Source organism: Salvelinus fontinalis, chromosome 10 (assembly GCF_029448725.1).
Source record: "Salvelinus fontinalis isolate EN_2023a chromosome 10, ASM2944872v1, whole genome shotgun sequence".
NCBI classification, from domain to species: Eukaryota; Metazoa; Chordata; class Actinopteri; order Salmoniformes; family Salmonidae; genus Salvelinus; species Salvelinus fontinalis.
Window position 1 is genome coordinate 24,955,272 of NC_074674.1, and position 59,453 is coordinate 25,014,724.

General features: G+C 45.2%; 1 protein-coding gene across 1 annotated transcript; it reads left to right on the plus strand.

The window, feature by feature from the left end:
- The first annotated feature begins 4,894 nt into the window (after window positions 1–4,894).
- Window positions 4,895–45,841, plus strand: LOC129863869 (NMDA receptor synaptonuclear signaling and neuronal migration factor-like). Its single transcript, XM_055936216.1, has 16 exons — window positions 4,895–5,333; window positions 21,920–21,981; window positions 22,218–23,012; window positions 23,291–23,357; window positions 23,762–23,767; window positions 27,191–27,259; window positions 30,341–30,393; window positions 31,043–31,132; window positions 32,591–32,718; window positions 33,494–33,577; window positions 33,812–33,845; window positions 34,985–35,055; window positions 35,315–35,394; window positions 36,952–37,054; window positions 39,047–39,122; window positions 42,336–45,841. Exons 1-16 carry the CDS (start codon window positions 5,263–5,265, stop codon window positions 42,431–42,433), a joined length of 1,887 nt encoding a protein of 628 aa, XP_055792191.1. The 5' UTR covers window positions 4,895–5,262; the 3' UTR covers window positions 42,434–45,841.
- The last annotated feature ends 13,612 nt before the right edge of the window (window positions 45,842–59,453 follow it).

Consider the following 59,453-nt stretch of genomic DNA (forward strand, 5'->3'; position numbering starts at 1 on the left):
CTCCTGTACTCCCTGTTCACCCACGACTACATGGCCAGGTACAACTCCAACACCATCATTAAGTTTGCAGACGATAGAACAGTTGTAGACCTGATCACCGACAAAGACGAGACAGCCTATAGGGAGGAGGTCAGAGACCTTGCCGGGTGGTGCCAGAATAACAACCTATCCCTCAACGTAACCAAGACTAAAGAGATGACTGTGGACTACAGGAAATTGAGGACCGAGCACGCCCCCATTCTCATCGACAGGGCTGTAGTGGAGCAGCTTGAGAGCTTAAAGTTCCTTGGTGTCCACATCACCAACGAACTGTCATGGTCCAAACACACCAAGACAATTGTGAAGAGGGCACGACAACGCCTATTCCCCCTCAGGAGACTGAAAATATTTGGCATGGGTCCTCAGATCCTCAAACGGTTCTACAGCTGCACCATCGAGACTCTGTACCGGTACCCCTAGCCTAATTACTGTTACTTTATTGTTGCTATTTAATTATTTGTAACTCTTCTATTTTCTTCTTTTTATTTTTTTAAATTCATTTATTGTTTACTTCAGTTTATATAGTAAATACTTTCTTAACAATTACTTCTTCTTAAAACTGCAATGTTGGTTTAGGGCTTGTAAGTAAGCAATTCACTGTAAGGTCTACACCTGTTGAATTCGGCGCATGTGACAAATAACATTTGATTTGATTTGATTTTGATAATAAGGAGTTGGTGACAAAACCAATTGTTTTATGTTTGTACAACAAAATATTACGCTTCACCGAATCAAAGCTTTTTGTAGGTCAAGCATGACCGTACCGCAGAGGTTGCTCCCTGTCAATTTCCTGCTTGATAAAATCTGTCAAGTATAGTAAACAAGTGTTAGTAGAATATACTGTATAGCCTTTATTTAACCTTTATTCTAAAAAGGAACAACTCTTGCATGTTTCAACTCTTGTGATACCTTTCCATGTTGAATGGAATGGTTGATGATGTGTGTTACACGAGGTCCGACAGCTAGTATGTTATGCGGTCCTGTGGTTTCTGGTTGTCGAGATTTTCAAGCATCTTTGTAACGTCTGAAGTTGAAACTTGGGAAAATGGAAACTGTCCTCCGTAGATGCCCCTGGCTTAATAATAGGTTTGAATATGATGGTTTCCAGAGGTGACAGTGCATTCTGGGAATTGGTCAACAAGGTTGCTGGCAATGGTGGTGAAAAACTCATTAAAATGATCAGCCACCTGTGCTCTGTCAAAGTTCCACATGGTCAGGTCATCTGAGGCTATGACTGTGTCCCAAAATGGCATTTGGGATGCAGCCTATGTCTATTGCTGTCCTATCTATATTTGATGAGTAGGTCATCCCAGCATTAGTATTCACCAGAAAGTACATCACAGTGAAATGTTTTCCACCCTTGAGAACACATCGCCATCCCATTCCAAACCCAGTGATGAAATCGAAATAGAAAACCACTGACTGACACGTTCAATAAAATCAAAAGCTTGTTGGGACAACATTGACATCATTCCTGATGATTTACTTATGCAAATCAAACTGCTCGTTGGTGTTATTGGCAGCTGGTCTGCCTCAGTTTGTAGAGTAAATGTCACAAAGTTGACATCTGGTCCAGACAGGACAAGGACAAAACACTGAGGGACATGTCTTATGCTGCATACAGCCTCATCAGTGCTTCTGGATGTGCTCATAGCCGTTGATTATCTACATGCCTGGGCACTATAATTACATTCATAGCAGCCTTAATACAGTGAGATTGATGCTGTGGCTAGACCATGTGTTCAGGGGAAATGGATGAATAGTGGTTGGCTGAACTTGTTTAGCTGTTTGTTTTCTCTAGCAGCTTTGGCAAGATGGAGAGGAGAGCAGAGGCATAGCCAGGGAGATGAGAGCAGGCAGCCAGCCCTTCCTCCTCTACATTCACCAACACCTTCTCATATTACAGAACACAGATGGAGACGGAAAATGTGTGTGTTTCTGCATGCCATTCCCTTTCGTCTGTTGATCAGGGTAGTAGATCAAACACACTTATCCAGGTAAGAGGCAGAGTGGAAGCACAGCATTCTGGATCCATACACACACACACACACACACACTTTTTCACTTCTTGCCCGCTGATTGCACTCTCCATCATCTGTCTGAGAAAATCTCCCTCCTTGGGCACACTTAATTTCTATCTTATCCCTCCATTTCTGTCATTTTACTGCTGCCATCTATCTCCTACAGCCCTCCCCCTCTTGCTTTCTCCTGTCAGCTGATCTGTGCCTTCTAAGAGAAATACTGCCATAGTTCACTTTGCCTAGGTAGAGAACCATTTAACTGCAGAACTCTGCCTACATTGTACCTCGTTTATGATGAGGTAAATATCTTCATTTGCATTCTTTCTTTCTTTCTTTGTGATCAAGTGTCTTATCAGAAACAAATAGCAGGACAAAGGAATTGAATAATAAACAAAACCAGAGAAGCCATCAAGAAGCTAGACATCCTGTTTCCCTCCAACACTCCCACAGGAGCTCAGAGATTTGAACTATAACTTATGCTGGTAAGCGTGGCAGTTGAGAATTGATGACACACTCTCTGGCATATTCTTTCTTAACACAGTCTGTTCTTCTCAGTTCTTAGTCTTTTCTAATTGTATCACCCTCTTTATTACCTTCAATTAAAAAATACCCCTCTTCTACAACTCCTGCTGAGAACGTCCTCATATGGACACCATACTCTTCAAAGGCTCGTTTTTTGGGGGGCAACCAAGGGACAGTTACCTTGATGTGTATGAGCAGCTCCTCTGGGTGAAATAGAATGGTGGGGCTCCGGTGCGCCTAACCGATTAAAACTGTCAGGAGTTAAAGGTCCTGTGGGACTCTCAGGCCACTGTCTGTCTGAGCACCGTGTTGCAAACATGCACTGACAGTAGAGTAGCTATCAGACCTGTGTGTATTGTTTCAGGACCATGGAAAACAAAATACTGTACATTGTCTCCTAGTAGTACAGCTGACCTGATGTTTCAGGACCATGGAGAGCAACACACATTTTTCGCCATGTAGGTTACATCTGGATTTTGTTGGAGCATTGTCTTACTTTCTCCCTCCAGTCTCACAGAATTTGATCAAGTAAAGCAGTGCTTTTACTCGAGTGCCTTTCTTTTCAGGACCACGGAGAGTGACATAGTTTTTCTTACTGGTAGTGAGATCATCTCCGCTATCCCAAATCTAACTATGATGGATGGTTGAGAGCAATATTTTCCCCATAATTGCTGATCATGTTAGATCTGACATCAACTTGTGGAATGAGGAAGGATGATGTCCTTTCATAGTACTCAATGGGGCAGAGCCAAACAAGAGCGACACTTCAGCCATGCACTGTAGGCCGGTATAACTACCCGACTCAGACTCAAATATTGATCAGCTATATCATCAGTCAAACATGAGTGGTTTAGGGGTTAGTGGAGACATATATCTCTGGCAGACACATGAATTGATGCTTTTAGTGAAAGGTGTGGTTGGAGGTCAAAACAGTAACTCTCTGACTCCTCTTTTACATTTCTCTTATCTCTTTCTTCACACACACACACACACACACACACACACACACACACACACACACACACACACACACACACACACACACACACACACACACACACACACACACACACACACACTACCGTTCAAAAGTTTGGGGTCCCTTAGAAATATCCTTGTTTTTTAAAAGAAAATCATTTTTTAAAAGCCAATCATTTTTTAAAAGCCTTTTAAAATGATAAACTTGGATTAGCTAACATAACGTGCCATTGGAACACAGGAGTGATGGTTGCTGATAATGGGCCTCTGTAGATATTCCATTAAAAATCAGCCATTTCCAGCTACAATAGTCATTTACAACATTAACAATGCCTATACTGTATTTCTGATCAATTTGATGTTATTTTAATGGACAAAAAATGTGATTTTCTTTCAAAAACAAGGACATTTCTAAGTGACCCCAAACTTTTGAACGGTAGTATACACACACACACACATTACCTATTTTCTGCCCGCACTAGTCATAGCCGCACCCCTATCTTTAGTCTGTACAAGGAACCACCCTGTTTCCCCTCTTCATTCATCTCTCCTATTTCCTCCATCGTCTGCCCCACCTCTCCACTTTAGTCAGTGGAGCCACACTGTCCGTTCTTCATTCATCCCTTGTATTCCTTCTTTTATCTGCTGCCTCACATTATTTACTGCCTGACTGCCTTCAGCGCACACTGATCTGGGATGCTTTGCTTTACTTATTTGTATCCTTTTGTCTCTGTGTGTGTGTGTGTGTGTGTGTGTGTGTGTGTGTGTGCGTGTGCGTGTGCGTGTGTGGAACAATGACTGAAAAAGATTCTATAACAAACTCCCAAGGACGTGCCTTCATTTGTTTCACTAGCAGGTTGTTTTGTGGATTGATTGATTAGTATTCGAAGGCTGATGGACCGTTACTTGTTTGCTGTGTCTGCCGGTGGAGTGTGTGTATACAACCACAATTCCCCAGTGTATCCTTCCCTGGGGATTAAGTATTTGTGTGTGTCTCAATCCCTCGCTTTGTGCTAGCTAGAAAGTGACTCAACTAAGCACCAAAAAGACACAGGCACACCTTATATCTTGACTTTAGGCACCTTAGAATTTCACTGAAATGTAGAAATGTACTAAGTAAAACGTGGTCCTCTAGGGACAATGCACTTGTACATACCTGTATTTGTGTGTACAAACTTATACTGCAGGAATTCACTTTGTGGTGTAGGGGATGACAGCTCCTTATATGGCTCTACTCAGTTTCCTGTCCACTGCCTCCACCCGCCCCCCCCCCCCCCCCCCCCCCCCCCCGTACACACACACACTCACTCACACACACACACACCTGATGATGACAAGCAGGAGTCCAACCCCCTCACATCCCATTTTCTCTGGTTCTGATCAATGAAGAGAGAGAGAGAGAAAGAAAGAGAGAGAGAGAGAGAGAGCGTGTCACAGTGTTTTCGTTCAGTACACGTTACCTCACACGCACTCTGAAGACACAGCAGCGAGAAAGGGCACCCGTATCTATCCGTTGCATTACTAGCTGTTTTCTTTCCGAGAGAGCTCTGCAGACGTGAAAACACCGCGATTCCTGCCGAAGTGGAACGCTCGCCAGTTATCGCAGTCTTTCCTGGATTCCCTACAACCTTCTCACCGCATTTCTCCATCCTAGGTTTTCTGGAATGAGCTGTTTTCCTGCTTGCGTCGTTTCCATGTCAGCATGGGAACTGCCGTGTCCAAAAGGAAGAATATAAGAAACGATGCGACATCTTCCGTGGCAGCAAAAGTTAGGTGAGTGCACTCTGTCCCGACCGACCAAACACCCACCGACAGACAAGCATTTCGGCATTACCGTCACACTGTAGCAGATATCTGCTGTGCTACAAAATTACTGAACATAGTGTGACATAGGACCTAACAGTGACATTAAGGCTACGTCTTTATGCAACAAGAACAGGTGTATTTAGGCTAACCAACGAAATTGCGTAATTGCGCGTTTATTAACGCCTAGATCTTTTCATGGTGGGTCCCCCACAATTATTATACGTTATGTCGTCCCGTGCAGGACAGTTAGGATAGATATCATCATAATAATCGGGGAGCAACATCAACCCGTCACTGCGTCTGCAGCTTCCTCGACATGACTTGGTTGCACAAATAGCAATTGATGGGTTACACAATTTACCGTTTAGGTTCCCAAAGTGGCCTTTGTTCTCACCATTGGCGCATGCATGTCTCAGGGCGCATGTAGAAAGTGTGTATCATGACAGGGAATATGTTCACGTATACTGGACATCTGTATGATGCAGTGCAATTTAGATTCGTTTGAGCTTAGTCCATTTCAACTTCAGTTCACTCTGTCTGGATCTTGTTCACAGACAACAGTTAACACATTAGCACATATAGCTCTTGAAGGTGGCCTAAAATCAAACATGATATGCAAAGGAAAGGTAAAATCATGGCAACATCGTCTAACCCATTTAGGAGACTGTAGCCTTTTGGTCCCACTGCATGGATGGTGACTTGTTTCCTACCAATGGATCAGATATGAAGGACACTTACCATTAACCGTTATCTTTAGAAACAATTGGATTTGTAATGGTCTGCATTTGACCTTAATGGCAGCGACTACTGGTATTGCATGCACTGGCGTTGCACCCTGCGGGAAAATGATCGAGCTATCAATTCATCAATCAGCCGCAATTGACTCGCGCGCCGTCGGTGATCGGGCGTCACGGTGAGTTATTGCACCAGTCGGAAAATGGAAACAGAATGCCTATAAACGCCACCGTTAATTTATTAAGCAAAGAATGCATAAACAATCCTATATTTGCAGGTCTCTGAGGCTATAGGATAAGGCTAACCAGTCTAAACGACTCACGTGAGCTAAACGTTACTTCGCATGTCCTGTGAAAGTTTAAACACAGGTCATTCATCTGGGAGATTTCTGAAACCGTGTCACCAAGACTCTGGGAGATTTCTGAAACCGTCTCACCAAGGCAATCATTTCTAACAGCACCGCATTTACGTTTATTCTAAAGTTGGCAATGCGCAGGTATCCTGTGTTTACTGTTTGGGTATATTGAGCGGAATAACCCGCAGTTTTCTCAAAGCACGTCGTCTGCTTATAAATTCCCCCCAAAATGGATAGGTCTCGACTCAATTTAGCCAATAATGAAATCAGTGTGATGGCTCCCTCATGCCATCGTGGCTGCAGCTGCACCTTGGTGGGATTAAATGGACCGTACAGCAGGTGGAATAGGAGAGAAATTCACAGAGATAAACATATCTGATTGGTCACACATGAGTTGTCACACAACCTTCGTTTAATGGAGGTCACTGCATGACCTTGAATCCAGATGCTGGGTTAACGTCATAGATAGATGTTGGTTTATACTGGCATGCTTATGTCATTCTGTGTGTGTGTGTGTGTGTGTGTGTTTGTGGGTGGGTGTAAACCCTCTCTGTATGCAGTGCTGTGTGTGTGTGTGCTCCACTCTGTACTGCGCTACTTTCTCTGAACACACACAGAGGGCTATGACGAGAGAAAAAGGACATCTTTCTCTTTTACATTTCTCTCATCTCTTTCTTCACACACACACACACACACACACACACACACACACACACACACACACACACACACACACACACACACACACACACACACACACACTGTACATACCCACACATACCCACACAAACAGACACACACAAACATACACACACGAACATACACACACAAACATACACACACACAAACATACACACACACAAACACACAAACATACACACACACAAACATACACACACACAAACATACACACACACAAACACACAAACATACACACACACAAACATACACACACACAAACATACACACACACAAACACACAAACATACACACACACAAACATACACACACACAAACATACACACACACAAATACACACACACACACACCAACCAATCTCCTGCCTGACACATGGACAATATCTCTCATGCCTTTCAATTGACTGGAGTTTGAATGATATGATTGAACATACAGTAGTATACACTAGAGTAGGATCCAGGCTAGTACACTCCTCAGTACACTCCTTAGTACACTCCTCAGTACACTCATCTCAGCTCAGTCAGCTCCAACCTTTACTGTCATTACTGAGATCACACATCTAACACATTCAATATTCATCACTCACTCACCTGCATATGAACTCATCAATGCATAGTCACGCACAGTACTAACCTAATCTCTGTAACACGCACACTCACTCATCGCAGGGGGAAATAATCCTGCAGCAAGACGATTTGAATATCTGAAGAAAGATTTAGAATCGCCACCAGGGGGCAGCTGGAAGCGGGTTTTGTATACAATGCAGTACCGTACCTACATTAGATACATTGTTTTATTATATGTTGAAGGCAAGCAGTAGGCAGAATAAATTGTTTTGGTTACCTGTGTGGACTTGCGGTTAAAGGCACAGACCCCAACACACATATGCCAGAGTTGGCAAGGATTTGTTTCCTGCTCTTTGACTCGTGGATGAATGTCTATTTTGGCACATTCATTCCACGTCGTTACAGGGTTAAAGCAGAAACAACTCAAAGGTTAACCGTTTAGGCATTAATTCCGAGTGCTTAAGGTTAGGGCTATGGTTTGGGGAGGCTTAAAACTAAATCCCTAAAAAGACGGGCATATGTATCATCAGTATTAGTGTTTGCTAGAACATTGTGAACCGTCGTAGCACAGTGATCTATCTACAGCGCACTCCGGCTCCGAACCGCATGAGTGCTGGTCGATTTCGTGACCAGCCCGAACCTACATTAATTAGGCCCACAAATTAATTGCGTTTGTTTAAAGAAGTGCAATAAATAGTCTGATAATTTACGCATAAAGGAAATGTGCCTCAGCTCAACATAAGCTTGAAGATATACTACTCTGGAGGAACGTTTGTCGTTCTACAGTAGGCCTACATCGATCAATCAATTGATGGCCCAAATCAGCGCATCAACAGCCGTTGGAAAACGGGGAGCATGAAGAATGTACTGGAATATATTCAAATAACAAGGGGCCTTTTGCAACCATCGATGGCATGAGATTATCGCCAGCTGATGTCTCATTAGACAATCAATAGCACTAAATTCACCCACACAGCTGATCTCAATTGCAACCATTATTGGTCACCTCATTACTGCGCCCTAAAATACGATGTCAGTGTTACATTAATGTTAGTCCTGCTTGCAACCAAAGTCTTTCAAGATACACTATATATATACAAAAGTATGTGGACACCCCTTCAAATTAGTGGATTCGGCTATTTCAGCCACACCCGTTGCTGACCGTGTATAAAAAGGAGCACACAGCCATGCAATCTCCATAGACAAACATTGGCAGTAGAATGGCCATACTGAAGAGCTCAGTGACTTTCAACGTGGCACCGTCATAGGATGCCACCTTTCCAACAAGTCAGTTCGTCAAATTTCTGCCCTGCCAAAGCTGCCCTGGTCAACTGTAAGTGCTGTTACTGTGAAGTGGAAATGTCTAGGAGCAACAACGGCTCAGCCGCGAAGTGGTAGGCCACACAAGCTCACATAACTGGACTGCCGAGTGCTGAAACACGAACATCGTCTGTCCTCGGTTGCAACACTCACTACCGAATTCCAAACTGCCTCTGGAAGCAACGTCAGCACAAGAACTGTTCGTCGGGAACCTCATGAAATGGGTTTCCATGGCCGGGCAGCCGCACACAAGCCTAAAATCACCATGCACAATGCCAAGTGTCTTCTGGAGTGGTGTAAAGCTAGCTGCCATTGGACTTTGGAGCAATGGAAACACATTCTCTGGAGTGATGAATCCCGCTTCACTATCTGGCAGTCCGACAGACAAATCTGGGTTTGACGGATGCCAAGAGAACACTACCTGCCCGAATGCATAGTGCCAACTGTAAAGTTTGGTGGAGGAGGAATAATGGTCTGGGACTGTTTTTCATGGTTCGGGCCAGGGACCTTAGTTCCAGTGAAGGGAAATCTTAACGCTACAGCATACAATGACATCCTAGATGATTCTATACTTCCAACTTTGTGGCAACAGTTTGGGGAAGGCCCTTACCTGTTTCAGCATGACAATGTCCCCGTGCACAAGGCGAGGTACATACAGAAATGGTTTGTCGAGATCGGTGTGGAGGAACTTGACTGGCCTGCACAGAGCCCTGTCCTCAACCCCATCGAACACCTTTCAGATGAATTGGAACACCGACTGCGAGCCAGGCTTAATCGCCCAACATCTGTGCCCGACCTCACTAATGCTCTTGTGGCTGAATGGTAGAAAGTCCCTGCAGCAATATTCCAACATCTAGTGGAAAGCCTTCCCAGAAGAGTGGAGGCTGTTATAGCAGCAAAAGGGGGACCAACTCCATATTAATGCCCATGATTTTGGAATGATATGTTCGAGCAGGTGTCCACGTACTTTTGGTCATGTAGTGTATGTTCGCCCTCTGGTTTGTATTGCAATCGGAAGAACTTTTTGGACAGACTAAAGGCGATTTATCTGTTTGACCAGCTTTCCTTACAATAATATAAATCAAGCATTTCCTCGTTTGCCACGGCAAATCTACTGTGGCAATTTACCCAACACTTTGTATGAATGGAAACTAATGTTGGTGTAGTCTATTTTATTTGTTTCTTATTTATGTTATCTAATAGTGTCTGGTATGGTCATTTCTTATCAAGATCAGGGGTAAAATATCCCTGAACTGTCCATATTGAAAATGGTCAATACATCAGGGCGATTGAGTTATTTGTGCCAGAAGGGCCAGATTCAAACCAAAACTAACACTGTAGGCCTCTATGTGCCCTGAAGGCTGTGTCCCTAACCTCTAGACCACCCCAGGCCACAATTGAACTGAATCTTGACCTTAGCATACACTTGGCACTTGTATGTCGTAGCCTAGTGGAGACCAATATCTAACTTGTGTTATTCAGCTATATAAAACAATGGTGGCTGATGTGTATGGCTGCATTTCAGACACATTTTTGTACATTTGAATGTTGCAGTAATAGGACCTTGGCCTGTAGTGTTTGAGGAAGCAAGAGACTATTATTTTGATAGCAAGCCCTGATCCCAATGACTCTACTGCCCACGCATGGAGAGAAAGAGAACTGCTCATTTTCAGGGACTCTCAACGCTCATTTGAATTTCCCGATGCAGGGGGAAAGTTCTCTGCGACAAAAGAGTGATCAAGTTAAGATCCGACATCTCTAAACACGCACGCGCGCGCACACACACACACACACACACAGTATGTCTCTCTCTCAAAGACACATACACACAGCTGGCCTATATGATTGGTATTCACAGCCAGGCCTGTGCTGCGTGACGTTGTGACTACAGAAAGCCATTAAAAGGGTGTTAGGCTGAACGTGCTCAACACGCAGAAGCTCCTCCAGTGGTCCTGCTTTCCACACACATCCATTCACGTATACACACACACACACACACACACACACACACACACACACACACACACACACACACACACACACACACACACACACACACACACACACACACACACACACACACACACACACACACACAGTAAAAGATAGAAAGCTCTCTGCATGGGTGGCAGTGCATTGCATGAGGCTGTAGGAAACGTCTGACAGCTCCTATTGGATCACAGACAACACCTGTCTCCACTGTCTCCAGCGCCAATGTGTCTCAATCCCCATTTACAGTACAGCGGGTACACAGAGTCCTTCTATTTGATGCACCTCGTCCTGCTCTCCTCCCCGTTGTCTAAAGGGCAGGCAGGGCTCTGCAGCTCTGCAAACTGCTCCTCTAATCAGAGTGGTCTTTCTTTTTGCAGTGCCTGTTCTCCTGCTCTATCCCACTGTGCTTTACTCTATGCCTTCTCATATTCTCTCCCTCTGTGCGCCATCAAAGAGCCTCATTCACAGTACCTTTTGTCCCTGCTGGATCCCAACACGTAGCATGTTCCCTCTTTATCTTAACTATAGTACCTACGATTTTTGACAATTGGCATTCCCTTTCCCTCTCTGTTGCCCACCTATGGATTCATTGCGATGCTTCCTCTTTCCTGTCCTCTTCTTTTAGGCCACTCAAACCACACTCATCTCCGAGGCTGAACCTGAACCAGAAGCAGTGGAACAGACAGTCTCAGGTGAAAGTGTGCGTCCTGTTTTAGTGGGACATATGGCTGAGCTCCGTGGCTCCTCCGTGCTCCCGTAGGCCAGTGTCTGTGTGATGGATGAGGCCAGCTGGTCTCATCCACAGTGGCGAGGCCTCTCTGTCTCGCTCATCCGTTCCTGGCGTTAGCGTCAGGAAACACAGGGTCAAACTGTGGAGGGAGCGCCTCACTGAAGAGCTCCGCCAGGGGACACAGCAAATGACTGGAGGTCACGCACATCTCAGCCACTGCGTCCTGACAGCCGGTGTGTGTCCGGTGTCTGAGTCATCACTCATTACCGTTTACCGGTATTTTTACACACTCTTGTTAGTATATACAGTCTGGTGAAGAGTAATGCTTCGCATCTTTACAGCACACAGTGCTTATCGTATAGGGGTGGATGGGGTCGGACAGTTAATCGCATCCAACAGCCAATCCAAATTCTCCGCACTATGAGGTGTCTGGCCACTCTAGGTGTTGATTGGACAGTGCAGACACAGTGTCAGACTGACACAGTGAAGATGCGGAGACAGCCGCCTTCTGCCCCGGTGTGAACACCACAGAGATAGACAGTCTGTGAGAGCACGGGCAGCGCCATTGAGGCCATCTCCATTTTGAAGTATTCCATTTTCTTCTTCTACTACTACTATGAGTTGGTATACAAACTGAAAGAGTGCACACTGCCTAGTGTTTACTCACAACTATAATTCATTGGCTGGTCCCTCCTGATGACCCTGATGGAATCATGTAATAATCCCTTAACCCATAGAATGACCCACCAAGTTGACTACTTTAAAATGGTGGAAGCCCTCAACGTCCATGCCAAAACAGGTTTTGTCCATCTAGAGTCCTCTATCTGACTATATGATGTATACCTTATTGCATTACAGATCACACAAACTACCGAACCTTTCAAACAGCTCGGGCTAGAGCAACAGTTAGCTCACCCTGCAGCCTTTTGGATTGTCTTTGGAAATATGGCATCAGGAAAATCCCCAAATCCTTGATCTGTGTGTCCTTAAGGAGAGCGATACGATTGATCAGTTGAAGCTAACGACGAGAGCACTCTGACAGATGGAGCGATGAGACAGAGGGCTCACACTCTCACGTTCAGACACACTCATGGGTTTTTTCAAAGAAAAGGCAGGCGGGTTGAAAGGAGTGCCAATAGAAATAGAATATACACACACACAAACACACAGAAATACAATGAGTCGTTCTATCTCTATGGCCAGTGCATTGTCTCTAGTGATGCAGCGTAACAGATAGCCTTACCCAGTTTCATTTGTCTGCTCCCGATCCTCTCACATAATGCTGCTTTCCCTCTGTTATTTATTCCTTTACCCCCCTTGTCTATTTGTTCTTCTGAGCTGAACTATTTTAAGATTAGCTTACTCAACTGTAAAAGGAGCTATCGAGCTCCTGTGTTCTCTCTCTTTCTCCCGCCCTCTCGTTCCCTCCCTCCCTCCCTCTTTATTAGAGGTCATTAAAGTGATTGCTGTTATTACGCTGATTGGGTGAGATGATACCGACACACAGCAATTAGGCGTCTGTCGTGTTTGGTGCTGGTTATGTGTGTGTGTGTGTGTGTGTGTGTGTGTGTGTGTGTGTGTGTGTGTGTGTGTGTGTGTGTGTGTGTGTGTGTGTGTGTGTGTGTGTGTGTGTGTGTGTGTGTGTGTGTGTGTGTGTGTGTGTGTACGGGTTTGAGTGTAAATGCTTCTGTGCATGTGTTTGATGAGCTGCGTCGGGGCCGGGAGGGAATTCAGTGCCAAACTCAGGGTTGAGGAGGCTGAAGTGGCACCTACTCTCTGACGAGGTGACATTTTAATCGGTCCTCTGATCAAGTGCTGGGCCCCAATGCCCTATAAAGCACCCCTACAAGAGCCTGCAATTAGAGAGCCTAACTACTCACACCTATCAGGTGGATTTAAGCTCAGGGAGTTGAGCTAAACAGCTGGAAGAGAAAAAGCTATTAAATTAATTAAACAGCGAGAGGATTCGATTAACCAACATTTAGAGATATTGCTGGCCAGCCCATTGTTTATAGATGAGGGGAGCCAAAGGCTGGGGAATTGGTCTGCAGGTATTCAAGGAGAACTGCTAGTTGTCTTACGGCATTATAGTTGTTTGTCCTCTAAATGATATCGGAGTATGTCGTTTCACTGCATTAAGGGGAAAAGTGATTGTGAGTTGATAGAGAAATGAGAGCAAGGGATTGTGAGTTGATAAAGAAATGACAGGAAGTAATTGTGAGTTGATAGAGAAATGACAGGAAGAGATTGTGAGTTGATAGAGAAATGACAGGAATGGATTGTGAGTTGATAAAGAAATGACAGGAAGGGATTGTGAGTTGATAAAGAAATGACAGGAAGGGATTGTGAGTTGATAGAGAAATGACAGGAAGGGATTGTGAGTTGATAGAGAAATGACAGGAAGGGATTGTGAGTTGATAGAGAAATGACAGGAAGGGATTGTGAGTTGATAAAGAAATGACAGGAAGTTTTTGTGAGTTGATAGAGAAATGACAGGAAGGGATTGTGAGTTGATAAAGAAATGACAGGAAGGGATTGTGAGTTGATAGAGAAATGACAGGAAGGGATTGTGAGTTGATAGAGAAATGACAGGAAGGGATTGTGAGTTGATAGAGAAATGACAGGAAGGGATTGTGAGATGATAAAGAAATGACAGGAAGGGATTGTGAGTTGATAGAGAAATGACAGGAAGGGATTGTGAGTTGATAGAGAAATGACAGGAAGGGATTGTGAGTTGATAGAGAAATGACAGGAAGGGATTGTGAGTTGATAAAGAAATGACAGGAAGGGATTGTGAGTTGATAGAGAAATGACAGGAAGGGATTGTGAGTTGATAGAGAAATGACAGGAAGGGATCGTGAGTTGATAGAGAAATGACAGCAAGGGATTGTGAGTTGATAAAGAAATGACAGGAAGGGATTGTGAGTTGTTGGAGAAATGACAGGAAGGGATTGTGAGTTGATAAAGAAATGACAGGAAGGGATTGTGAGTTGATAAAGAAATGACAGGAAGTGATTGTGAATTGATAAAGAAATGACAGGAAGGTATTGTGAGTTGATAAAGAAATGACAGGAAGGGATTGTGAGTTGATAGAGAAATGACAGGAAGGGATTGTGAGTTGATAGAGAAATGACAGGAAGGGATTGTGAGATGATAAAGAAATGACAGGAAGGGATTGTGAGTTGATAAAGAAATGACAGGAAGTGATTGTGAATTGATAAAGAAATGACAGGAAGGTATTGTGAGTTGATAAAGAAATGACAGGAAGGGATTGTGAGTTGATAGAGAAATGACAGGAAGGGATTGTGAGTTGATAGAGAAATGACAGGAAGGGATTGTGAGATGATAAAGAAATGACAGGAAGGGATTGTGAGTTGATAGAGAAATGACAGGAAGGGATTGTGAGTTGATAGAGAAATGACAGGAAGTAATTGTGAGTTGATAGAGAAATGACAGGAAGGGATTGTGAGTTGATAAAGAAATGACAGGAAGTGATTGTGAGTTGATAGAGAAATGACAGGAAGGGATTGTGAGTTGATAGAGAAATGACAGGAAGGAATTGTGAGTTGATAAAGAAATGACAGGGAGTGATTGTGAGTTGATATAGAAATGACAGGAAGGGATTGTGAGTTGATAGAGAAATGACAGGAAAGGATTGTGAGTTGATAAAGAAATGACAGGAAAGGATTGTGAGTTGATAGAGAAATGACAGGAAGGGATTGTGAGTTGATAAAGAAATGACAGGAAGGGATTGTGAGTTGATAAAGAAATGACAGGAAGGGATTGTGAGTTGATAGAGAAATGACAAGAAGGGATTGTGAGTTGATAAAGAAATGACAGGAAGGGATTGTGAGTTGATAAAGAAATGACAGGAAGGGATTGTGAATTGATAAAGAAATGACAGGAAGGGATTGTGAGTTGATAGAGAAATAACAGGAAGGGATTGTGAGTTGATAGAGAAATGACAGGAAGGGATTGTGAGTTGATAAAGAAATGACAGGAAGTAATTGTGAGTTGATAGAGAAATGACAGGAAGGGATTGTGAGTTGATAAAGAAATGACAGGAAGGGATTGTGAGTTGATAGAGAAATGACAGGAAGGGATTGTGAGTTGATAGAGAAATGACAGGAAGGGATTGTGAGTTGATAGAGAAATGACAGGAAGGGATTGTGAGATGATAAAGAAATGACAGGAAGGGATTGTGAGTTGATAGAGAAATGACAGGAAGGGATTGTGAGTTGATAGAGAAATGACAGGAAGGGATTGTGAGTTGATAAAGAAATGACAGGAAGGGATTGTGAGTTGATAGAGAAATGACAGGAAGGGATTGTGAGTTGATAGAGAAATGACAGGAAGGGATCGTGAGTTGATAGAGAAATGACAGCAAGGGATTGTGAGTTGATAAAGAAATGACAGGAAGGGATTGTGAGTTGATAAAGAAATGACAGGAAGGGATTATGAGTTGATAAAGTAATGACAGCAAGGGATTGTGAGTTGATAAAGAAATGACAGCAAGGGATTGTGAGTTGATAAAGAAATGACAGGAAGGGATTGTGAGTTGATAGAGAAATGACAGGAAGGGATTGTGAGTTGATAGAGAAATGACAGGAAGTAATTGTGAGTTCATAGAGAAATGACAGGAAGGGATTGTGAGTTGATAAAGAAATGACAGCAAGGGATTGTGAGTTGATAAAGAAATGACAGGAAGGCATTGTGAGTTGATAGAGAAATTACAGGAAGGAATTGTGAGTTGATAAAGAAATGACAGGGAGTGATTGTGAGTTGATATAGAAATGACAGGAGGGGATTGTGAGTTGATAGAGAAATGACAGGAAGGGATTGTGAGTTGATAAAGAAATGACAGGAAGGGATTGTGAGTTGATAGAGAAATGACAGGAAGGGATTGTGAGATGATTAAGAAATGACAAGAAGGGATTGTGAGTTGATAGAGAAATGACAGGAAGGGATTGTGAGTTGATAGAGAAATGACAGGAAGGGATTGTGAGTTGATAAAGAAATGACAGGAAGGGATTGTGAGTTGATAGAGAAATGACAGGAAGGGATTGTGAGTTTATAGAGAAATGACAGGAAGGGATTGTGAGTTGATAAAGAAATGACAGGAAGGTATTGTGAGTTGATAAAGAAATGACAGGAAAGGATTGTGAGTTGATAGAGAAATGACAGGAAGGGATTGTGAGTTGATAGAGAAATGACAGGAAGGGATTGTGAGTTGATAAAGAAATGACAGGAAGGGATTGTGAGTTGATAGAGAAATGACAGGAAGGGATTGTGAGTTGATAAAGAAATGACAGGAAGTGATTGTGAATTGATAAAGAAATGACAGGAAGGTATTGTGAGTTGATAAAGAAATGACAGGAAGGGATTGTGAGTTGATAGAGAAATGACAGGAAGGGATTGTGAGTTGATAGAGAAATGACAGGAAGGGATTGTGAGTTGATAAAGAAATGACAGCAAGGGATTGTGAGTTGATAAAGAAAAGACAGGAAGGGATTGTGAGTTGATAAAGAAATGACAGCAAGGGATTGTGAGTTGATAGAGAAATGACAGGAAGGGATTGTGAGTTGATAAAGAAATGACAGCAAGGGAATGTGAGTTGATAAAGAAATGACAGCAAGGGAATGTGAGTTGATAAAGAAATGACAGCAAGGGATTGTGAGTTGATAAAGAAATGACAGCAAGGGATTGTGAGTTAATAAAGAAATGACAGGAAGTGATTGTGAGTTGATAGAGAAATGACAGGAAGGGATTGTGAGTTGTTGGAGAAACGGGAACTTCTCATGCATTTTAAGCCTGCGTTTACACAGGCAGACCAATTCTGATATTTTGCCCAATCATTGGAAAAACAGCTGATCTGATTTTTCAAAAGACCCATTACTGGGAAAAATCATCAGAATTGAGCTGTCTGTGTAAACGCAGTCATTGATACACACACACACACACACACACACACACACACACACACACACACACACACACACACACACACACACACACACACACACACACACACACACACACACACACACACACACACACACACACACACACACACACACACACACACATTGTAGAACACAGAATAGGAGTATGTGGACTGTTTGTTTTGTGTACAGTGTGTATGAAGTAGTGTATAGAACTCTATATTGGCCCTGCTAGTACTAGTAAGAGGGTCGGAAGTGTTGAGTTGCAAAGTGACAGAGTGAAAATGATGCTGAAGCAAAATGGTGCCCCCTATTGGCAATCTGCAACAGCGCAAGAACTAATGAAGCGGAGCCTTTTATTGACTTTTACAGACTCATAGAATGACTCTATCGCGTGGATTTGTTTGTATCTCTGATGTTCTCTTGCACAGTGAAGACTCCTCAGTGTAGTTTTGGCAGTGAATTGGTTGCATGTCCCCCTGTTCAGCTCGATGGCATTCATCCCTCCTTTAAACTCTTTTTTTTTGTCAGTTGGAATATCCTATGACAATACCTCTATACTCACACAGACTTCAAACTCTCTACTATAGTAGCATCCTCACAACGTTCCACCACCCAGCCCTGTGATGAGCATTGTGTAGCTACAGCTGTAGGTTCCTGGGCTGCCGGCATAGCCACTTGTCACCTCCATTTTCTCTCTCTCTCCTCTCCCTCTGGTTTTCTTTCCACATCCTCCTCCTCCTCTTCTTTCTCTACCTTTCATCTTTAATATGCTCCTTTCTTCTCTTCCGCTCAGTTGTAATCTTCCTCCCCTCCACCTTCCCCAAATCCTTTACCTCAACCCTCTCCTCCACTCACATGTCTGGGAGCATGCTTCCCCCTTCCTCCCCCCTCTGTCTCTCGCTCTCTGTCACTAATATGCCGTCTCACTAACCCTAGTGTTCCCTCCCTCCCTCTCACCTCTATAGAGTTAAGCATCCTGCAGATGTGTCAGCCTTTGGGGTGTGATGGTGGAAAGGAGGGAGAGAGATTGAGAGAGGGAGCGAGACAGAGAGGAAGAGAGTGAGGGAGAGAGAGAGGGGGGAGAGAGAGAGGGGGGGAAGCAGAGAGGGAGCGAGTGAAGGAGAAAACGAGAAAATAAGATGGAGTTGGAGAGGCGGTTGGCTCTCTCTTTTCTCCTCTGTTTCTGCTCATGTTTTATGGATGCTTTGTATCTCCCAGGCAACCGTATGTATCCTGTTGTTGATTTTAATCAAAGCTCTGAGCTGCTGAATAATCAAAAAAAGGGGGAAATTAAAAAGTCTTCAGAAGCTTCAGAAGGGATGGAGTAATTACCCATCACACCAGACCAGCTTAATCACACTCTACACCGAGAGAGAGCTCCCAGCAGGCCTGACTAATCGCACCATGACGAATTCCACTAGCTCACACACACGCATGCATCCACAAACACAAACACAAACACAGACACACACCAGAGGAGGCTGGTGGGAGGAGCTTTGGGAGGATGGATTATTGTAATGGCTGGAATGGAATAAATGGAATGGTATCAAACATATGGAAATTACAATGAGCCTGTCCTCCTATATCTCCTCCCACCCGCCTCCTCTGACACACACACACACACACACACACACACACACACACACACACACACACACACACACACACACACACACACACACACACACACACACACACACACACACACACACACAAACACAGCATCCCGGAGAGGAGGCTACTGTTTAGCCAGAGAGGAAGGAGGAAGGTGCAGTGACAGACACCTGCATGCAGGGCTATTTTTAAATGTGCACAGGAGCCGTTTGGTGCACGTGTCGAGCCACTCCTTTGCTGGTGACATCCCGAAACCCAGAGAACCAGACTGTTCCTGTAACTGTTGTGTGGAGGAGCTTAAAGGCCATGTGCATTTACAGTACCACATAGGGGCTCTGAAGTGGACCCTTTTTAACTGATGTGAACACTGAGTCGGAGAGAGGGAGGTAAATAGAAAAGAGGGAGCGCTCCCCCCGTCTCTCTCCGACTTAAGGCTCCCAGTCAGTCCCAGGGAATTGTCTGTAAAAGACCTCACATGGTGGGGATGCCTGTGTTGGCTGGCCTTCAATAATAATTATAGAGTGCTGTCAGGGATAAGACGTCCACCCACTGTGTGCCTCTTCTGTTTCCTGACAAAGCTACTGAGGGACAGATACCAGGGTAGGGCAGGGGTGGTACATAGGAACACCTGCTGTATGGATTTCCATTCCTATGTGTGGATTCGCAAGTCAGTCTTTTTAATGGTTGTCAATGTGAATAACGTGTGTTGGTTCATGTGTGTGGGGCTTTGCATATGAGTGTGTTTCACATTCTCAGAGGAGAGAGCTGGCGTGGGCCCTATCCCTGTGATGAGGGGGCCGACAGGAAGTGATGTCGCTGTATAGGATCATCCCTGGCTCTAATCCGTCTCACTGTCAGAAGCAGGGCCAAAGATGCAAAGCTGTTATACACACACACACACACACACACACACACACACACACACACACACACACACACACACACACACACACACACACACACACACACACACACACACACACACACACACACACAGTAAAAGATAGAAAGCTCTCTGCATGGGTGGCAGTGCATTGCATGAGGCTGTAGGAAACGTCTGACAGCTCCTATTGGATCACAGACAACACCTGTCTCCACTGTCTCCAGCGCCAATGTGTCTCAATCCCCATTTATACCTACAGCTAGCATGCGTCCTTCTTCCTGATCTTGCCCGTTTACACTTAAGATCCGACCAAAAATCAGTTCACAGTTTGTCTTTTAATCATGTACACCTGTCTTAAAATGTGAGCACAATCAGAATGAGGACACGATCAGGACAAAGGAGGCATGTTAGAACCAGGTATAAACGTGGCTTCATACTCTGTCGATGGGGAGCTCAGTCACACTGTCTGTTTGTTATGCTGCACATCTAACCACAGGGCTCCTGTTTCTCTGTAGGCCTGTCAATCAAAGGCTGATAATTATGCATGTGCAAAATGGAGGATATGCTATCTAGATTCCATGATGCTATCTGTTGAAAAGACGACGGTGACTTGACGGTGACTTTCTGAAGGGAACACCTGGGGTCTAAACTATATAATTAACGCCTTTCTCTCTCGCTGTTTGATTCAGAGCAACTCTTGTAATCCGAAGTTGCTGCATTTTCCCTCCAGTTCGAGCTATGACATTGATATCACTTACTTACACTCTGATATCTAGCTCTCTCTTTTTTGTGTCTCTCTTTCTTTTTTCACTCCCTCTTTCATACCCGCTGATGAATCGAGTCATGTCAAAAGTCAACGTCAGTCTCCCAGAGGCATTCTATCAATGAGGAGTTATTTTCATAATCTCCCAGTTTCTATGTATGAATGAGTGTGTTTGTGAGTGCGTGGATGTATGTTTGTACGGAATGTGTGTGGGTTTGTCCCACTCGCGAGGGTCTAAGACCACTTTCAGCTATTCTGTCACAGCCATTTCTCAGTTGCTAGGACTGCATTGTGTAAGACACCCGTACACATAGCACACCCGTGAACACACACGCACGCACGCACGCACGCACGCACGCACGCACGCACGCACGCACGCACGCACACACACACACACACACACACACACACACACACACACACACACACACACACACACACACACACACACACAGACAGACAGACAGACAGACAGACAGACAGACAGACAGACAGACAGACACACAGACACACACACACACACACACAGCCCTCCACTCCCTGTCATCATGTGGTTTAGATGTATTACTGCAAAGAAGGGACAGTGTCGGCTGCATTGACGTCTAATGGCGCAAACTAAGACACATGAGGTCATATGATTACAAATTAAGTTATTTTACCAACCATCATTTTCCCTGTCTCCTCCTCCTCTCATTTTCTCTCTCTCTCGCTCTCTCTCTCTCCTTGGCGCTCTCTCTCTCTCTCTCTCTCTGCCTGCCTGGAGTTGAGAGATAAAACAGCTACATCTTAATCTGTGGCTGGCACAAACCTACAAAGCAGGCAATTAAGTTCACATTTCCTCCTCTTTCTCCCTGCTTTACTTTTGTTCTTTCTCTCCTTTTCTCTTTTTCTCAGTCCCTCTTGCTGTCACTCGTGTTAACGTCAGTGTGTGTCATGTGCGTGTCTCTACAGAGCAGCGCGAGCGTTTGGAGAGTACCTGTCCCACACACACCCTGAGAACCGAAACGGATCAGGTCAGAGTCTCTCCCTCCCTGCCACCTCTTCTTCTCCCTCCATCTTTCTGTTCGTTTGCCTCTTTTACTTGTTCCTCTTTTCTTTTGTAATAGCATATTTCATCCTCCTTCCGTATGCCGTTGACATAATGTATATGTGAACCACTGATGGCGAATGGATGATAATGTTCCGCTATTCTCTCTCGTCTTCTGCTGTCTGTTTCTATTTCTCTCTCTCCTTCTTCTTTAACCTGCAGCCCATCTCCTGTCTGACACGTTTGTGGGCCCAGACTCCCCTGGAGGTGTCCGTCACCACAACAACAACCATCCATACCCCCACAGGGGCTCTCCGGCCTCCCCTGAGTCCAGCCTGGTGAAGCATCCGCTGGACCACCTCCAGCCCCCGCCCGCCTCCATCACCACCACCAAGACCCGCCTGTCTCTGGAGCGCAGCTTCTCGGCCGAGGAGGACCAGCAGAAGTGTGTGGAGTGCGCCCTGCAGCCCGCCCGCGTCTACACCATCACTGGAGAGCACGGTATGCTGGGTAGCAACCGCGGCAGCAAGGAGAGCCTGGAGCTGGAGCTGCTGAAGGGGGCGTCGCCCCTAGTCCAGCCCTCCACCTCCCCCTCCTCCACCTCCTCCTCCTCACCCACCCAGCACCACCTCCGTCACGGTCACCGCAGCAACACTCACCGCGATGACGGGAGCCATCGTCACGGCAACCCCGTGGCCGGCGGCAGTGGCAGCAGCCATCACTCTCTGACTGTTACCGGTGGGGGAGCCTCCCACCATGGTCACCATGGCAGCCACCACCACCTATCCCAGCAGCCTCTGTCGAGCTCGGTCAGCGCGCAAAACATCCGCAGCTGGGGCGAGGGGGGCAAGGGGGACTCACGGGAGGACTGCAGCCTCAATGTGGTCTTGGACTCTAGTGGGGCCCCGTCCCGTAGCCAGGGCTCCCTGGATCTAGAGAGCTCCCGCGAGGCAGGCAAGCAACACAGGCGCCTAGAGAGGATGTGCAGTGTGGACCGGATGACTGGGCTGGAGAGAGGTGAGACGGGGGAGACAGAGAGGGAGAGGCGCTGAAATCAAAGTGGGGTTGTGGGGGGGGTCGATGTTATTTGGATTGTGACGTGGTCTGTATTTCTGACTCTTCGTCTCTCCGTCTCTCCTCTGCTGTCTCTCCCTGTGTGTCTCCCTCTCTCCCTCTGTGGAGTGGACTGGTGCTGTGTCCTTTAAGGTTTCCTATTGTTGCTTTACAAACATACACACTCTATGTGGCTGGCTGGCTGCTACTGTAACTTCTATTCATTATATCTCTCTCCACAGAGGACAACAACTGGTACCCAAAAGACAATATGTTCAGCTTTCAGACTGCTACTACCACCATGCAGGCGTGAGTACCCAGTCGTAATGCTCTCTCACACACACACACACACACACACACACACACACACACACACACACACACACACACACACACACACACACACACACACACACACACACACACACACACACACACACACACACACACACACACACACACACACACGCTGCTAACTCCTGAATACCTGCCTCTCTGGGGACATGCTAACATGTCACGGGGACTCAGCGTCCACACTTTACCCCTTTCTACCCCCCCCCCCCCCCGCTGTCTCTCTCCTTATCTCCTACCCCTCCCCCCTCACTGACCTCGCTTCTTTAATACACACATGTCATAATAACCGTGACCTAAAGGATGTTGATATCGTTCATTTTCTTTCCTTTTCATGCACTCCTGTCTCTGACCCGCTGCAGGATATCGTGAGTATCTTTGACCTGTTGAATCCAGCTTTCCTCCCGCTCCTAACCCCGTGTCCCCTAACTCCATGACCCTTAACCCACTGACCCTTAACCCTTCCTTGGGGTGAGTGTTTGAAGTTACAGAGGAAACTGACTTTACTGTAAGTAGAGTGAACCAGGAAGCACATACAGGTGTCAATCCAGGAGCTGTGTTTGTCAATGTTACTGTATGGGAGAGTGGGGTAGGTTGAGAGGAGAGTGGGGTAGGTTGAGAGGAGAGTGGGGTAGGTTGAGAGGAGAGTGGGGTAGGTTGAGAGGAGAGTGGGGTAGGTTGAGAGGAGAGTGGGGTAGGTTGAGAGGAGAGTGGGGTAGGTTGAGAGGAGAGTGGGGTAGGTTGAGAGGAGAGTGGGGTAGGTTGAGAGGAGAGTGTGGTAGGTTGAGAGGAGAGTGGGGTAGGTTGAGAGGAGAGTGGGGTAGGTTGAGAGGAGTGTGGGGTAGGTTGAAAGGAGAGTGGGGTAGGTTGAGAGGAGAGTGGGGTAGGTTGAGAGGAGAGTGGGGTAGGTTGAGAGGAGAGTGGGGTAGGTCGAGAGGAGAGTGGGGTAGGTCGAGAGGAGAGTGGGGTAGGTCGAGAGGAGAGTGGGGTAGGTCGAGAGGAGCGTGGGGTAGGTCGAGAGGAGAGTGGGGTAGGTTGAGAGGAGAGTGGGGTAGGTTGAGAGGAGAGTGGGGTAGGTTGAGAGGAGAGTGGGGTAGGTTGAGAGGAGTGTGGGGTAGGTTGAGAGGAGAGTGGGGTAGGTTGAGAGGAGAGTGGGGTAGGTTGAGAGGAGAGTGGGGTAGGTTGAGAGGAGAGTGGGGTAGGTTGAGAGGAGAGTGGGGTAGGTTGAGAGGAGAGTGGGGTAGGTTGAGAGGAGAGTGGGGTAGGTCGAGAGGAGAGTGGGGTAGGTCGAGAGGAGAGTGGGGTAGGTCGAGAGGAGAGTGGGGTAGGTCGAGAGGAGAGTGGGGTAGGTCGAGAGGAGAGTGGGGTAGGTTGAGAGGAGTGGGGTAGGTTGAGAGGAGAGTGGGGTAGGTCGAGAGGAGAGTGGGGTAGGTTGAGAGGAGAGTGGGGTAGGTTGAGAGGAGAGTGGGGTAGGTCGAGAGGAGAGTGGGGTAGGTTGAGAGGAGAGTGGGGTAGGTGGAGAGGAGAGTGGGGTAGGTGGATAGGAGAGTGGGGTAGGTTGAGAGGAGAGTGGGGTAGGTCGAGAGGAGAGTGGGGTAGGTCGAGAGGAGAGTGGGGTAGGTGGAGAGGAGTGTGGGGTAGGTCGAGAGGAGAGTGGGGTAGGTCGAGAGGAGAGTGGGGTAGGTCGAGAGGAGAGTGGGGTAGGTCGAGAGGGGAGTGGGGTAGGTCGAGAGGAGAGTGGGGTAGGTCGAGAGGAGAGTGGGGTAGGTTGAGAGGAGAGTGGGGTAGGTTGAGAGGAGAGCCGGGTAGGTTGAGAGGAGAGTGGGGTAGGTCGAGAGGAGAGTGGGGTAGGTCGAGAGGAGAGTGGGGTAGGTCGAGAGGAGAGTGGGGTAGGTCGAGAGGAGAGTGGGGTAGGTCGAGAGGAGAGTGGGGTAGGTCGAGAGGAGAGTGGGGTAGGTCGAGAGGAGAGTGGGGTAGGTCGAGAGGAGAGTGGGGTAGGTCGAGAGGAGAGTGGGGTAGGTCGAGAGGAGAGTGGGGTAGGTTGAGAGGAGAGTGGGGTAGGTTGAGAGGAGAGTGGGGTAGGTTGAGCCATGTTTTACATTCAGCATCACTCCGTCAAGAGAAATATAGTATTATAGTATTCAAACATAGCTTGTCTCTTAGCACATCTTACCCTGGGTACGGGGTAGGTTGAGCTGTGGGACAGGGGAAGTTTAGCCGCCTGCAAATGTCTTTACTTAATTCAATATTACCACGACCTTTTTAAATGACAGGATGGGATTGAAAGTTTTAAAATTGTGATTTACAGAACTTGCAATGGGTTTCTAGCCAGAGGGAGGGTCTTTTCTGGCTCCCCACATCACTGAGCTCATAGTGTTGGAAAATCATCAACACCTTTCAACTTGAGATTTTTTACGAAAAAATGTCCAAATGCGCCGTTTTCACATACATGTATGTGGATAACGGTATTATGCTGGAGATAGTATTATGCTGGTTGAAAGTGGTGGAGTTGCCCTTTAAGTACAGTGAGGAATGTACTCTGTCATACTTGAATAAAGTAACAAAAAGTAAAAGTAAATTCTATGCATCAAATTCCTTATATTAAGCAAACTACACTGTACCATTTTCTTGTTACTTTTTTATTTTTGGACAGACAGGGGCACACTCCTGATCACACTCCTGCTCACACTCCTGATCACACTCCTGCTCACACTCCTGATCACATTCCTGATCACACTCCTGATCACACTCCTGCTCACACTCCTGATCACACTCCTGCTCACACTCCTAATCACACTCCTGATCACACTCCTAATCACACTCCTAATCACACTCCTGCTCACATTCCTGATCACACTCCTGATCACACTCCTGATCACACTCCTGCTCACACTCCTGCTCACACTCCTGCTCACACTCCTAATCACACTCCTAATCACACTCCTACTCACACTCCTGATCACACTCCTGCTCACACTCCTGCTCACACTCCTGATCACACTCCTGCTCACACTCCTGCTCACACTCCTGATCACACTCCTGCTCACACTCCTGATCACACTCCTGCTCACACTCCTGCTCACTCTCCTGATCACACTCCTGATCACACTCCTGCACTCAGACATCATTTACAAACACTGTATTGGTGTTTAATGAGTCCGCCAGATCAGAGGCTGAAGGAATGACAAAGCATTATATTGATAGGTACGGGTATTGGACCGTGTTGCTGTCCTGCCTGAGCATTCTAAATGTATGGAGTAAAAAGTTCACATTTTCTTTAGGAATGTAGTGGAGTAAAAGTAAAAATGTTCAAAAATATAAATATTAAAGTAAATTAAAGGTACCTAAAAAAATTACTTAAGTAGTACTTTAAAGTGTTTTTACTTGTTAAGTACATTACACCACTGGGGGATCATGGCACATACCTACAGCTAATAACCCAGACCGGCTGTAAACTGTAGACTGGTCCGACTGCAGTACTGTTCTCCCTCCCTCACCTCTGGCTAACCCACATGGTCAACTCTTCAGCTAAACCCCAGCTGGCCCTAACTTCTAACGCTAACCTTCTTAACTAACTCAAACAAAGAGACAGCATCCCAAATCCCGATGATGCAAATCTAGCCATTACAGTAATACCCCCCCCCCCCCCCCCCCACAGAGCTGACTAAACCCCGTACTATAGCTAAACCCTTCCCTAGCAATACCCCCCCTCCCCCAGCGCTCTCTCACTCTCCTCGTGATAAGCCAGCATTCCCCCTCTCATCTTTTCATTCTGTACCACGTCCCGGCAGGGCTTTCCGGGGATTTGTGCAGAGAAAGAGGGGAGAGAGGGAGCTGGATTCGGCAGAAGTCATCCAGAGGTATCTACTGTGTTCCTGGCTGGTCAGTGTGTACTGCTGTGCTCCTGTACTCTCTGACTCCCCCATCCATTATCCATAGGATAGATATAGACTCCCGGGAGGGGTAAAAATAGCATGGGGCACAAGCAGATTGAAATGACGTTACTACCACAAGGGAGAGAAAAAAGCCCACTCAGAGTGTGTTGCGCTGTGCCACAGAGGTAGATGGTGTGTGCAACACAATGCCATACATCTGCACTATCCTCTCACTGCTGCAGTGGAAGTGGGATTCAGTGTGGTAAGTCAGCCATATGTGAGGTTGTACAATGGTAAGGAACCTAGCTAGTGCAGTGCTATCGTAGCTAAAATGCTGTCCAGTTTATTAGGTTTACTCCGTTCACAAAAATGTTTCTGCTACAGACAATTAGTCACGTGGTCGTGGCTCGCTATATAAAGCAGGCAGACAGGCATCGAGGCATTCAGTTACTGTTCGATTGAATATAAGAATGGGCAAAAGTGATCTAAGTGATCTAAGCAGTGATCTAAGCAACTTTGAGCGTGGTATGATCGTCGGCGCCAGACACTCTGGTTCCAGTATCTCAGAAACGCCCTCCTGGGGTTTTCATGCACGATAGAGTCCATTGTTTACCAAGAATGGTGCAACAAACAAAAAACCTCCAGTCAGCGGCAGTCCTGTGGGTGAAAACAGCTTGTTGATGAGAGAGGTTGAAGGATATTGGCAAGAATCATACAAGCTGACAGGCGGGCCACAAACAGACAAATAACATCGCAGTACAACAGTGATGTGCAGAACAACATTTTGTAACGCACAACTCGTCTGTCCTGGTCACGGATGGGCTATTTCAGCAGACAACCACACCAGCTTCCACCCCTATCAGCTAAAAACACGAAGAAGCGGCTCCAGTGGGCACGCAGATCACCAACACTGGACAATTGAAGAGTGAAAAAACATTGCCTGGTCCGACGAATCCCAGTTTCTGTTGGATCATGCTGATGGCAGAGTTGGGATTTGGCGTAAGCAGCATGAGTCCATGGCCCAATCTGGTGTCAACGGTACAGGCCGGTGGTGGTGGTGTAATTGTGTGGGGAATGGTTTCCTCGCACACGTTAGGTCCCTTGACACCAATTGGGCAATGTTTCCTTGCCGCGAATAATTCAGGCTGTTCTGGCGGCAAAGGGGGTTGTGACCAAGTAGTGGATGGGAGTACCCAATAAACTGGCCACTGAGTGTATATGAGGCATACGTTGCTATGCTTAATGAAGCTAAAGCTAACTCCTAGAGACATGTCAGTTGACATTGGTAGGCTAAAAACCCATGAGCAACTACATATGGGGCCTAGTTAGATAGTTAGCGACGCTAACGAGGCTAAAGCTAACTCCTGGACAGCTGACTTTGGGAGTGAACCCATTACTGGCAGAGGCTTAGCGGAGTGGCCAACAACTGGACGCATCCGATTTTCAGGGATACAACTAATTCCTTTTCCTCTGAAAACCGGATGTGGGAACTCCACTCAGGCATTTTCTTTTACGCCTGCTACGTAAGGTTAGGCAGATTCAGATGGGCAGACGAACGGACAGATGTTTTCCCACAATGCCAGGCTGGTGCAGTAGAAGGTTACTGTGGCACGAAGCCTCAACTGGTTAATGGAGGAGCAACAGACCACCCTCCCCTCTGTCCGGACATAGAGAGGTATGAAGAGAGAGGGAGAGAAGGAGAGGTAGACAGAGCTGGAGGAGATAGGGAGACAGAGGGATAGTGAGGTAGAGAGAAAGAGATGGGGAAAAGAGAGGACGAGAGGTGCATTGGAGCAGCGTACACAGAGGGAGAGAGAAGGAGGGAGAAAAAGGGGACACAACGCCAGAGGAGCATCGGAGCAGCATAGATAGATAGATAGATAGATAGATAGATAGATAGATAGATAGATAGATAGATAGATAGATAGATAGTGTGTAGAGTGGGGTCTCTCCTTCTCTTTCATCCTCTCATTAGGGGGAAAAAGAGGATAGCTAGACTTTGTTCCACTTCATTCTATCAGCTCACACTCCCGCCATCCAACACGTGAAGATAGTGACGAGGCCTGCTCTGTTTTAGGGTTAGGGAATGTTTGAGAAATAATTGTTTTAATCACAATATAAAGCTAGTCCGACTGAGTTTTGTTTGACTCTGTGAGGGAAATGAGGTGAAGATTGGATTACCATTCATTGTTGGTGAACAATGTTTCTGGGGGGTAAAACAAGGACTCTTTCTCCCTCGCTTCTTTCTCCCTTTCGCTCTCTCACTCCGGCCTCCCCATGTCTCACATGCATCCACCCACACGCGGTGGCTATTTCTGACCCTTTCACCAACAGACATGTTGTAGCCGCGGAGAATAATCGCATGGCGTGTTGGAGAGATGTGACATATTGTATGAGGGGGGAGTTGGCCAGAGAGATCAGGTGTTTATCTCTTAGAAAATAGCAATTATACAGAATGGAATTAATAGGGAACGACAGGCGGACCATTAGTGAAATGTCACTCAAAGCTAATGCGGTTATGAAGAGTCGGAACACTTTAAGTTGATCAATGAAGAAGGCGTCTCTGTATTTTCTGTTTTTGGATCTAGGCCACTAAAGGAAACAGGTTGAAACATCTCTATGTCAGGTCAGAAACTTTTTGGATCTAGGCCACTAAAGGAAACAGGTTGAAACATCTGGTCAGAAGCATCTGGATAAGGGCAGTGGTGTTGAATATACAGCAGCAGCAGCTGACAGCAGGTGACAGATACTAGAGGGTATGCAGTAGCAGTTGAATTTTCCTCTGTTACTTAAAACACTCACCTGACTGATCTAAATTATGAAACAATTCAATCGAAAATCTTTTTTTCATGTCTCTGTCACTATTTATCTTATTATGGCAGCCTATTCCCTATATAGTGCACTGCTTTCCATAATGCTGTGTTCCTGTGTGTGTCGAAAGTAGTACACTATTTAGGGTGCCATTTCGGAGACAGCCACTCTCTTTCCCTTATTAATTCCCTTCTTCCTCTAAGTGATTTTGACTGTCTCCTCTTCTTTTTCTTCCCATGCCCAATCTGCCCACAGGAACTTCCGGAAGCATCTCAGAATGGTGGGCAGCAGGAGGATGAAGGCACAGAGTGAGTCACCGTGTTACTGTGTGCTGTGTGTTCTCCCAACATGTCCGCCCTCCATCAGTGGTTTTGTGTTTTGTTGACTTTGTGTTCATGCATGCTGGGGATTATGCATGGCCTTGTGTGTGATGTGTGTATCGGGGTGTGGCATGCCGTTGTGCACCGGTGAGTGTGTGTGTGTGTTGGCACATGTTTGATGAATCTACGTGTGTGTGTGTGTTTATGCTGGTGTTGAGGCGTAGGTGGTCTGGATATGTGAGACGTTAACCTAACGAATGGGAGATCTCCCCAGTCTCTCATTTGTGAGGCTGGTCATGTTGCACTGAGCCAAAACTCACCCACCCAGTGTGTCCTCTGGAGAGGAGTATGTGTGTGTGTGTGTGTGTGTGTGTGTGTGTGTGTGTGTGTGTGTGTGTGTGTGTGTGTGTGTGTGTGTGTGTGTGTGTGTGTGTGTGTGTGCGTGCGTGCGTGCGTGCGTGCGTGCGTGCGTGCGCATGCGTGCGCACGTGTGTATACGCGTGTGTATGTGTGCTTGCTTGTGTGTGACTACAATGGCCCATGTGCGGTGTGTGTTGGGTTGGGTGTTCAGGGTGTGTGTGTTCAGGATGTGTGTGCGGTGCGTGGGTGTGTGACTCTCTCTCCCCACCTGCACTAGCATTTGCCGAGCGTAGAGCGATGAGTTTCAACCGCTCCTGGAGTGACCCCACCCCTGTCAAGAATGACTCTCTACATGACCCCAGAGACAGTGAGTCAATACAGTCACACGTGTTACTAAACACACTCCCTCAGACACTCACAAACTGGGCACAGGCAAACACACTCATACATGTATGCTAAACAGAGTTTGGGGTGGTCAATTCCAGTTAATTCCTCTTCCAATTCTCTTCCATGCTTTTCATTGAGGAACATTTTGAGTTGGAATTTGGTTTACTTTCTGAACTGACTGGAATTAAAGTGGAATTTGGTTTACTTTCTGAACTGACTGGAATTAAAGTGGAATTTGGTTTACTTTCTGAACTGACTGGAATTAAAGTGGAATTTGGTTTACTTTCTGAACTGACTGGAATTAAAGTGGAATTGACCCCAACCTTGATGCTGAAGCATTGAAAAGCATTTATGATCAAATACACACATTCATACAACACGCACACACACACACACACACACACACACACACACACACACACACACACACACACACACACACACACACACACACACACACACACACACACACACACACACACACACACACACACACACACACACACACGGGAATCAGCTGTGTCTGCTGTTGATTCTGACACTGTCTGTCTTCCTCTGACCGTGGGTCTGTCTCCAAGTTTGTGATGCTCTCTCGCTTTCTCTGTGAGTATTTGTCTCAAATGGTCTGGGAGTGTGTCAAGCTCAGGTCTGGGAGTGTGTCAAGCTCAGGTCTGGGAGTGTGTGTGTGTGTACGCACTCTATGTGTATGTGTCGGCATGTGTTTTTCTCTGTAGTTTTTGAATGTTTGTGTGTTTGTTTTCTGTTTTTCCATCTACTTTGTGCCACAGTGTGTCTGACAGTCTGTTGATAGAGGTTACTGTTGATGACATTTGAAATGTCTATTTGTGTCATGTATTTCTCTCCTTCTCTGACAGTCCAATGTTTTTCCTCATAATGGTTGACACAATCTGTGTCTCTACCCTGTCACCTTTCCCATTCTCCTTTTTACCTACTCATTCATTTTCTTCTCTCCTTTTTGACTAGACGATGTTCCTTTGTTTCTCATTTTCTTCCACCTATTCATCTGGAAGGTTGTTATTCTCTGTCACTTCACGTCTGTTTCTCTTTGTGCCTCACTGTCACTTTCTATTGACATCTCTCTCCTTCCCTTACACTCTCTCTCTTACCTTTCCCCTCTCTCTCTCTCCCTCCCTTCCACTCTCTCTCCCTCACTTCCACTCTCTCTCCCTGCCTTCCACTCTCTCTCCCTCCCTTCCACTCTCTCTCACTCCCTTCCACTCTCTCTCCCTCCCTCCCCCTCTCCCTGTCTCTCTTTCCTTCCATCCCTCCCCCTCTCCCTGTCTCTCTTGCTCTTCCCTTCCTCTCCCGCCCCACTCTCTTACTCCCTGTCTCCCCTCCTCTCGTCCCATCTCTCTCCCGTCTCCCTCTCTCTCTCTCTCTATCTGACGTTGTGCCTGCTCTTTGTGTCGGGGGTCAGGTGGGGACCTGCCAGCCTCATGTGGGACCCTGGATGAGGGGGAGCGTGAGGAGCTAGACTGGGAGGAGGAGAGGGAGATGGAGAGACTTGCCTGTGAGGGAGATGACTTCATCCCACCCAAAATCATGGTGAGGGACTAGGGTTTGCAAAATTCCGGTGTAGTCTCTCTAGACAGACAGGTTGCCTTCAACAATGTACCAATGTTCCATCAGTTTGGCAGAGAGGAAAGGGCAGAGTTGGTACGCATGCCGGATATCCGTCCAGAGCACTATCCGCTCATGTCCTGCTGTAAACATTTCCGCTAGCTAGCTAGAGGGAGCTCGCAGAGGATATTTTCAATGAGTGTATTTCACAAGTGAGTAGTTTGCATGTGCCATGACGTTACCGTCACAAGCTTACCACCACTGACTGGCTGTGGTTATCTGTTATCTGGGACCACATTGTATCCACCTCTGTCCTGTAATTTGTAAGCCCTGCCTACCCAAACTTGTGATTTGGTGGGATGGTTGTCTGTCTGATAGGGCTGTTATTTCCCGAGACTAGTCTGCATGTGAACATGTTTACTGAGTTGGAATAGCAAGGTTGTTGTGATTCTTCAACACATGAATGGAAATTAGGCTCGTAAATAAACCAAAAAATAACCTACATAAATAAATGGGCTATTTTTAGATCCTTAACTGACTGAAATAAAGTGGAATTGACTCCAATCCTGTTGAATGGCAGTAAAGAGCCATAGATATAATGCATCTTGGCTGCTCAGACATACTAGTATGAATAAGGAATGTTAAGGGCCCAGCAGGCAATGGTTTAGAGACAAAACACTACAGAGAGAGACACAAGTGAATGTGACCCCCCTTTCTCTTCCTTCTTCGTCTCTCTTCTTTCTCCGTCTCTCACTCTCAGCTGATCTCCTCCAAAGTCCCCAAGGCGGAGTACGTTCCCACCATCATCCGCAGGGATGACCCCTCAATCATCCCTATCCTCTATGTGAGTGGAAGCATTTATGATCAAGTACACACATGCATACAACAGCTGGAACAGAGCAGTAGCTAGCCAACTGCTTTGCTTTGGTCTTTGACACACACAAACACACACACACACGAACACACACACGTGACACCATCAACTCTATGTGTCTGCATGCACAGATGATAAATCAATTATCATGCATAATATTCAGTGAATGGATATTGAGTGGACATCATGTCTCTGTATCTCCAGGACCATGAACATGCTACGTTTGATGATATCCTCGGTAGGTAAACTGCCCTTTATGTGACTATGTCTTTATTAGTCCCAAATGGCACCTTATTCCCTATGTAGTGCGCTACTTTTTTTATGGGCTCCGGTCAAAAGTAGTGAACTATGTAGGGACTAGTTTTCCATTTGGGACGCATCGCGTGTTTGTGAGAATAATGCAGTGTTCCGTACTGCTGGCTTTTTGTGTGGGAAAATTCGGTTTTAACTGTACTCCCTGTCTCTCTCTCCAACCCCTCTCTCTGTCCCTCTCGCCAACCCCTCTCCCTGTCTCTCTCTCCAACCCCTCTCCCTGTCTCTCTCTCCAACCCCTCGCCCTGTCTCTCTCTCCAACCCCTCTCTCTGTCCCTCTCGCCAACCCCTCGCTCTTGCTCTCTCTCTAACCCCTCTCCCTGTCTCTCTCTCTAACCCCTCTCTCTGTCCCTCTCTCCAACCCCTCTCTCTAACCCCTCTCTCTTTCTCTCTCTCTAACCCCTCTCTCTTTCTCTCTCTCCAACCCCTCACTCTTTCTCTCTCTCTAACCCCTCTCTCTTTCTCTCTCTCTAACCCCTCTCCCTGTCTCTCTCTCTAACCCCTCTCTCTTTCTCTCTCTCCAACCCCTCTCTCTTGCTCTCTCTCTAACCCCTCTCTCTTTCTCTCTCTCCAACCCCTCTCTCTTGCTCTCTCTCCAACCCCTCTCTCTTGCTCTCTCTCTCTAACCCCTCTCCCTGTCTCTCTCTCCAACCCCTCTCTCTGTCCCTCTTGCCAACCCCTCGCTCTTGCTCTCTCTCTAACCCCTCTCTCTTGCTCTCTCTCTAACCCCTCTCTCTTTCTCTCTCTCCAACCCCTCTCTCTTTCTCTTTCTCCAACCCCTCTCTCTAACCCCTCTTTCTTTCTCTCTCTCCAACTCCTCTCTCTAACCCCTCTCTCTTTCTCTCTCTCCAACCCCTCTCTCTAACCCCTCTCTCTTTCTCTCTCTCTAACCCCTCTCTCTTTCTCTCTCTAACCCCTCTCTCTTTCTCTCTCTCTAACCCCTCTCTCTTTCTCCCTCTCTAACCCCTCTCTCTTTCTCTCTCTCTTACCCCTCTCTCTTTCTCTCTCTCTAACCCCTCTCTCTTTCTCTCTCTCTAACCCCATTCTCTTGCTCTCTCTCCACAGAGGAGATTGAGAAGAAGCTAACAGCCTACAGGAGAGGCAGCAGAATCTGGAGGATGCTCATCTTCTGTCAGGTGAGACAGGGAGAGAGTAGAGCGAGAGAAAGATAGGGGAGAAAGAGAGATGGCGATGATTATGAAAGGACAAAAGAAAACCCTTGTTAGGTTGAATGATGTAAATCCCAGCGGGAAGATAGATAACAACTCAATTAGCGATTTGAAACTCTGGAGTGGAGGGGCTAATTATATGACTACTGTATTTCATGTGAGTGCCAGGTAGTGGTGTTGGTTTGAATCTTGACTGTAAACTTGAAAAGCAGTGGGTTTGTTATAGGGAGGTCCAGGGCATCTGTACCTGTTGAAGAATAAAGTGGCCACATTCGCCAAGGTGGAGAAAGAAGAGGACATGAGCCAGTTAGTGTCAACAGTCACACTCTTCATACAGCGGTCATACTCTTCATACAGCGGTCACACTCTTCATACAGCGGTCACACTCTTCATACAGCGGTCATACTCTTCATACAGCGGTCATACTCTTCATACAGCGGTCACACTCTTCATACAGCGGTCACACTCTTCATACAGCGGTCATACTCTCCATACAGCGGTCACACTCTTCATACAGCGGTCACACTCTTCATACAGCGGTCACACTCTTCATACAGCGGTCACACTCTTCATACAGCGGTCATACTCTTCATACAGCGGTCACACTCTTCATACAGCGGTCATACTCTTCATACAGCGGTCACACTCTTCATACAGTGGTTACACTCTTCATACAGCGGTCATACTCTTCATACAGCGGTCATACTCTTCATACAGCGGTCACACTCTTCATACAGCGGTCACACTCTTCATACAGCGGTCATACTCTCCATACAGCGGTCATACTCTTCATACAGCGGTCATACTCTTCATACAGAGGTCATACTCTTCATACAGAGGTCACACTCTTCATACAGTGGTCACACTCTTCATACAGAGGTCATACTCTTCATACAGAGGTCACACTCTTCATACAGCGGTCACACTCTTCATACAGCGGTCACACTCTTCATACAGCGGTCATACTCTTCATACAGCGGTCATACTCTTCATACAGCGGTCATACTCTTCATACAGCGGTCACACTCTTCATACAGCGGTCATACTCTTCATACAGCGGTCATACTCTTCATACAGCGGTCACACTCTTCATACAGCGGTCATACTCTTCATACAGCGGTCATACTCTTCATACAGCGGTCATACTCTTCATACAGCGGTCATACTCTTCATACAGCGGTCATACTCTTCATACAGCGGTCATACTCTTCATACAGCGGTCATACTCTTCATACAGCGGTCATACTCTTCATACAGCGGTCATACTCTTCATACAGCGGTCATACTCTTCATACAGCGGTCATACTCTTCATACAGCGGTCATACTCTTCATACAGCGGTCATACTCTTCATACAGCGGTCATACTCTTCATACAGCGGTCATACTCTTCATACAGAGGTCACACTCTTCATACATCGGTCATACTCTTCATACAGCGGTCATACTCTTCATACAGCGGTCATACTCTTCATACATCGGTCATACTCTTCATACAGCGGTCATACTCTTCATACAGCGGTCATACTCTTCATACAGCGGTCATACTCTTCATACAGCGGTCACACTCTTCATACAGCGGTCACACTCTTCATACATCGGTCATACTCTTCATACAGTACCTGGATGGATCCCAAATGGCACGGTATTGCATTTACAGTGCACAACTTTTGACATTGTGGAACCCTTTTCCATATACAGTGCACAATTTTTTACCAGAACCCTAAGGGCCCTGCTCAAAAGTAGTGCACTATATAGGGAATAGGGTGTCATTTGGGACGTATACATACAGTACCTGTCTCTCTGTTAGTACTGTTAGAGTAGCAGGATTGTTGTAACTGAACCATGTTGTCCTCCTACAACAGGTTCTGGAGGAGGCTGAGTCGGTTTATGAGCAAAGTGAACCCTGAACCCAACCTCATCCACATTATGGGCTGCTACGTCCTGGGAAACCCCAATGGAGAGAAGGTACACTACAGTTGTGTCATCTGAGAGAAGGTACACTGTTGTGTCATCTGAAACTTGATGAATGAGTTGGAGGTGTGAATGGCCACGCAGTTTTGGGTGAACAGGGAGTACAGGAGGGGGCTGAGCACGCACCCTTGTGGGGGATCAGCGAAGTGGAGGTGTTGTTTCCTACATTCACCAACTGGGGACGGCCCGTCAAGAAGTCCAGGACCCAGTCAGCAGCATACCACCCTGCATACCACTGCTGGCTTGCTTCTGAAGCTAAGCAGGGTTGGTCCTGGTCAGTCCCTGGATGGGAGACCAGATGCTGCTGGAAGTGGTGTTGGAGGGCCAGTAGGAGGCACTCTTTCCTCTGGTCTAAAAAATATCCCAATGCCCCAGGGCAGTGATTGGGGACACTGTCCTGTATAGGGTGCCGTCTTTTGGATGGGACGTTAAACGGGTGTCCTGACTCTCTGAGGTCATTAAAGATCCCATGGCACTTATCGTAAGAGTAGGGGTGTTAACCCCGGTGTCCAGGCTAAATTCCCAATCTGGCCCTCAAACCATCATGGTCACCTAATAATCCCCAGTTTACAATTGGCTCATTCATCCCCCTCCTCTCCCCTGTAACTATTCCCCAGGTCGTTGCTGCAAATGAGAACGTGTTCTCAGTCAACTTACCTGGTAAAATAAAAAAAATAAAAAAGTTGCACAGGGCAGGGTTCAGACCCAGGGCCTCAAGCATAATGACGGGCTTGGAGGGTACTATGGTGTTGAATCCTGAGCTATAGTCAATCAACAGCATTCTTACATAGGTATTCCTCTTGTCCAGATGGGATAGGGCAGTGTGATGGAGATTGTATCGTCTGTGGATCTATTGGGGCAGAAAGCAAATCTCAGTGGTCTAGGGTGGCAGGTAAATGATCCTTGACTAGTCTCTCAGAGCACTTCATGATGACAGAAGTGAGTGCTATGGGGCTATAGTAATTTAGTTCAGTTATCTTTGCTTTCTTGGGTACATGAACAGTGTTGGACATCTTGAAGCAAGTGGGGACAGCAGACTGGGATAGGGAGAGATCGAATATGTCCGTAAACACTCCAGCCAGCTGGTCTGTGCATACTTTGAGGACGCGGCTAGGGATGCCGTCTGGGCCGGAAGCCTTGCGAGGGTTAACACACTTACATTTATCGCATATTGACTGGGTGATACATCATAATTTACACTTCAAGTACTCGTATCCTCAGAATTCAGGATCTTGGCAACTGGTTCTTAGAATTCTCCCTCTTGGACTTGACTCAATACCCCCAGCACATTAGCATTCTATGTGTATTGGCAGGGTGTATTTACTGGGAGACAGATTGGCAGATCAGAAAAACAGCTAGGACGGGCTTGCTGATGAGTGGAGACTGGTGTGCTCGATGAAGAGAAATCAAGCTAGCTTCAATAAAACACTAAAGCAAAGGCTCCCAGAATGAGAGTTGTCAACCAGCCCATTAAATTACAGATGAGTTAATTATTTGATTCTCCACAAGCGCATGTCTCCAGCGGTGAGTATGAAAGATGTGTGTTCCTCAGTGTCATCACAGAGTACAGCATCGTGTTGTTTATACAGAAGAAGCAAAGCACAGAGACTGGCAATCACTGGGTGCCTTTGAAACGTTTTCTTCTACACACACACACGCACACACACACACGCACACACACACACACACACACACACACACACACACACACACACACACACACACACACACACACACACACACACACACACACACACACACACACACACACACACACACACACACACACACACACACAGTCTCTCTCTCGCTCTCTCTCTCTCTCTCTCTCATTTGCCCTTCCTGTCACCCATCTTGGATGAATGAGGAGTTTGCCATAGCCTAAAAGCTTGGAGCTGGGTCCTTTCGAGGTCCAGGCCCCCCTGGCTAGGAGGGAGAGCCTGGCTGGAGGATTAATTGGTGTCTGTTCTTATCTTTGGCCAACAGCTGTTCCAGAAGTTGAAGAACCTGATGAGGCCTTACTCCATCGAATTCGAGTCGCCACTGGAGCTGTCTGCGCAGGGTGAGGACTGTCAGCGACACACACACACACGCGTGCGCGCACACACACACACAAACACACACAAACACACACACACACACACACGCACACACACACATGCACATATACATGACCTGCAATAGCTTTTATTGATGGACTTGTTCCCTCAATCAAAATAGTCATTATTTCTCCTTCTCCTCTCTCTCTGTCTGTCACATTGTTCATTGTTCATTCATTAACTCTGATAAAACTATCTCTCTTTCTTCATTTGCTTTTGATTTCTTTTTCTTTCACTCCTTTGGGTACATTCACTGTAACTGGACTATCTTGTCAGCCTCTCCCAACCTCCCTCTCTCCTTCCTCCCTCTCTCCTTCCCTCCCTCTCTCCTTCCCTCCCTCTTTCCTTCCTTCCCTCCCTCTCTCCTTCCCTCCCTCTGTCCTTCCCTCCCTCTCTACCTTTCCCACTCTATTTTGGTGTGAGATAGATAAGGTCTGCATGGTAAATGGCACTGTGGAGAGGGTCAAACGAACCTGCCCAGCTAGCACATTTGGTTCCTTGGAAGTAGTGGGAACGTATGTCTTTGGTTTCACATTGGTTGTGGGAACGAAGCCATGCGTTTCTTGACCGGTAAAATTGAAAAAAAATTCTACATTCTGAGAACATAAGGGAACATTTAGCCTGTTATGGGAACATTTATTTTTAGGTTGCAGGGAGGTTCTTTGAACATTTTCCTGGGAGGTTTTATTAACTCTGAGAACCGAAATTATAGATCATTTGGAGGTTTTTGATAAACTTCTTTAAAACGTTCACTAAATGTTTCAATAAGACTTTTAATAACACTGCCAGCTTATTTTTGGTTAACTGTTTTTATTACTCCAAGCACAGATAGAGAACAGAAGATTAGTTTCCATGTGTCCTATCTATGGAATTTGACAGTGTGCCACCAGGATGGAGCTAGCATGCCATTTTTTTACACATACAAAGCTGTTCATTTTAGTCTATTCAAACAGACCCCAAAACAAAGAAAACAAGCACTCATTAAGATCAGGTGTGGCCAATTAGTTTTGTTGATGCTGATAACAGAATGTATATGTTTTTAAATAACATTCTTAGAACGTTCTCTGAACGTTACTAAAGTTTTTCTTGTTGTTTTTATGTAAAGCTTTCTTAACGTTCTCAGAACAATTTGAAAACATGACTTTAAACAGAACCATGAGGAAACCTGTAGGAACTGTTATGCTGAAGTACCAAAATTCCCACGGCAGAATGTTGTTTCTTAACGTTCTTGAAACAATTTGAGAACATGACTTCAGTAGAACCATGAGGAAACCTATAGGAAACATTATGCAGAAGTACTGAAATTCCCACAGAAGAACGTTGTTTATTAATGTTCTCTGAAATATTTGAGATGATTCCCAGTGTCAAACCAGTTGGAGAACATTCCTAGAACATTACCAACATTTAAATTAAATGTAACCATGTTTGAACCTTTAGGAAGTGTTCTGTTAAAGTAATGAAATACCAAGAAACAACTTTTTTTTGGTCAAGTTCCTTAAATGTGCTGAGAATGTTCCAAAGCCAAGCAACTATCCTGCACCATTACCAGAAAGTTGTGGGAAGGTTGTACGCAATATAACCATAAGACAACCACTCTCACCAAGCTCTAAAGGCCATGATACACTGGCAATTCCTTTGAGGCAATATTGCTGAGCAATGTTGCTGGCAACAGAGTGGGGTATGAGACACTGGAGCAGTGATGAGCAGTGAGCAACATGGACATGAATAATAGATTTCATATGAAGCAGCATATATAAATTTAAAACTCCATTTCCCCATTAATTTGCTCATCTCTTATAGCTTGTTGTTGGCTGTTAACGCCCACATCTGAACTGGAATTTATCAGCTAGCAAACAAGCAACAAAGAGGTGTTGCCTGTGACCTGGTTATCCACTCAAACCTACTGCCAATGCAGACATAAGTATAACTAGATTTAGGAAACATTTTACTTCACAATTCTAAGCACAGAAGTGTAAATGGTAAGCTAACCAGCTAGTTAAACATACAAAAACAATTTAAAACGGAAAATGAAATGTAAAATCTGCATGGCTATCTAGCTAACGAATTAGCCTATTTGTCCCATTGACTTATCATGGGTTGCAGTTAGCATGCTAATCGATTAACAGGCGCACAACCGTGGATATTTTTGTCAGTTAAACATGACAAACTGAACACAGTATGTATGTATTAACGTATCATGATATAATATTGTAGTGAGAAACATAAGAGATGTTAATGGCCAACATCTCACTCCAACATGGGAGTAGATTTTTTCTCGCTTCAGCTCAAAAACGGTCGCCATGTTTTCCAAAATATTTTGGAACAGCAGACTGATCACATGACCAATATCTGTGCTCTGATTGGAGGATTCCTACAAATTGCCCAATAGGTGGCGCTGCTGATCAAGATTCCCCAGATAATAAAAAGTTGCTATTTTTCAATGTAAAATAGTTGCAGCAAACATTGCTGGAAACATTGCTCACAACATTGTCAGTGTAAGAGAAAGAAACACACAGAACTTTATGCTCTAGCTGGGTGCTCCCTGAACAGTGAATGTCAACACACAACGATAGATGGTAGAAGTTGAACCATTCATTGTAAATGATATTGTTCTTGAGAATAACAAGTCAAATGCTAAAGAGATTATTATCACATTCGATATCTGTGTGTAACACATATAGTATATTAACTGGGCAATCAGCAGTTGCTACATCCATTTTTGGACTTATTAATGTATGATCTGTACCCATTGATTCTTGAAGAATATAATTTATAAATGCCATGAGCTTAGTTCAACTGTCACACCCCATCAGAACACAAAATATAAACTTGTTTTACTCCAATGTTTGTAATATAAGCAAATGTAAACAAACACTATATAGCTACAAACATGGTTAAAACTATCATTTTGATATCATGCATGGTCAGTCTTTGCATCCATAGCTCTGTCTATGAATTTGAGAGTGGTTACATTTCTCCAGCCCCATCCCTCAGCTTTTTACCAAAACAGGGGCGGGGAGGACGCTTTGCAATTGTTTCAACTGCTGATTGCCACTTAACGGTGGAATCGCTTGAGGGCAACATATAAATGCGCAAATTCTTTGTATTATTAACTAGGTATGGTACCCTGAAGTGAAACGCATAATTGAACGTTTACTGTATCTTCTTTTATCTAGGAAAAGAGATGATTGAGATGTACTTTGACTTCCGTCTCTTCCGTCTGTGGAAAACTCGCCAGCACTCCAAACTCCTGGACTACGAGGATCTTTTATGACGGGGCTCCAAGTCAAGTCAGTCCTGTAGCAGACATACAGTCTATACTGGAACAGGAGGACCTACTGAACGCCACTGCTCAACTCAACCCTACTGCTCAGCCCCACTGTAACATCTATCATACCTGCTTTCATCCAGGAGAGGACTGGGAGAGGGGGGTGATGAAGAGGAGGAAGAAGAGAAGAGGGACAGGAGTGATAGAGGGGTAGAGGAGGAGGTGAGGGGTGACATAGCGGCTGTCATGGTGCTGTGTGTCACCCATTATTTATTTCAACCCTCCTCTTCACCGCCTTCGCAACCACAAAGGTCGAGGGTCAAAAAGGGAGACACCAAGCAGAAGGGATGCTAGAAGGACAACAAGACCTGAAGATGGAGAGAACGAGTGAAAGAGTAGAACGGGAGAGAGATCTTCTGTGCTCTTGCTCTCTCCCTTATGAAACGAGGAACAAAAACAGGTATTGTCATGTTTGAGGTGCTCAGCACTTTAAAGGGCAATTGTTTGGTTCGGTTCTGGTTGCACCTCTCAGAGAATCTGGATTGGAAAAGCATAATTCAATCCATATGTAGGTGTGTATGTATACATCACATGAATATAGTCTAGCTCTAATCATGTAAATTCTCACTCTGTAAGAATATGATACATTATTTATGTTCGCTGTTTCTTCTGAACTCTCTTCAATAACTCAGGTTTTAGCCATGAAATCATCTCTGTTTGTTTGATCCCCTAATGCACCAGATATTGTAATCCTCATTGCCATTGCTTGGGATGAATGTAGATATCATTTATCTTCTATCTATTTCAACTGATTCAGCTCCAGAGCCAAAAGTGTAGGGGCGATGTCACAAATACATATGTGTGTGTGCATGTGCGTTCGTAGGTCCGTGGGCGTGCGTGCGTGCGTCGTGTGTGTGCCTGCGTGCGTGTGCGTTTTCCCTCTCTGATATAGCCATGCTGAACCATTCCATTTCACACCACAGAGTGAAGTCACTGACACACACTTCCAGCAGATGAGTTGTGATGTCAGGTCTGGTATCATGGCCAATAGCTCAAGCAAAACCCCTATCAGTGTTACCCGGTGGATCCCTTTCTACTGTCTCCATCGGAGTGATGCCATTTAAATGGCCCATGTCAATGCCTTCCGTAAGTAGCTGTACTCCATCTAGCCTCAAGCCTGTTGGTTGCTCTATCCATCAGCTAGGCCGCCCTGGCTCTCCCTCAGGACCTCTTCCTCCACTGGGCCTTAGTTCAGTCAGAAAATAGGCACTTAATAAATTGGTCTGATCTTCATCATTCCAAGCCATTAAGGAGCCATCTGGGGCTCAGCAGAGTTATGTGCTGTAATGTAATGCAGGAGGGGAGAGAGAGCAGTGTGTGTGTGTGTGTGTGTGTGTGTGTGTGTGTGTGTGTGTGTGTGTGTGTGTGTGTGTGTGTGTGTGTGTGTGTGTGTGTGTGTGTGTGTGTGTGTGTGTGTGTGTGTGTGTGTGTGTGTGTGTGTGTGTGTGTGTGTGTGTGTGTGTGTGTGTGTGTGTGTGCGTGTGTTCATCAGCATCACACCATAAAACTACTGTATGAAGAACATCAAGAACACTGGGGGCAGGCAGTCAGATTGCCAGAGGACGGCCAGTGGACATCTAAAAGAGATAACTCCACACTAGTCAAAGCCACCCTGCTCACACACACAGCATTATTCCCTGCACAGCTAGCTCTTCTCTGTCGGCGCCAAGCTAACGCAACATAACATGTTTGTCTTCTTTTGTGTGGCTGTTCTGTTGTCCTTTTTCATGTTCATGAGGGTGAAGAGTTGAGTGGTGGATATCGATGTCATCCCTCAGATAGAGCAAAAGATGCCAACGTATTGTCTGCGACGGAGAGCGCTCTCCCTGTTGGAGTCTGAGTCATGTAACCCAGACTCTGACTCAGCAGTCAGCAGAAGTTCTATAGGTTCTGTTCTGTTCTCTGTAGTTCATATAAGCCTTCGTTGCTGCATCTAATGAAAGATGCAAACAGCCATACTGTCTCTCACTCCACCCGTATCTTTTCCTTCATGTGACACCAATTTCTATGACTGTACTGTTACCTTTTCAATATAAAGTGTGAGGGAAATATAAAGTGTTTGGGAAATATAAAGTCTTAGGGAAAACATAAGGATTAAAAAGAAATATATTTAAAAAAATTAGAATTTGTTTTAGATAATCATTTAAGCTATTTGCTTCTTGCCTCTATCAATGTTACTGTATGTGGCATGGTATAGAGCGCAGAGTAAGAATCCACAAACATGTATTTCTCCTCCATCTGTGTTTTGTAGCAGCAACGTGGAAGAGATGGGGGGGGGGGTAAGAAAGTTGAGAATGCCCTAAAATGATTGATGTCTCACTCTTTTTGAAACTCTCTTGCTAACAGGGCTTAATGTGCAGTGACTCACTGTACGGTACGCTTCAGAGTTCTAGCCACTGAGGGAAAACAAAAATGCTTGTTTTCTTTCATGTCTCATAGGAACTCAGACAGAGGAAGATGCTGTTTCTCATGCCTGCCTTGTTGACATGGACTTTGGTCAAAAGTAGTGCACTATAACGGAAAGAGTGTGACATTTGGGACGAAGCCCAGTAGGTGTGCTCTTCAGCCACGTCTTCCCTCCTCCCTCCGCTGCCCACTCAGAGATGGACGGTGGCTGGCTCAACGGGAAGATGATTGGCTTAGTTAGAGGAGGATCGCTTGATGACACTGAGGAGGCATACAGCCCGCCCACCTGGTGGATTATGGCCACGTTACTGGCTGACTACATTGCAGACACACCCATGTCAGATCTCACAACACCTGGATAGGTGTTTAACATATCAGCAAACAACATCATATGATACAGCAGCAATCTGATGCCCGACTATACAGTCGATGGCCTGGCACACAACCATTGGTTGATGCAACGCAATGTCTGCAATGTAGTCGGCCTGGAACGCGACCATTATGTTTTGGGGAGGGGAAGGAAAGCCCCATGATTGATATTTAGTTCCATTAAGAAATCCACAGTCTGTTTTTATTATATAGCAAGTAGTCTAAACTGAATTATAATCAATGAGTCATTTAAGATAATGTGATCATTTGTTTATTTTGGAGCACTCTGACACTCAATGCGTTTTATGAGGTAGATCAATGTAAATATCAACAATAAAATACACACTGTATATCTCTACTGGTGATAAGAATCATTTGAAATGACCAACATCGAAAGCAAATATGTGTAGTGAACCTTTCATTGTACTTTACCCTCATGGTATTGGGAGGGAGAAAATGCCTTTTTGAGTAAAGTTGGCTATCAAGTCTACTGAGAGAAACGATGTACACAACTGACATTGACTTGTACATAATGGGTTTTAAAGCATATTTTCCAGTAAAGTGTTCTGTTGAAATTGAGGCCGGTGTGGCTGTTTTTCTTTTCAATCGCGTCTTGTCATTTCATTAAAGCGAATATTAACGCCGTTGTGCTGAAGAGCCATATTTCAGAGTGCTGAAGCTGGTTTCTTTAATCCTGACAGGACATCTCCTACTCTGCTCACACTCCGCTCCTAAGAGAAATGATAACTTCCAGGGCAGTGATTGGGGACACTGCCCTATGTAGGGTGCCGTCTTTCGGATGGGACGTTAAAACGGGTGTCCTGACTCTCTGAGGTCATTAAAGATCCCATGGCACTTATCGTAAGAGTAGGGGTGTTAACCCCGGTGTCCTGGCTAAATTCCCAAGCTGGCCCTCAAACCATCATGGTCACCTAATAATCCCCAGTTTACAATTGGCTCATTCATCCCCCTCCTCTCCCCTGTAACTATTCCCCAGGTCGTTGCTGCAAATGAGAACCTGTTCTCAGTCAACTTACCTGGTAAAATAACGGTAAAAAAAAATAAAAAAAATGTCCATAGCAGGGTCGGGGAACAGGTCAATTTAACATAATTGAGTGATTTGCTTGGAAATTAAGTCTGAACTGATGACGCACTACGCAGACTGCACACTCCACAAAGCAATGGGAGTCTACAGAGACTAGCATTGATTTAGACGAGGGGGCTATAACTTTTTAAATGAAGGGGAGAAGGAGAGTAATGGGTTGCTTCAACAAAAGGACTTTTACGTAGGATATTCTCAGAGAAAACTGACCGTGCCTTGCAGTATCATTTCATCTGTTGGGCTGATGATGTGTATTACTTTGTGGAACATTGACGTTACACTCTGTTTGCCCCCTCTGAACTAGGCTACAATAGAACAAGAGGGATAGACTGACCTTAGACGAAAACAAGCTCTAGTATGAAGCCTACTTTAGAGGAGTATCTTTTCAGGAGCTTACAGACAGAAAGATATTTCAGGTCCCTTATCTCTCTGTACCAGAGACACGTTTATCCCACGTCCACCCCTCCACCTGAGTGATCAATTCTTTGTACCCCCATCTTTCTCTCTCTCTCTACCTCTCTTACTCTCTATCTCTCTCTCTCTGTCTCTCTGTCTGTCATATAATCACATCCCAAGGATTCATGTCTGTTGCAGTGTAAAGACAAAACCCGAAAATCTATAGAACGCTTGCCTGCCTGGGGGGAGAAATTGGAATTCTGAAGAACAGCAGATGGGAGGGGTCAGATAACATTTTCTGGGCTTGTCTGATGATGTTTTGCTAAAAAGTTTTCTGTAGGGAACGATGCTGTCTCAGATGCTATCTGATCCCCCATCTACAGTGCCTAAATTTGACTGAATCCTCGCTGGTCATCTACCATCTGGGGTAAAAACGCAGAAAAACGCAGAACAAACATATTGCGTAATTGCATCAGATGTTCGATTGAGGACTGGATTAAATCCGTGTCGTGGAAGTATTGCGGAAGATCCTTCAATTTAATTTCCGGTTGAGCCGACATATGCAGCGTTTACCATGACGAGTATCTTTGCGATACGGATTGAATCCAGACCTAAATTCTGAAATTCTGAAAGAAACAATACTAGAACTAGTAGCGTAAGCAGGACGGGAGCTCCACCCCCATTTCTTTGCAATTTATGGGCAAGTCTATCAAATTCAAAAGATGCGAAATCATGATTTGTCCAAATCTTTTCACGAGAACAAAGTTCCTCGTTAGTCGTCGCATCCCACAGTCTGTTGACAGTCGCTACGATACATTCCTACATCCTGGTTCAACCTTAACCCTAGCCTTAACCACAACTCTATAACCCTAGCTTCATGTCCACATCCCAGTTCAACCTTAACCCTAGCCTCAACCACAACCCTCCATAACCTAAACTATAGCTCCAACCCTAATTCTAATCCCGTCACCACCATCAAATAGGGCTCACCCGCCTCACGAAATCTCAATTTAACTCCCTGTCACAAAACTATAATAATCACTGGAGAATGTTCCTTTAAACAGAAGTGAATCTTAGACCAACTCTCAAAAGTTGAAAGGGCTGAAAAGGAGACAAGAGGAGCGAGGACAGAACGTGAACAACGTGGTGAGGCAATACATCTCTTTGCGGATTGGTGCTCCAGCACGGGCATGGCATTTTGGAAAGAATTTACTTAATTCTTCTCGATTTATTTTTATTTAAATGTATTTGGGTACATCTTCCAATTCTAAATAAACTAATATTGTATCTTAATGACGTACAGCTTATTAGCGCACACCTAATATGTTCCCCCTGTTGACGATGCTCATTATGTACAGTTGAAGTCGGAAGTTTACATACACTTAGGTTGGAGTCATTAAAACTCGTTTTTCAACCCGTCCACAAATTTCTTGTTAATTAACAAACTATTGTTTGTACAGATGAACGTGGTACCTTCAGGCGTATGTATTACAAACGCCAAGTAGTTGTCAATCGTTTTAGCGGAGCTAGGGGTCTCCTTGCTTCCCAGCAGCCAAATCGAACACAATGCACTGCATTGTGAGGCTGAAATACTTTTGTTCACTGTCTAGCATTAAAAATAACAGATAAATATCTCTGAATGCCCAAAGCATGTCACTACACAACACCAATGGGACAACCCAATTTGCTAGCCCTCAGTAGTTTATACAAACTATACAAATACAAACATACAAAGGCCTAACATGTGTTTTGTTATTAAATAACAGTTCAACGAAACTGAAAATGAATATGTCATGTTTTTGTAATTTTCAAGTGTTTTTACATGGTGCCAAAGGCAAGGTACAGCATTTACCACCACAATTCAAGAATGACCCGCCTACACATTCTAGTTCATTGTTAAACGTCCAGGTTGATGCCAGATAGGTACATGTACCAACTACCAAGTAAGTATATCACAGGTTGAAGGAAGAATAACCTAAATCAGACAGTAACGGAAATAATCAGGAGGGTTTTCTCCGGCAATAGGTCATTATCAATAAAACATCCCAATAGGGAGCAGAGCATTCGGTTTGACTGCTCGGGGGCATATTGACGTGATCTGTTATTAGCTAGCTAGCCAATTTGATGTCAATCAATGTAGCCTTTATGTCTGTCAGCAGCAATCGTGATTGAACACTTAAAATCAATGTTGACAAGGGGATGTTAGCTAACTAGGTACCACTATATACTCACGTGCCAGTTTATTAGGTACACCCATCTAGTAACGGGTCAGACCCACCCCTTTGTCTCCAGAACAGACTGAATTTTTTGGGGCATTCGACAAGGTGTTGGAAACGTCCCACAGGGATGTTGGGCCATACTGACGCGATGGTATCTAGCCGTTGCTGCAGATTGGACGGCGGTACATGCATGCTGTGAACAGCCCCTTCCATCTCATCCCAAAGATAATCTATTGGGTTGAAGTCGGGGGATTGCGCAGGCTACTCAAGTTAACTAAATTCACTGTCATGTTCCAGGCGATGTTTTTCCAGTGTTGGTCATCGCGTGCCCACTGGAGCAGCTTCTTCTTGTTTTTAGCTGATAGGAGTGGAACCCGGTGTGGTCGTCTGCTCCCATCCGCGACAAGGACAGACGAGTTGTGCATTACAAAATGTCGTTATGCACACCACTGTTGTACTGCACCGTTATTTGTCTGTTTTGGCCCACCTGTTAGCTTGCACGATTCTTGCCAATATCCTTCAACCTCTCTCATCAACAAGCTGTTTTTGTCCACAGGACTGCCACTGACTGGATGTTTTTTGTTTGTCGCACCATTCTCGGTAAACGCTAGACATTGTCGTGCGGGAAAAGCCGAGGAGGCTGGCCGTTTCTGAGATACTGGATCCGGCGCACCTGTCACCAACGATCATACCACGCTCAACGGTGCCTAGGTCCATTCTAACTTTCTATCGAACAGTAACTGAATGCCTCGATGCCTGTCTGCCTGCTTTATATAATAAGCCACGGCCACGTGACTCACTGTCTATAGGAGCAATCCATTTTCGTGAACGAGGTGGTGTACCTAATAAACTAGCCGCTGAGTGTATGTTTATTCAACTACACAACGTTTCTACCAGTAGCTTGCAATGTAAACATTACCAGCAAACAGTACATCGGCAAACGCACCCTTCTGCTGCTTGACAGGCAGAGCCCACAAAGGATGGGAAATAACCTAAACCATAGTTGTCAGGTATAGTTCATTTGATTTTATATCACTCAAATATCCAGTTAATGGTGGCCAATATTGAGAGATATTGTCAGGCTACCCTCACGTATCTGAAGTGACATGATCAATTGATGTTTATTGATCATGAACAGCATGCAGTGACTGCTGTATAACTCTGATGATAGAGCGGCTGTAAATGTGCGCAATTGTTTTGAATGGAATAATCGGAACTGTGTATTTCTGATTTATGCTTTTCAAGAGGCTATGATATCACAACCAAATAGTTAACATTTATTTAACAATCCCTTGAAAATGGCACGCAGTTGTCAATGGTTTTAGCGGAGCTGGGGGTCTCCAATCGAACGCTCTGCAACTTATTGTGACATTTTATTGATACCGACCTATTGTTGGCTACCTGTGATTCTCATCAGTAGGCCTAATGATTACGTCACATTAGGCCATTATTGACAGGGTGTCTGCTGGGTGAAGATAAGGAGGAATTGAGCTTTTTAATATCCTCTCTCCTTCTCTTACTAACTCTGTCCCCCCCCCCCCCTCCCTCTCTCTCTCTACCCCCCTGACTTTTCACTGGGTTGAACTCAGAAATAGAGAATCGTCAAGAATATAGCCTGATGCTCTAAACATGTCATCCATCACCATTTGGAGCATTTGGAAACAGAGGAGTGTGTTCCGGTGAGTGTGTGCGTCTGCGTGTGTGCCTGCCAGTGTATGTACCACCTACTGTTCACAGGTGTTATTGAGATGACTGAGCGTAATGATAAGGCAGAGCAATGAACCAACCAGAACACACAGAAAGAGTCATTTGGAACGAGCCATCTGCAGTGGCAAGCTGTCTGTCTCTTTTAGGTCCGTTTTCAATGCCAAATGCTAGCTGTAACATATGAATCAGCTCAGAATAATGTACCAAATGCTTCCGTTACCTTGTGGTGTGTACAACACAGGGTCTCCGTCACTGTGGATGGAGCAGCTGCCTACTGCTGATGAACTATTGACACTGGAGGTGGAAAGTTAGGCCTTTCCGGGGGATTTAAATTGTTTCAGTAGAAAATACTTAAAACAGAGACTTTTGAGAGACTTTTGTATATATATACAGAATGTACAAAATGGTAGGAACACCTTTCCATGACAGACTGACATGGTGAATCCAGGGTTAAGCTACGGTATGATCCCTTTATTGATGTAACTTGTTAAATCCACTTCAGTCAGTGCAGATGAAGGGGAGGAGGCAGGTTAAAGAAGGAGTTTTTAAGGCTTGAGACATGGATTGTATACAGTATATGTGCCATTCGAATGGTCAAGACAAAAGATTTAAGTGCCTTTGAACGGGGTATGGAAGCAGGTGCACCGGTTTGAGTGTGTCAAGAACTGCAAAGCTGCTGGGTTTTTCACACACAACAGTTTCCCGTGTGTATCAAGAATGGTCCACCACCGAAATGATATCCAGCCAACTTGACACAACTGTGGGACGCATTGGAGTCATCATGGGCCAGCATCCCTGTGGAATGGTTATGAAACCTTGTAGAGTCCATGCCCTGATGAATTGAGGCTGTTCTGAGGGCAAAAGGGGGTGCAACTCAATATTAAGAAGGTGTTCCTAATGTTTTGTACACTCAGTGTCTATAGGACATGCACTTTGCCTTCAAACCCCACTAATTGCCCTCAGTACACTTCAGAAGGAAGAGCCCATGTTATGACGTGTCATTGTAGTTGAAAAAAACAGGTTGTGGAAATGTCAGCTTCCATTTATCAGCTCCCATGATCTGCCTGTCTGTCTGCCCACTAACTTACTCTCGAGGAATTCTTTCCCGGACCAGCACCCCTATTACGACCCTTTGCCCCCCTCTCCCTAGATTCCACCGTCATTATATCACTTCAGAGGGGCACAGGGGGTTGCAGGGTGAGGGAGGGGGTGAGGTGTAACAAATGGCCCCTTTGACCATTTGGGCCAGGATTTAAACACCTTGGAGAGTCCATGCCCTGACAAATTTTATTTGTATTTGTATTTTATTTCACTTTTATTTAACCAGGTAGGCCAGTTGAGATCAAGTTCTCATTTACAACTGTGACCTGGCCAAGATAAAGCAAAGCAGTGTGACAAAAACAACAACACAGAGTTACACATAAAGAAACGTAGAATCAATAGTACAATAGAATAGAAAAATAGAAAAATCTATGTACAGTTTGTGCAAATGTAGAGAGGTAGACAGTAAATAGGCCCTAGAGGTGAAAATAATTACAATTTAGCATTAATACTGGAGTGATAGATGTGCAGATGATGATGTGCAAGTAGAGATACTGGGGTGCAAAAGAGCAAGAGTAAGAGTAATAATATGGGGATGAAGTAGTTGGGTGTGCTATTTACAGATTGGCTACGTACAGGTACAGTGATCGGTAAGCTGCTCTGACAGCTGATGCTTAAAGTTAGAGAGGGAGATATAGGTGATTTTTGCATTTCGTTCCAGTCAGTGGCAGCAGAGAACTGGAAGGAAAGGCGGCCAAAGAAAGTGTTGGTTTTGGGGATGACCAGTGCAATATACCTGCTGGAGCGCGTACTACGGGTGGGTGTTGCTATGGTGATTAGTGAGCTGAGATAAGGCGGAGCTTTTCCTAGCAAAGACTTATAGATGGCCTGGAGCCAGTGGGATTGGCAACGGATATGTAGTGAGGGCCAGCCAACGAGGGCATACAGGTTGCAGTGGTGGGTAGTATATGGGGCTTTGGTGATAAAACGGATGGCACTGTGATAGACTGCATTCACTATTGGGGGCTATTTTGTAAATGACATCGCTGAAGTCAAGGATGGGTAGGATAGTCAGTTTTACGAGGGTATGTTTGGCAGCATTGGTGAAGGAGGCTTTGTTGCAAAATAGGAAGCCGATTCTAGATTCAATTTTGGATTGGAGATGCTTAATGTGAGTCTGGAAGGAGAGTTTACAGTCCAACCAGACACCTAGGTATTTATAGTTGTCCACATATTCTAGGTCAGAACCGTCCAGACTAGTGATGCTAGTCGGGTGGGAGGGTGCGGGCAGCAATCGGTTGAAAAGCATGCACTTAGTTTTACTAGCATTTAAAAGCAGTTGGAGGCCATGGAAGTAGTGTTGTATGGCGTTGAAGCTCGTTTGGAGGTTTGTTAACACAGTGTCCAAAGAAGGGCCAGATGTATACAGAATGGTGTCGTCTGCGTAGAGGTGGATCAGAGAATCACCAGCATCAAGAGCGACATCATTGATGTATACAGAGAAAAGAGTCGGCCCGAGAATTAAACCCTGTGGCACCCCCATAGAGACTGCTAGAGGTCCGGACAAGAGGCCCTCCGATTTGACACACTGAACTCTATCTGAGAAGTAGTTGGTGAACCAGGCAAGACAGTCATTAGAGATACCAAGGCTATTGAGTCTGCCGATAAGAATGCGGTGATTGACAGAGTCGAAAGCCTTGGCCAGGTCGATGAAGACGTCTGCACAGTACTGTCTTTTATCGATCACGGTTATGATATTGTTTAGGACCTTGAGCGTGGCTGAGGTGCACCCATGACCAGCTCTGAAACCAGATTGAATAGTGGAGAAGGTACGGTGGGATTCGAAATGGTCAGTGATCTGTTTGTTAACTTGGCTTTCGAAGATTTTAGAAAGGCAGGGCAGGATGTATATAGGTCTATAACAGTTTGGGTCTAGAGTGTCTCCCACATTGAAGAGGGGGATGACCGCGGCAGCTTTCCAATCTTCGGGGATCTCAGACGATAAGAAAGAGAGGTTGAATAGGCTAGTAATAGGGCTTGCAACAATTTCGGCTGATAATTTTAGAAAGTCCAGATTGTCTAGCCCAGCTAATTTGTAGGGATCCAGATTTTGCAGCTCTTTCAGAACATCAGCTGTCTGGATTTGGGTGAAGGAGAAGCTGGGGGGATTTGGGCAAGTTTCTGCAGGGGGTGCTGAGATGTTGGCCGGGGTAGGGGTAGCCAGGTGGAAAGCATGGCCAGCTGTAGAAAAATGCTTATTGAAATGATCGATTATCATAGATTTATCGGTGGTGACAGTGTTTCCTTTGCTCAGTGCAGTGGGCAGCTGGGAGGAGGTTCTCTTATTCTCCATGGACTTTACAGTGTCCCAAAACTTTTTGGAATTAGTGCTACAGGACGCACATTTCTGTTTGAAAAAGCTAACCTTAGCTTTCCTAACTGACTGAGTATATTGAAGCTGTTCTGAGGGAAAAAGGGGGTGCAACTCAATATTACGAAGGTGTTCCTAATGATTTGTACACTCAGTGTTTACCCAGAGCAGTGATGTGCAGGAGGGAGGGAGAGGGCTAGTAAGTGGGATAACACATAGTTAGTGAGAGAAGCAGTGAGCTTGTTGGGCTCATGGGCCAACACGTGAGACGAGCCGCCTGTCTAAGGAGAGCTGACTACAGTACAGTCTGTCTCTGCTAGAACCCCTCACTGCTCATCTCTCTCTCTCTTTTCTCTCTCCTCTTTGCTCAGCTGATGAAAGTGCTGAAAAGGGGCTTCCATGTTTTTATGAGCATCTCAAAATCAGAGTCATGAGTGTGGAACTCTGAATTTACAGAATGAATTTGTTACTTTTTCACTCTCAGAGCATACGTTTTTAACATTTGTATGACGCTGCGAGGTGAGGTGCCTTGTGATTTGAAGATTCTACATAGAGATTAAAAGGTGTGTGTGTGTGTGTGTGTGTGTGTGTGTGTGTGTGTGTGTGTGTGTGTGTGTGTGTGTGTGTGTGTGTGTGTGTGTGTGTGTGTGTGTGTGTGTGTGTGTGTGTGTGTGTGTGTGAATTTCATAGAACCACACTATTCATTTTTCAAACAAGGTGAGGGTTATTTTCATTGTGAAGTACTTTGGGAGATTGGAATCAATTTTACATGGCCTAAATTCCCTGTAGCAACTCCGATGTCCCTAGACTCCTTACACAAAACATATTCAGGAAATGGATATCTCTTCACCCGACAGTAATGCTAAAGTACCACCAGACTTTCTCTTACATTTACAACACAATCATTTATTTACTTTCTCTTAATATTTTATACAGACTGCGGTAACCCAGCTTCTTGCACTACAACAGATCCCTCTAATTCAAAAAAAATCCTCTTCTCCTTACATCCCTCTCTCTTTTCCTCCCTCCCTCACCTGCTTCGTCAGCTCATTCCTTCTCTTTAGAGGCCATCTCTCCAAATGAGGAGACCAGGGAAGGGCAGGGAGAAACAAGAGAAGCGGACGAACAAGACAGGAACCAGTACAATTCTAAAACTGCTGACCTTTATCCTTTGTTTGTTTGTGTTTTTCCCTCACTCTCTTTATTCTCTCCGGTAAACAATTACATGTGGATCAGGAGCGAAGGTTCACCATCCCCTCGCAATCAGCCCTTCCCGTCTGCTGACGTGGGGGTTTGGTCCCCCCCCCCACCCCATTCCCCCAGGTGCCCCCCGTTGGCTTAGCTATACCACAACACCTAAAACAGCCTTTGATCTGAATTGACTGTGTGCAGTGCTGCCTGGTAAACAATGCTTTGTGATGAAATGAGCGCTGTAGTGTAAATCTGGTCCAAGTTGATCAAAGACTTTTTACGCTTTGATATGTTGTTTGCTCCTTGGGATTTGATCGGCCATCTTGGTCATTGTTTATAACAGAACTGAAATGGTTCACTTTAATATGCCTTGGTTTAGGTAAAAATCTGTCATTCTGCCCCTGAGCAAGGCAGATCCCACAGTTCCCCGGGCACCGAAGACATGGATTTCGATTAAGGCAGCCCTCCACACCTCTCTGATTCAGAGGGGTTGGGTTAAATGCGGACACATTTCAGTTGAATGCATTCAGTTGTACAACTGACTAGGTATCCTCCTTTCTCTTCCCTTTCCATTTTTCATCAGTTCCTACTAATGTTTGGTGGGTTATGGTTGTAGATATCAATTCCACCTGTGTTTCTGCTGGAAACGGACTGGTCAACCAGGGACAGACTGGGATCACAAATCAGCCCTGGCATTTTCTAACACACCGGCCCATTTTTTTGTGTCAAGGCCCTTAAACTGGCCCATTTGTTTCCTTGAGGCCCACATTATTAGCCAAATCATTATAATTCAGTGCAACAACCCCAATACAGACAGACCCACTGAGCTAAAGAGATCCATCTTTAACCCAGTGGGTATGTCTGTATTGGGGTTGTTGCACTGAATTATAATGATTTGGCTAATAATGTGGGCCTCAAGGAAGAAAATGGGCCGGTGTGTTAGAAAATGCCAGGGCTGATTTGTGGTCCCAGTCTGTCCCTGGTTCCAGCTCTTTGTTTTGCTGCTCTGCTTACCATTCATAATGAGACATCTCTGAAGAGTGGATATGTACATCATAGAGTTGTTTTGCTTCCTGGCTTTTTCTCATTTGCACTTCACATAATTTTCCTCTTTCACACAGAGGGAGTGTTTACTTGCTTGGAATGCTAACTAATGCTGTTTTCCACAGTTTGAGTTTCACCCAACTTCCTCTTCCTTCATCATCCTAACCTCCTGTTTCACCCCCGCTCTCCAGCACCCCAATGCAGCGAGGCTGAGCCTTGTTCCGATCACTCCACGTCCTTTTCCCAGTATTACACACACATTGTAAATAATTAGCCTACCTCGAGTGGATTATTACCCTTCTCCCGCTGTGCTCCTCAGCCCCAAATAGATTTTTGATCTGTGTTCATCAATTATCCGATGAGCGGCTTGTCGCCCCAACTGTACTCAGCCCATCCATGGTGTCCGCTCGCGTTTTTCAAGCACTAGATCAGTAGCCATAGAATTGCAGGGGATTAGCTATCTCTCTCAGAGCAGGAGAGCCGAGTGCTGTCAAGTTCATTTAGAGGTGGGGAAAATAGGTCTTTCAAATGCAAGTGATTTCCTTGCCGTTTTTCTTGCCTTTGACGATGTCCTATTGATTGGCACAAATCACGGTCAAAAAGAAAACCCTTCTGTTGGACAAAAAGCAAACATTTTCAAACCATTATGCTGTTAACCCTCAGGAAATTACGGAAGTCCAGAGAGGACATATGAATGAATAAAAAATGTGCTCGTTATGTCATAATCACGACAACAAAAGTTGTTTTGTTGAGATCACGAGAGAAACTCTCTAGGAGTAGACATATTAATGATAATTTAACAGCAGTGTCATAGTTAACCAGTTGCAGTATGACTCTACAAATATCTATTAGAGCATATCTGTTGTAAGAAGCCATGTGCTACTACTGTACAGACCGGGGCCTTCTTATCAAAGCTCCAATTAAAGGCAAACAATGGCAAACTGAGGAATTACAAATTCCAAACAAACTGCATGCGTTACAGTATGTGTCTAGTCAATGAGATGATTTTATAACTAAATGAATTGCGAGCTCTTCTTCAGCACCACATTTTGCCCACCATTATTGGCTGAAATGACAAATAGACTGTAGCCTACATGAAGTGTTGAAGTATTTACAAACCACAAGTGATTCACTTCACCTGTTCTTCTATTTTTATTTGTATGTACTACTTGTTAATGTTGAATGTGACTGTGTTTTTGCTGCTATTGACAGGCCAACCTCCCTGTTAAAACTATTAAAGAGATTCGAGAGATTGGTAGTCTGCAACCGCAGACCTCAATGTTAACTTTTCTTGCACTGAACATTCCACATTTAATCCATTTAAAATGGAAGTGCAACCACACGTTTATATCTTTCAAATTGGATTGTATTGGAGCCAAAACTGGAAGCCATCTATAGCTGACAGACATAATGCCATTTTTGCCTGAGTTAATGCCTGATCAAAATAAAAACAGAGCTACTGATCCACCGCTGGCTCTGCTGCTTCCGCCATACAGTCAATCTATCGTCAATATGTCCACTCCTTTTTGTAGAGGTTATCTCGTGATTAAGCAACTTTTGTTATGTCGTGATCACGAGAAAATGATCTTGTGATCTCGCCAAAATGAGGGAATAATTGTTTTAATTCATTTGCCCTCTCTGGACTTCCTTGGAAATAGCCTCCTTAATTTTAAAGAGCTTTTTCCATTTTTATTGCTTCCACAACAACAAGGGAGTCAAACAGCCATGGCTTGACATACAGTCCCTTTGGAAAGTATTCAGACCCCTTGACTTTTTCCACTTTGTTACGTTACAGCCTTACTCTAAAATTGATTAAATTGTTTTTTTCCCCTCATCAATCAACACACAGTACCCCATAATGACAAAGCAAACAAAAAACTGAAATATCACATAAGTATTCAGACCCCTTTACTCAGTACTTTGTTGAAGCACCTTTGGCAGTGATTACAGCCTCGAGTCTTCTTCGGTATGACGCAACAAGCTTGGCACACCTGTATTTGGGGAGTTTCTCGCATTCTCTGCAGATTCTCTCAAGCTCTGTCAGGTTGGATGGGGAGCGTCGCTGCACAGCTATTTTCAGGTCTCTCCAGAGATGTTTGATCAGGTTCAAGTCAGGGCTCTGGCTGGGCCACTCAAGGACATTCAGAGACTTGTGGCGAAGCCACTCCTGCGTTGTCTTGGCTGTGTGCTGAGGGTCATTGTCCTGTTGGAAGGTGAACCTTTGCTCCATTCATCTTTGCCTCTCTCCTGACCAGTCTCCCAGTCCCTGCCACTGAAAAACATTCCCACAGCATGATGCTGCCAAGACCATGCTTCACCGTAGGGATGGTGCCAGGTTTCCTCCAGATGTGACTCTTGGCATTCAGGTCAAAGAGTTCAATCTTGGTTTCATCAGACCAGAGAATCTTGTTTCTCATGGTTTGAGAGTCTTTAGGTGCCTTTTGGCAAACTCCAAATGGGCTGTCATGTGGCTTTTACTGAGGAGTGGCTTATGTCTTGCCACTCTACCATAAAGGCCTAATTGGTGGAGTGCTGCAGAGATGGTTGTCCTTCTGGAGAGTTCCTCTCCAAAGAGGAACTCTGTCACAGTGACCATCAGGTTCTTCGTCACCTCAATGACCAAGTCCCTTCTTCCCTGATTGCTCCGTTTGGCCGGGCGGACAGCTCTAGGAAGAGTCTTGGTGGTTCCAAACTTCTTCCATTTAGGAAGGATGGAGGCCACTGTGTTCTTGGGGACCTTCAATGCTGCAGAAATGTTTTAGTACCCTTCCCCAGATCTGTGCCTCGACACAATCCTGTCTCGGAGCTCTACGGACAATTCCTTCAACCTTATGGCTTGGTTTTTGCTCTGACATGCACTTAAATAGACAGGTCTGTGCCTTTCCAAATAATGTTCAATCAGTTGAATTTACAGGAGGACTCCAATCAAGTTGTAGAAACATCTCCAGGATGATCAATGGAAACAGGATGCACCTGAGCTCAATTTTCAGTCTCATAGCAAAGAGTCTGAATACTTATGTAAATAAGGTAATAACATTTCTAAAAACCTGTGTTCGCTTTGTCATTATGGGGTATTGTGATGTCATTATGGGGGTATTGTGTGTAGATTGATGAGGAAAA

What these genes read in the sequence shown, in the direction of transcription:
- LOC129863869 (XM_055936216.1), top strand. Translation starts at nt 5,263, where the DNA reads ATGGGAACTGCCGTGTCCAAAAGGAAGAATATAAGAAACGATGCGACA. An exon ending in TCCGTGGCAGCAAAAGTTAG is followed by an intron (nt 5,334 to 21,919) that starts GTGAGTGCACTC and finishes GTGTCTCTACAG; the next exon opens with AGCAGCGCGAGCGTTTGGAG. An exon ending in TGAGAACCGAAACGGATCAG is followed by an intron (nt 21,982 to 22,217) that starts GTCAGAGTCTCT and finishes TTTAACCTGCAG; the next exon opens with CCCATCTCCTGTCTGACACG.